At 43.9% G+C, this 64,139-nt stretch overlaps 29 protein-coding genes across 29 annotated transcripts in view; 19 read left to right on the forward strand and 10 right to left on the reverse strand.

Moving 5' to 3' along the window:
* Positions 1-388, reverse strand: part of V8C40DRAFT_250425 (ankyrin repeat domain-containing protein) — a 3,626-nt gene extending 3,238 nt beyond the window's left edge. The window contains exon 1 of the mRNA XM_083216975.1: positions 1-388. This exon is cut by the window's left edge and continues 130 nt beyond it. Coding sequence (XP_083071301.1) covers positions 1-294 — 294 coding nt within the window. The 5' untranslated portion in view covers positions 295-388.
* Positions 389-2,008: 1,620 nt separating this feature from the next.
* V8C40DRAFT_250426 (arylamine N-acetyltransferase family protein) lies at positions 2,009-3,327 on the forward strand. The gene is made up of 2 exons (XM_083216976.1): positions 2,009-2,595; positions 2,668-3,327. Exons 1-2 carry the CDS (start codon positions 2,177-2,179, stop codon positions 3,272-3,274), a joined length of 1,026 nt encoding a protein of 341 aa, XP_083071302.1. The 5' UTR covers positions 2,009-2,176; the 3' UTR covers positions 3,275-3,327.
* Positions 3,328-3,369: 42 nt separating this feature from the next.
* V8C40DRAFT_250428 (uncharacterized protein) lies at positions 3,370-3,881 on the forward strand. The gene has a single exon (XM_083216977.1). The coding sequence runs from the start codon at positions 3,498-3,500 to the stop codon at positions 3,765-3,767; it is 270 nt and encodes an 89-aa protein (XP_083071303.1). The 5' UTR covers positions 3,370-3,497; the 3' UTR covers positions 3,768-3,881.
* Positions 3,882-4,862: 981 nt separating this feature from the next.
* V8C40DRAFT_280796 (glycoside hydrolase family 72 protein) lies at positions 4,863-7,251 on the forward strand (the record flags this gene model as incomplete). Its single annotated transcript, XM_083221459.1, has 3 exons — positions 4,863-5,579; positions 5,685-6,516; positions 6,599-7,251. The coding sequence occupies exons 1-3, from the start codon at positions 5,496-5,498 to the stop codon at positions 7,249-7,251; spliced, it is 1,569 nt and encodes a 522-aa protein (XP_083071304.1). The 5' UTR covers positions 4,863-5,495.
* Positions 7,252-7,711: 460 nt separating this feature from the next.
* On the forward strand, positions 7,712-8,676 carry V8C40DRAFT_54598 (Dabb family protein). Its single transcript, XM_083223107.1, has 4 exons — positions 7,712-7,912; positions 7,972-8,058; positions 8,111-8,246; positions 8,299-8,676. The coding sequence occupies exons 1-4, from the start codon at positions 7,894-7,896 to the stop codon at positions 8,363-8,365; spliced, it is 309 nt and encodes a 102-aa protein (XP_083071305.1). The 5' UTR covers positions 7,712-7,893; the 3' UTR covers positions 8,366-8,676.
* Positions 8,677-8,943: 267 nt separating this feature from the next.
* V8C40DRAFT_250435 (uncharacterized protein) lies at positions 8,944-9,929 on the reverse strand. Its single transcript, XM_083216978.1, has 2 exons — positions 9,515-9,929; positions 8,944-9,458 (listed from the first exon to the last, which is right to left on the reverse strand). The coding sequence occupies exons 1-2, from the start codon at positions 9,903-9,905 to the stop codon at positions 9,034-9,036; spliced, it is 816 nt and encodes a 271-aa protein (XP_083071306.1). The 5' UTR covers positions 9,906-9,929; the 3' UTR covers positions 8,944-9,033.
* A 1,005-nt stretch (positions 9,930-10,934) lies between these two features.
* On the forward strand, positions 10,935-12,382 carry V8C40DRAFT_250438 (FAD-dependent oxidoreductase). The gene has a single exon (XM_083216979.1). The coding sequence runs from the start codon at positions 11,128-11,130 to the stop codon at positions 12,301-12,303; it is 1,176 nt and encodes a 391-aa protein (XP_083071307.1). The 5' UTR covers positions 10,935-11,127; the 3' UTR covers positions 12,304-12,382.
* A 1,151-nt stretch (positions 12,383-13,533) lies between these two features.
* V8C40DRAFT_280801 (MFS transporter) lies at positions 13,534-15,328 on the forward strand (the record flags this gene model as incomplete). Its single annotated transcript, XM_083221460.1, has 4 exons — positions 13,534-13,751; positions 13,807-14,190; positions 14,264-15,018; positions 15,075-15,328. 4 exons carry the CDS (start codon positions 13,534-13,536, stop codon positions 15,212-15,214), a joined length of 1,497 nt encoding a protein of 498 aa, XP_083071308.1. The 3' UTR covers positions 15,215-15,328.
* Positions 15,329-16,247: 919 nt separating this feature from the next.
* On the forward strand, positions 16,248-18,245 carry V8C40DRAFT_280804 (flavin-containing monooxygenase; the record flags this gene model as incomplete). The annotated part of the gene is made up of 6 exons (XM_083221461.1): positions 16,248-16,296; positions 16,397-16,525; positions 16,633-16,695; positions 16,763-17,051; positions 17,117-17,243; positions 17,294-18,245. 6 exons carry the CDS (start codon positions 16,248-16,250, stop codon positions 18,191-18,193), a joined length of 1,557 nt encoding a protein of 518 aa, XP_083071309.1. The 3' UTR covers positions 18,194-18,245.
* Positions 18,246-18,391: 146 nt separating this feature from the next.
* On the forward strand, positions 18,392-19,457 carry V8C40DRAFT_276024 (uncharacterized protein; the record flags this gene model as incomplete). The annotated part of the gene is made up of 2 exons (XM_083220783.1): positions 18,392-18,466; positions 18,537-19,457. The coding sequence occupies 2 exons, from the start codon at positions 18,392-18,394 to the stop codon at positions 19,455-19,457; spliced, it is 996 nt and encodes a 331-aa protein (XP_083071310.1).
* Positions 19,458-19,797: 340 nt separating this feature from the next.
* Positions 19,798-22,197, forward strand: V8C40DRAFT_250442 (uncharacterized protein). The gene is made up of 6 exons (XM_083216980.1): positions 19,798-20,073; positions 20,149-20,220; positions 20,303-20,770; positions 20,829-21,038; positions 21,092-21,375; positions 21,435-22,197. The coding sequence occupies exons 1-6, from the start codon at positions 19,913-19,915 to the stop codon at positions 22,064-22,066; spliced, it is 1,827 nt and encodes a 608-aa protein (XP_083071311.1). The 5' UTR covers positions 19,798-19,912; the 3' UTR covers positions 22,067-22,197.
* A 1,090-nt stretch (positions 22,198-23,287) lies between these two features.
* On the forward strand, positions 23,288-24,568 carry V8C40DRAFT_267843 (FAD-binding oxidoreductase; the record flags this gene model as incomplete). The annotated part of the gene is made up of 3 exons (XM_083219897.1): positions 23,288-23,441; positions 23,496-24,188; positions 24,243-24,568. 3 exons carry the CDS (start codon positions 23,288-23,290, stop codon positions 24,566-24,568), a joined length of 1,173 nt encoding a protein of 390 aa, XP_083071312.1.
* A 382-nt stretch (positions 24,569-24,950) lies between these two features.
* V8C40DRAFT_267844 (uncharacterized protein) lies at positions 24,951-25,913 on the reverse strand (the record flags this gene model as incomplete). Its single annotated transcript, XM_083219898.1, has 1 exon — positions 24,951-25,913. The coding sequence occupies one exon, from the start codon at positions 25,911-25,913 to the stop codon at positions 24,951-24,953; it is 963 nt and encodes a 320-aa protein (XP_083071313.1).
* Positions 25,914-27,653: 1,740 nt separating this feature from the next.
* Positions 27,654-28,113, forward strand: V8C40DRAFT_267845 (EthD domain-containing protein; the record flags this gene model as incomplete). Its single annotated transcript, XM_083219899.1, has 2 exons — positions 27,654-27,809; positions 27,868-28,113. 2 exons carry the CDS (start codon positions 27,654-27,656, stop codon positions 28,111-28,113), a joined length of 402 nt encoding a protein of 133 aa, XP_083071314.1.
* Positions 28,114-28,877: 764 nt separating this feature from the next.
* Positions 28,878-29,438, reverse strand: V8C40DRAFT_267846 (zinc ribbon domain-containing protein; the record flags this gene model as incomplete). Its single annotated transcript, XM_083219900.1, has 1 exon — positions 28,878-29,438. One exon carries the CDS (start codon positions 29,436-29,438, stop codon positions 28,878-28,880), a length of 561 nt encoding a protein of 186 aa, XP_083071315.1.
* Positions 29,439-30,991: 1,553 nt separating this feature from the next.
* On the forward strand, positions 30,992-31,828 carry V8C40DRAFT_280815 (Isochorismatase-like protein; the record flags this gene model as incomplete). Its single annotated transcript, XM_083221462.1, has 1 exon — positions 30,992-31,828. One exon carries the CDS (start codon positions 30,992-30,994, stop codon positions 31,685-31,687), a length of 696 nt encoding a protein of 231 aa, XP_083071316.1. The 3' UTR covers positions 31,688-31,828.
* Positions 31,829-32,175: 347 nt separating this feature from the next.
* On the forward strand, positions 32,176-33,838 carry V8C40DRAFT_280817 (Zn(II)2Cys6 transcription factor; the record flags this gene model as incomplete). The annotated part of the gene is made up of 4 exons (XM_083221463.1): positions 32,176-32,291; positions 32,363-33,034; positions 33,088-33,713; positions 33,768-33,838. The coding sequence occupies 4 exons, from the start codon at positions 32,176-32,178 to the stop codon at positions 33,836-33,838; spliced, it is 1,485 nt and encodes a 494-aa protein (XP_083071317.1).
* A 277-nt stretch (positions 33,839-34,115) lies between these two features.
* V8C40DRAFT_250445 (epoxide hydrolase family protein) lies at positions 34,116-35,981 on the forward strand. Its single transcript, XM_083216981.1, has 3 exons — positions 34,116-35,563; positions 35,639-35,908; positions 35,964-35,981. The coding sequence occupies exons 1-2, from the start codon at positions 34,362-34,364 to the stop codon at positions 35,664-35,666; spliced, it is 1,230 nt and encodes a 409-aa protein (XP_083071318.1). The 5' UTR covers positions 34,116-34,361; the 3' UTR covers positions 35,667-35,908; positions 35,964-35,981.
* A 50-nt stretch (positions 35,982-36,031) lies between these two features.
* Positions 36,032-38,815, forward strand: V8C40DRAFT_250447 (Zn(II)2Cys6 transcription factor). Its single transcript, XM_083216982.1, has 6 exons — positions 36,032-36,335; positions 36,400-36,459; positions 36,516-37,070; positions 37,143-37,331; positions 37,391-37,662; positions 37,737-38,815. The coding sequence occupies exons 1-6, from the start codon at positions 36,208-36,210 to the stop codon at positions 38,420-38,422; spliced, it is 1,890 nt and encodes a 629-aa protein (XP_083071319.1). The 5' UTR covers positions 36,032-36,207; the 3' UTR covers positions 38,423-38,815.
* A 591-nt stretch (positions 38,816-39,406) lies between these two features.
* On the forward strand, positions 39,407-40,318 carry V8C40DRAFT_250451 (DJ-1/PfpI family protein). Its single transcript, XM_083216983.1, has one exon. It carries the CDS (start codon positions 39,493-39,495, stop codon positions 40,201-40,203), a length of 711 nt encoding a protein of 236 aa, XP_083071320.1. The 5' UTR covers positions 39,407-39,492; the 3' UTR covers positions 40,204-40,318.
* Positions 40,319-40,866: 548 nt separating this feature from the next.
* On the forward strand, positions 40,867-42,796 carry V8C40DRAFT_280818 (MFS transporter; the record flags this gene model as incomplete). The annotated part of the gene is made up of 2 exons (XM_083221464.1): positions 40,867-41,193; positions 41,248-42,796. The coding sequence occupies 2 exons, from the start codon at positions 40,867-40,869 to the stop codon at positions 42,736-42,738; spliced, it is 1,818 nt and encodes a 605-aa protein (XP_083071321.1). The 3' UTR covers positions 42,739-42,796.
* A 145-nt stretch (positions 42,797-42,941) lies between these two features.
* Positions 42,942-44,330, reverse strand: V8C40DRAFT_267852 (NAD-dependent succinate-semialdehyde dehydrogenase; the record flags this gene model as incomplete). The annotated part of the gene is made up of 1 exon (XM_083219901.1): positions 42,942-44,330. The coding sequence occupies one exon, from the start codon at positions 44,328-44,330 to the stop codon at positions 42,942-42,944; it is 1,389 nt and encodes a 462-aa protein (XP_083071322.1).
* Positions 44,331-44,994: 664 nt separating this feature from the next.
* On the forward strand, positions 44,995-45,850 carry V8C40DRAFT_276032 (NAD(P)-binding protein; the record flags this gene model as incomplete). The annotated part of the gene is made up of 2 exons (XM_083220784.1): positions 44,995-45,277; positions 45,336-45,850. 2 exons carry the CDS (start codon positions 44,995-44,997, stop codon positions 45,848-45,850), a joined length of 798 nt encoding a protein of 265 aa, XP_083071323.1.
* Positions 45,851-46,659: 809 nt separating this feature from the next.
* Positions 46,660-47,896, reverse strand: V8C40DRAFT_54784 (uncharacterized protein). Its single transcript, XM_083223108.1, has one exon. It carries the CDS (start codon positions 47,766-47,768, stop codon positions 46,890-46,892), a length of 879 nt encoding a protein of 292 aa, XP_083071324.1. The 5' UTR covers positions 47,769-47,896; the 3' UTR covers positions 46,660-46,889.
* A 1,091-nt stretch (positions 47,897-48,987) lies between these two features.
* Positions 48,988-50,877, reverse strand: V8C40DRAFT_280822 (beta-lactamase/transpeptidase-like protein; the record flags this gene model as incomplete). Its single annotated transcript, XM_083221465.1, has 3 exons — positions 48,988-49,855; positions 49,929-50,316; positions 50,367-50,877. The coding sequence occupies 3 exons, from the start codon at positions 50,875-50,877 to the stop codon at positions 48,988-48,990; spliced, it is 1,767 nt and encodes a 588-aa protein (XP_083071325.1).
* A 461-nt stretch (positions 50,878-51,338) lies between these two features.
* Positions 51,339-51,990, reverse strand: V8C40DRAFT_250457 (uncharacterized protein). Its single transcript, XM_083216984.1, has 2 exons — positions 51,589-51,990; positions 51,339-51,530 (listed from the first exon to the last, which is right to left on the reverse strand). The coding sequence occupies exon 1, from the start codon at positions 51,811-51,813 to the stop codon at positions 51,595-51,597; it is 219 nt and encodes a 72-aa protein (XP_083071326.1). The 5' UTR covers positions 51,814-51,990; the 3' UTR covers positions 51,339-51,530; positions 51,589-51,594.
* Positions 51,991-52,612: 622 nt separating this feature from the next.
* Positions 52,613-54,594, reverse strand: V8C40DRAFT_276035 (P-loop containing nucleoside triphosphate hydrolase protein; the record flags this gene model as incomplete). Its single annotated transcript, XM_083220785.1, has 3 exons — positions 52,613-53,818; positions 53,882-54,140; positions 54,212-54,594. The coding sequence occupies 3 exons, from the start codon at positions 54,592-54,594 to the stop codon at positions 52,613-52,615; spliced, it is 1,848 nt and encodes a 615-aa protein (XP_083071327.1).
* Positions 54,595-55,598: 1,004 nt separating this feature from the next.
* V8C40DRAFT_250461 (uncharacterized protein) lies at positions 55,599-57,138 on the reverse strand. Its single transcript, XM_083216985.1, has one exon. The coding sequence runs from the start codon at positions 57,037-57,039 to the stop codon at positions 55,942-55,944; it is 1,098 nt and encodes a 365-aa protein (XP_083071328.1). The 5' UTR covers positions 57,040-57,138; the 3' UTR covers positions 55,599-55,941.
* Positions 57,139-58,541: 1,403 nt separating this feature from the next.
* On the forward strand, positions 58,542-58,859 carry V8C40DRAFT_54803 (uncharacterized protein). Its single transcript, XM_083223109.1, has one exon. It carries the CDS (start codon positions 58,597-58,599, stop codon positions 58,789-58,791), a length of 195 nt encoding a protein of 64 aa, XP_083071329.1. The 5' UTR covers positions 58,542-58,596; the 3' UTR covers positions 58,792-58,859.
* The last annotated feature ends 5,280 nt before the right edge of the window (positions 58,860-64,139 follow it).

A 64,139-nucleotide genomic window follows, 5' to 3' on the forward strand; every position in this document is an offset into this window, starting at 1 on the left:
CGATTCCATGACGGTGCGCAGAATATCAACATCTCCCCTCTTAGCAGCCAGATGCACAACTGCTTCACCTTGCCCAGTCCAACTGTCCAGATTTGCGCCATGGTCAATCAGATATTGGCAAGTTTCTGCCGTCCCTGCAATAACAGCTAGGTGTAGCGCAGTTCGGCCTGCTGAATCTCGAGCCTCGAGATCTACTTGCTTCGTAGATAGAGCCTCTTTAAGACCTACAAGATCTGCTTGGACAACTAGATAAAAAATGCTAGATTTGTCAGCTTCCGGATCCTTGTCTGCCATATTTACGTCTTAGTTCGTTGAAGACACAATGTTGATGATTTAGGATAGATGGATTTGATTGCCTTAAATAGCTGGGAAGATGCTTGAAGATGAGTTCAACTCAGCGGGTATTGGAACCATTGTGGATGTAGCTGCCTTGCTTATTACTACGTTAGCGCAAGAACACTTAACCGGAATAAGCGCGGACCGATGGCTACCTACTTAAATGCTGATATCGTGAAGCAGAGCATGGTCTTACGGGGCTAAGATTCACGCTTGTGGTATCTTCATCAACCCCATCGCATGAGTTGATGCCTAACGGGGAAACTCAGATACGAGACAAATGAACCCGCAGAGAATTATTGTACTTGTGTTTGTCTCATTGATTTAAATAATTAGCTCGAGAAGTACACTATTACCAAGCATTATGGCATTTACGAAAGCATGGCTTCATGAGTTGCTGACAAGGTCAAACCTAGTTTGGTAAATCTTAGTCTCAAGCATATCACAAACCTCGTATATATTTCCCCACTCCTTTACTTACAATTGACCGAAATCTATTTACGCTTTTTTTTATAACCGAAAATAACCAAGACATCAATGTGCCGCCATCCCAGAGGGCTAGGTTTCGCAGGTAACATTTCATCACAAATTTAACTAAACCAGTAAATTTCTCCTTGTAAGTCGAGTTCTGCTTCTATGTACCATCATTGGCCCCGCCATCTTTTATTGATGGTATTTGTGTATAGCTATATGCATTGTACTACCCCAGTATTTTTCTCTACCAGATCGTTGTTCCATCATAGAGACCAGCATCTCAACTTGTCTCTGAAGATGCGCTGTAGTTCACATTCACTCCAATAGCACTAATTATAATTGACGGCTGCTGTGGTTACAAACATAGCAATTACAATTGGCTCCATAGAAGTTCAAATTCATCAACATTTGCATCTATGAACTCCGGCTAGATGATTGCCCAAAGAAAGGTGCCTGCTCCTCTTGGTTGCTTTACATTGTCCCCAGGTAGCTGTGGTGGGTCTTTATGTGGTGAGTCTTCGAGGTGTCTTGGCAAAGGCGATCGTCTTGGCATACGCAGTTTGAAGGGTCATTCTCGAAAAAGAAAGAAAGGCCTCCCTCGCCTTGTTCCGCCTTAAACTTAGCATTGAGCAGTGCTACTCCTAGCGTCTTTCCTTGACACCGGTACCAAATGTCTCAAGCTCACTTAAACACAAACACAAGCTCTTGGGCCAAGTTTCAAGAACATAATTCCCCCTGGGCATTAGTATCAGCTATTAATAGCCGAGCTCTGCCTGATCATGGTCGTCTAAATTTACCGGCATGATGCCGAGATGGTTTCGATCGTTTATTGCGCCTTGCGTTAGCCCGTCATTCAAGCGAAGCTTAATCTAACTCATTGTATCCCGTTAGGCGTACGTTTTCAACTGACTTCAACTCTAATATTTCTCATATTGACCAATTACATATCGCTCTTCAATGTACAGAGGGATTTATTCACATTTGCTTCTTCTTCTTTCTCAAATCTCTACTGGCATCAAGTCAGAGCACACAAAGCATTACTCGAAAGTTATACTTTCACTCACTTCAAAAATGTATTACAATAATCCACGCTATATGACCCTCTCATCATGTGATAGGCCGAAGATATACACATTACGGAACTTGTATCTGTTGAGTATGGGAACATGGGCTGATACAGGAGGCCGATAAATCGCCGATGATGAGTCTACAGGCGGTAGCATTAGCAAGCACTGTCGCTGACTATGCGCACTAATGACTCAATTGCTTCCTAACAAGAGGACAAAAAGCAGACAGTTGCAGGTTAACATTTGACGGAATTGGCGGAACAAAACCCTTTGAGCTATTGCTACATCCAATTCTTGGTATGGCATTTGAAGCATTCCGGGACTCGACGTCCCAAGCGTCGGCTTATTCGGAGCCACAAATCACTGCATGGCTTCAACATATTGGCTTACCCTCAGCATATGAACAGTACATATATAAGCCGACGGCCTTTCCAAAAACAGAACAATCGTTGAAAGTTCTATTTCGCGCTCAGATTACGACTTTTCCCTATGAAAATCTCTCCGTTCATTATTCTCCTACCCATTTGGTGGATATTCACCCCGATGCGCTATATACAAAGATGATGGGGGCGCTTAGCAATGGTAGAGGTGGTTATTGCATGGAACTCAGCATATTTTTTCATCACATGTTGAGGGGACTCGGATTTCATGTATACATGACCGGTGTGCGTAATCGTACGCGGACAAATGGAGTGCCCCAAGGCGAGACTCAAGGATGGTAAGTGTTCTCTTGCACCATTTTTGCTCGAGTAACAGTTCTTTTTCTAAACCAATGAATGACGTCAAAAAGGACTCATATCAACAACATCATCCACCTACCTGATGGATCCAAATTTAGTGCGGATGTAGCCTTTGGTGGTAATGGGCCGACTCTGCCGCTGCGCATGGACAAGAGTGCCACGATACACAGCAATCTAGGCAGTCAAGAAGTTCGCCTTGTTTATGATGTACTTCCGAAACAACGGCTAGTGGAGCCGAAAGTATGGATATATCAATACCGAAATGGCGCAGATAAACCGTGGAATTCATTTTACAGCTTTTTGGAAGTTGAATTCTTTCAAGAAGATTTTGAAGTTCAAAATTGGTGGGCAAGTGCGAAAACGCTACATCGATGGACACTATTGGCGGTAAGGTTCTTGCGAGAGGGAGAAACAAGCGAGTATCCGCATCAGGGCCGGAGGGCTATTTGTGAGGAAGAAATAAACATTGTTGGCAAGGTGATGTTGGTTAATAATCTGGTCAAACTCAACATGGGTAACAAGACAACGGTAATCAGGCAGCTTGACTCGGAACAGCAGAGATTGAGCGCGCTATGGGATTACTTTGGTATTCGGCTCACAGAAGAAGAGGCTGTATCAATAAATGGATGGGATATGGCGTTGACCAATTCCAGCTAAGTATATAGAGAAGACAATGGTTACAAAAGACATTTAAGAGGGCGAAGTTGGCCTGTCACACTAGTGGTGCTATCTTCATGTAATCGGTTTACTTCCTGTGTTTATTATTAGAAGCCCAGCGACAATGTCGTTGTATAAACGTCATTGAGTTCTATAAACGCTAGTGGTACATTAGACCGACCACCTGTATTGGATTAGCAGCATCTAATGCCGGGTATGCTGCATGTGTCCTATGTCGTCTGTCTCTAGCAGCGATGCAGATCGCCTTGTCTGGTTACTTTTCTGTCGCTATCCGCCCACGCCGGCGTCAATTCTCAGCGCCGCTCCGCGGGACACGGATCACAAAAGGCTCGTAGCGCCAGAGTCCATAGACTTACAAGGGCTACAAACCCCCTGTCTCTGTCAAAAGGCTTCGAATGCGGGGTTTGATTTCCAGTTTGTATTGGATAAACGGAGCGTATCACTAGATGGAACCGATGTTCTACGGAAGTGAAGTGAAGACGATTCGCGGATTGCGTAGGTAACAATTAATCGAATTACAAGGCTTCTTACCCCTTAATAAATGCACGAAGGAATGTCCGGAGTGTTGCGCCTCAACCGATGTAGTATTTTTTGCTGGAGTCGGGCTGTTGACAGCTTCCGTGTTTCTCAGCTCCGCTACTTGTTAATGGCTCACGGAACGATTGGTAGGTCTGGCGGAGTTGGATGCGATACCCTGCAAATGGAGACTATTATGGTGCGAAATCCTACGAATAGGTACCAAATACGGAGCTGAAAGCTGACCGTGAGAGGCAAAATAAACATCCTACAGCATGAATGCCGCCTTATCCGAGGTGCCGGTATTCCGAGGTGGAATATACGAGCACACCAAAGGAGGGGCGGTTGGGCGGCTCGGCGATTCTAACTTCGAAAGCAATTCACTGGGAGCTAAATGAACAGATGAAAGAGTGAGAAAAAAATGCGAGTAAATCGATGATGGCAGCAGAACACTAACAATGACAATCAGGTACTCCCGAGTGAGCTGTACCGTCGTGGCTGAAACTCAATCTCTATTTGCAACCGCAGACCAATGCTGAAGTATTTAATATAGATCACCATGGGCTTTATTACATGGAGTCAAATATTTCACAACGAATTGCGCATCTTATAACTTCCAATGGGTTAGAATTGCACGCGTAAAGGGTAATCCTTGTGCATCTCAATACGCTCGCCGTCACTTCCCCTCGGGCTAATCATGTCCACTAAGATCATCCAGGACAAAAATTCATCCTAAATCTAGGTAATGTATGGTAAACCTTTGCGCAATATATATATATACATATTCAACATCAATCGGTTGAAAGACAGCAACAATAAAGCAAGGCTGCGATATCTATAATTGTATATATAGCGACCAAAGACCTACATCACATCAGATCGGAGAGAAATAATACCAGATACTAGTACCTGCAAGGGGTAGAGCAAAGCTTGGGTAGCAATAGACCTGTTGCTAGTTAGGCACCTTCACTAGTAAACACACCTTACGGATTAGACATCGCCCATTTCTGGACGCGAGACGATATTTTGGCTAAATAAACCAACAATCCGGCCTGCGCCACGCGTTGTTTCGGTCAGTTTCCTCGCATTCGCCCATAATGACGCAGGTCCAGTTTGGCAGAGCTGACGCGGTTAGAAATACTACATTACCCCATGCTCTGCCATGCATTCGCACTTTCTATTGGATTGGCTCTCGTAGTGACGCGCCCAACATACCCGTAATGGAGGGTGCTAAGAAGATAAATAACACTCGTCGCCCCGTGCCCTTAGATCGGCTTGCATATTCTCGGGTTCTACCACATTTCATGTTGTTTTCAGGGCTTCAGCTCGTGGATTTGATTACACAATTGTAGGCATCATTCGCTCTGCCAATCCCGCTGTAATCAATTCTGCATTTCATCCCGTCGTATTGCGCAAACAGCAACGGTCGTTAAACCCAGCGCGAAGTTAGAGCTCTGTTTACCCTCGCTTTCATACCACACCGAGTGTTTTTCGTCAAACTAATGGCAACTTCGCGACTCGCTCTATAACTCCAAGAATACGAGCAAATCCTCACCTTAATTATTTTCCATCCTCAGTCAGTCTTTCAGATCTGATCTAAAGGTTTCTGAATTGACCCTGGTTTAGTCAATAATTCACCACAGCGACGTGACGCTACGACGTTATCGTAGCACATACACTCACTATGGGCATCTATAGCGTTTCATTATCGTTTTTGCTGTTTGCTTCCGTGGGTTTAAGCGCCGATCTTCCGTCGATTCAGATTAAAGTACGTCTATGAGTTTACAATTTCCCCTTGGCACTGTAACCCAAAACAGTGGCCGCTCTGCCTGCAATTGGAAGTTTTATCTAATCTCTTATCCCGCTCTTGTAGGGGTCAAAATTCTTTTACCCCAATGGCACTCAGTTTTTCCTGAAAGGAGTTGCGTATCAGCAGGATTCTTCTGCCAATGGAGCGGTCTCGACCAACACGAAATTCGTCGACCCGTTAGCGAACGAAGCAAACTGCAAGCGTGATATACCACTACTCAGTCAGCTTGGCACCAACGTGATCCGCACGTATGCGATCGATCCGACCGCAGATCATTCCGCTTGCATGTCCCTGCTCAACGATGCGGGTATATACGTTATTTCGGATCTCAGCAACCCCCAGCAGTCTATAAACCGTGGAAACCCGCAGTGGAATGTCGATCTTTTCACCCACTTTCAGCAGGTTGTAGACAGTTTCGCCAATTACACCAATGTGATTGGCTTCTTTGTCGGCAACGAGGTCACCAATAATGCTACCACGACATCAGCTTCCGCCTATGTGAAAGCTGCAGTGCGAGATGTGAAGCAGTACATCAAAGACAAGAAATACCGTGCTATGGGTGTGGGATACGCTGCCGATGACGACTCAGATATCAGAAACCAGATCGCCGCGTACTTCAACTGCGGGCCAACAGAAGACAGTGTCGACTTCTTTGGGTACAATGTCTACGAATGGTGCGGCGAGAAAACATTTGAGACATCTGGTTATAATCGAATTCTTGAGTTTTTCCAAGACTACTCTGTACCAGTATTCTTTGCCGAATATGGCTGCAATCTCCCCAACGGTGCAGCGGACCGCATATTCCAAGAAACAGGTGCACTTTACGCACACAACATGACTGCGGTTCTCAGCGGTGGCATTGTCTATGAATACTTTGAAGAAACCAATGACTACGGTATGTATAAACAAAGGGAGTTGTTTTTCCTTGATATGGGCACGGTGGTGAGCTGTGAGGCTAATGAAAAATGAATCCATAGGCCTGGTCCAGATAAACGGCAATACCGCCACGAAACTTAAGGACTTTGGTGCTCTCCAACAACAGATTCAGGCAGTTAACATCCAAGGAGTCGAGATGTCAAGTTACAACCCTTCCAATCAGCCTGCGGACTGCCCTGCGGTCAATTCGACGTGGGAGTCGAGCGACAAGCTCCCGCCAACTCCCGACACCGACGCTTGCAGCTGCATGGTCAAGGCCTCCCAGTGTGTCGTTTCCAACAGTACAGACTCTACTGACTACGGAAGTCTATTTGACTATGTCTGCGGGTCTGATCAGAGTTTGTGCGACGGCATCAATGGCAACACCTCGACTGGCGATTACGGCGCATTTAGCATGTGCAGCGATCAGGACAAGCTGACGTATGTCCTGAACCAATACTATCTAAAGCAGAACAAGGACAGCACTGCTTGTGACTTCAATAGCAGCGCCGAGACGCAAACTGCCTCTGGAAGTGTGGACAAGTGCAGCGCCGCGGCCGCCTCCAGCAACTCTACAGACTCGGGCGACTCTTCAGGTTCAGGCGGCGATGATAAGGACAATGGCAGTGCCGATTCTCTGATCCCTGGAAGCTGGCCTCTTGGCACAGCAATGTTTATTACTCTTCTTGTAAGCACAGGCATGATGAGCCTATAATTATTTTACACTTAATGAAGACCAAAGAGTTACGAAAAGAGAAATAGTCTCCAAGACGAGTTAGCCTTTCCACGCAATCTTCCTATCCACTATGTAGATCATCTGAAAGTATTGGGGCATGAAACGCACAATCTTTTAACCGATTCATCGGGTTATTGTCGAGTAGGGTATCTAATTAAACTCACTACAGATAGTAATGAGGCAACTGCGAGATCAACTGTTAAGTATAGGTCCAGTGGCCAACGAACGTATGCTACAATTGTTGCCTCAGATGAGATCTGTCTTGATGGTTTTTGACAAGATAGAGTCACATTATGGAAGAGCACTTCGCATCATCCAGCGAATTTGGCCTCGGGTATTTTATTTGGAGCTCTGCTGCGGTCTGGATCGGGTGTTGCGGCGATGTGACGCGGGGTTTGTATAACCGACGCGGCATTTTAAAAGAGCCCATACAAGAACGAGACGCGGCTCTGAGCTCTGTTGACTTCTTTGCTTTTAATCTATACCAGAGCGACTGCTTCTCCGTGTTGTATATCCATCGTCAGGAAGCGGCCGAGCCACCGGCATTACAGAACACAAACCTCGACTACCAGAATACCCCACATTACTCACTCCAGCGCCGTTCCAGGTCCAAGTGTCACCATGCCTGTCTATCATGTTGGTATGTCGCACCTAGCTATTAACGCAGACCAAGAGCCTCTCGAATAACAGAGATTTCAGTTCTCTTTAAACTGAAGCCAGATGTAACTGCTCAGCAAGTGGACAATTTGCGAGAAATGGTTCTTGGCATGCATGGCCAGATTCCAGGTGCGCTATCCTTTACTTCAGCTACGGCCCAAATCATTAATGATCATCATAGGCTTGCTCAAGATCTCCTTTGGAGAGCCGCTGCCGATTACAGCTTCGCGAGCACAAGGATTTAACATAGGAATCGTTGCTATTCTTGATAAAGCCGATACCATTCCGATATACGCAGCTCATGCAGCTCACCAGCCGTATGAATACATCTTTCCATAATAGAAGAACCATACTGATTTAATTGTTTAGGGTAATGAAGAAGAGAGAAGAACTTTGCACCGATGCGTTGGCTTATGACATGGAATTTGACGTCTAGTGCCCTAGATATAGAACTCCGAGAATGTGTAGTGAGGTTTAATCTTAACTCTTCGATGAGCCGTAGAGAAAAGTTGTCGCTGCTATTTATCTTGCAAATGGAAGACAATGGAGTTCAGGATTGCCATCTCCGTTTTAATTTAGCACACTCCTAGTGACTTTGTTTGCCTCTTCGGTTTTATTCATCCATCTACTTCTTTTCTTAAGCGTATTCTATCTAGCTTACCCTCATTATTCATTTATTACTCATCCTTATGACATATATTCCACCCTAAAAGCCACCAATAATCTTGGAGTCATATGCTTGCATTTTGCCTGACGACGAGCTTGAGCTTCCCAAATTAGCGATCATCGGAAAACCGGGTAATTTAATCCATGATAACCTTACATGCCTAGCGCGATTCAATGCTTAGCTGTGCTCCACTGTATTCTCGTTCTATAAGCAGCCCTACCCCCGACATCAATCCTGAAAGTCGACCGTGTGTTTCTTCTCTCCAGCTGACTCCGAGTAGCAAGATTCTGCTCAATGGCTGATATAGTGCTGCAAGGGGACTTTGAGTGGTCTGAAGATGCGTAAAATTATTAATAAAAGCGAAGTAGAATTTTTATTGTAAGCTTTCCACATGAAGCAGATTGTATATCTATAATTACACGTTCGAGCTAGTCTTCTTAATGACTCGACTCAATTAAGCTGTTATACCGGGATTTCGTATGTGCCACCGCGTCTCTAAACAAAAAGTATGAGTAGTTGTTATGCACCTTGTGCAAGAATTCAGACTCCTTTGGTTTGCTGGAAGTCGGGTCACAGACCAAGCACTCTAGACTAAGACGAAATTTAATCTCATCTGCCTCGTTGCCTGTACTTGGGTCCAACTGCTTAACGGAAAATCGATGACAGCCAGCGAAACTCCCCTTATTGTCACCAAAGACAATAACAGCTCTACTTCCTGCCGATTCGCTGGCTTGACTATCTGAGAGCTCAATCTCAGCAACTTGGAATGTTCCCCACAGAATACTAGATATAGGAGGGAGCTGGGTGTCGGATAGTTGCTTTGCGCTCCAAATGACTTTTTGATCCGTTGTTGGAGTCAACTCTATTTAATGTCAGATTCATATACTAACAGCCAATTCAAACCCTCCGGCTACTCACCATCATAAGATACTTTCGATAAAGGGAAAAGAGTAAGTGCAATGCTTTCCGGGAGAAAAACTGGCCCTGAAAAAAAGCCTGTCACAAAAGCAGACAGTAGATCCTTCTCCGACGCCACATTTTTTCTCGAGCACATTGATAAGATGATAGAGTGAGAATCTCCTTTGCTGTCATGGCTTCGTGGATTTACAAGCCTTCGAACAGTGCTTGAATCTACCAGGGATTCTGACACTGCCACACTTGATTGAATATGCCTTGGATTTGTTTGCCGGAGACTATCGCGTAGTCTCAAGGCATACGCCCCGCCGACGCCAGCGAAAATCAGGGTCGTCCCTAATGTGATCGTCTTTGGAGTTAGAGCTTCTGCTATCCTTCGGATGGGACTAAACATTTTGAAAAAATACTAATCCAATTACTTGAAGTATGACAAAGACAAGATTTTCATGAATGCTGAATACTTAAATACTGCCAGGGATTACGGACTTGCTGTTGGCCGAAACCCCGGGCAGCGGCCCGACATATCCCGCGTATAGAAAATATCTCACGTTTCATCCTCCTAGGAGCTTAATTGAAAGGATTTGATCAGGTTATAGGATTCAGCCGCTCAATATGTATTTTTGGAAGCTGAAATGTGTGTTTCGTAGTCTTTTAGGCAATTTCAGCCACCGTTGTGGGTAACGCGATATAGCACTATGAACGAAGATCTACGAACCAAATATTTCTTTTGAAGTGCACACCTACCTATGCAATGCCTAGGTATGCTGCACTTTGACTTCTGGTCCATGGGCTAGGTTTCATAGGGCAATTATAGAATGATCCTCTATTTCTCTCACGAAAAGTACAGAAACTTACAAATAGTTTGGATGTTACTAGTAGATGCTCTATTTTTGTAGTACACTACAGGGTATGTAGTATATTCTCCGCACGAGAAGCCAAAGCAAATGTCCCACACTTGCGTACCGCTTTCCATATTATATAAGCTGCATTGTGTGTTACGCGTTTACTCGTTTACTCGTTTACTCGTATACTCGTATAAACTGGAAGCAAACATACGACCTTGATTCAATCGTTCATCTTTGCTGTCTAGCGCTGAGTAAGTGGCTGAGAGTAGGTAAGCCAGACCCCAACAATTATTCTTTTTCCTTAAGAAAGTATAAGTAGTGCGATATAACTACATCGGCAAATCGGCTCCTAGGTCGTTGTTTGGAGAAAAGCTATAGTTTTCCATAACCTGTTTAAACTGTGATTGGCTCCCAAATCGTTCATTTGATAGAGCATATTGATTACTTCCAAATGCAGACAGATATCTAAGATATGCTTTAGCTTATATAACCATAGCTGTTTCATTTGTAATTGAAGTGCAGCCGATTATTCGATTTTAGTAAGATATTGCGCGTAGCCCCAATTAATGGAAAATGGGCGCCTTGGTTGTATTTATAGGTGCTAATGGACCTGTTTCTAAGGTATACCGCGTGAGCATGCACTAAAGCCATTGAGCCCAATCTTACATGCACTGCGTAGATTGCTCAACTCTTTCCCCTCTTTCGGATTTTCCACATTGAGAACATCGCTAGATATTTGACACGCGAGGAAAGTCAGGAAGAGAGATACAAATGTCTGCCGCCAAGCCAATTTTGATCTCAGGCGGTGGCCTTTCATCGCTGCTGCTGGCCCAATCCCTGCGGCGATCCAATATACCCTTCAGGATCTTCGAGCGCGATGCGTCATTTACTTTCCGAGCTCAAGGATACCGACTGAGGTTATCTACAGAAGGACTCGAGGCCATCGAATCGGTTCTTGATGCCCCAACATGGCAGAAATTCTGGGATAAATGCGGAAAGACCGGTGGTAGCGGTTTCACTGCAATGGATGCCATAACCGGAGAAGAAACGGAGCATACTGCTCCCGAAGCTTTGGCTTCTCGAGGCGGTAAAATTGTGGGCATCGCCCGGGGAGATATGCGTAAGGTGTTTGCGGAGGGCTGCGAAGAACACATTGAATGGGCCAAAAACGTGACCGGCTATGAATTAACTGACAACGGGGTTGTTGCCATATTCTCCGACGGATCTAAGTCCATCGAAGGCTCCATGCTTGTGGGGGGCGAGGGTATCTACTCCAAAGTCGCGAAGCAGCTCTCCGGCGGAAGGCTCAAGGTCTATGACACAGGCGCTAGGGGAATACACGGGCAGGCCCCCACGACTGCATTCAAGGGTCTGGGAGAGGGAGTCTTCACCGTGCGGGATAAGACCCGACCGGACGGTGCCGTGTTCATCATCACCAACATTCGCCCTGATCAAATGGACGACCCCGACATTCAGTTTGGATGGACAATGGGAGGCCAGCCAGGTGTAATCCAGGTCCCCAACGACGACTACAGCATCGTGGGCAAGCAGGCTGCTGACATCGCCAAGTCACTCGTGAAGAATTGGCACCCGCGGTTTAAGCCCTTGTTTGATGAGATGATCGAGTCTGAAGCGGCATTTTGGAAGATTACATGCTCGACACCATCAGGCGTACCAGAATGGCCAAACGAGCCTCGTGTGACAGTCATAGGGGACGCCGTACACTCAATGACACCCGCGGGAGGAATTGGGGCAAATACTGCCGTTCAAGATTCTGCGCTGCTAGGAAGATTATTGGGTGAGGCTGGGGGTTATGCACCTGGTGTTACGGCTGCCTACGAGAAGGAAATGAGAATTTATGGTAGCAAAGCTGTTCATCAGAGCTATACGACGGCAGTCAGTTCGTTTGGCGTCTTGATTGACGAAGCGACCAGTCCAACGGTCTAGACTTAATGCATTCAGTTATAATATTACAGCATTGCTGCACTGTAATGTAAAAATGTGCATGTCCTACTGAGTTGTTAGCCCTTTATTAGCATATCCCGTCGATAAGAGGATAATTGCTATGTCTGTAGAAATACTCATCAGAGTCTATACATGCCGTGATGGAAGCTGACAGTTAGCCTCGCGACTCTGGCACTTGGCTGCAAGAACGCTTTGGAGATAGCAGTAATTTCAGTATTCATAGAAAATTGATCATATATAAATCTCTTAATCATAGGCTATTCATGTCGGAAGTTTCCTCACGAATTCCCTGATAGGCTATTCATCTCGGGAACTTCCTTGTTTCTGCCATGTGCCCCTCATACATAGATGTAGCTGAGCGCTAGCGAGGGGGTGAAGATGCTGGCTAGCTGCCCTCGCAGGGCGTTCGCAATTTTGCATTATTGGGTTCTATTTCGACCAAGTCGGTGGTAAGTGTAGATTAAGTCCGGGTCTTCAATTCGCGGGCCAATTATCTACTCACACTTTCGGTTCTAACTAACGCCGTATTAGTTTAATATGATGTCTCTGAATAACATGTTTTGCGCTATCCATCGTCGCCTTGGTAAATTGAACATCTTTTCCTACAATGTTCAGGCAGTTTATAAGACAGAAGACGCTGCTAAAGCCGCACAACTACGTATAATAACTACAATGAACCAAACATTTCGGTTTCCTACAATTCATGAGGTGGAACATCTCATATACTGAGGGTAGCTGGCTTTAGGATCGCTGGAGTTTGGGTCTGTTTATCGGACATAAAGATTACTGATCTTTACCGATTGGGAAAATGGTAACTTGGAACTACTTACCAAGTTAGTATATTTAAGATGTTGATGAGTCAACAGGAGTTCACTGTTGCAAGGATATTTTACATGATTCAATTAGACTTGCCGTTGCGCAGAGGAAGACATACGATGCCTTTGGCCTTAGCAGATTCTTTCCCCGTCAAATGTTAACGATAATGGAAAGAAGCATTATGTATTAGTATTAGATTTATCCACTGTTGACAAATCTTTCAGTTACTCTTTTACACGTAATTTTGCAGCCTTTCTCGTAGTCAAATGGGATTGTGGCTATCAAAATCGGCATATATAAATACGCATCGTTAAATTTTCTTCTTCCATTGTGTTATCGAGATGTCGAAGACGTTAAAAAATGGCAGATATTACTCATGACACAACATCAGAGACTATGAGTGTCTCTGAGGACCCAAATTCGCTGGAAAGAGGACATAGTAGCCTACCTGCTAACATAGAAAAAAATGAGCATGAGCAAGGAAGTCAAGATCAGCAGTCGCCCTATCCCAACGAGCAATGGGATTGGGAGACAGATCCAGACAATCCGTACAATTGGCCTGCAGGTAGGAAAGCATGGCAGATCGCCATTGTCTCCTCAATGGCATTTACAGCGTTTGTTTACACACCTGCAGACGCGAGCAGTACATATATCTAACATTCTGACCAGATCCTTCGGCACCTCAGTAATGACCGCATCTCCAGAACAACTCATCAGTGAATTCAGGGTGACGACAACACAATCAATTTTACCTCTTTCGCTCTATGTCTTCGCTCTTGCGCTGGGACCAGTAATTGGGGGACCCTTGTCGGAGACGATTGGTAGATACTATATCTTTATGATAGGCGTCCTCATTGGAGCTCTTTTCGCCATCGGCTGTGGCACGGTACAAACTTTCGCTGGACTCTGCATCCTTCGCTTTTTATCTGGTCTCTTCTTCGCCCCTACGTTGGCAATCTCTGGCGGAACTCTTAACGAGATATATAAGCCGGAACACCGAGGCATACCATCCACCTTCTTTATCACGACCCCTTTGCTAGGGCCAGGTTTTGGGTATGTATAACGATGAATAACCAACTCTTTTCTTAAAGTGAGAGAAGAAATGTGCTAACTGTCATCCGCGTAGTCCTGTTATTGGAGGTTTTGTCACACACAGAAAAGGCTGGCGATGGACACAGTGGACGATCATTTTCTTTTCCATCTTTAGCCTTCTTCTTGGTCTTATTTTCGGCAGAGAAACATTTCATCCAATTCTCAAGAAACGCAAGGCAAAGCAACTTGGCCAGACATTACCACTGCCGCCACCTCTCCGTATGAGGCTGAAGCTCTTCATGACCGTTGCGCTTTTTCGGCCCTTACTCATGCTGGCGATTGAGCCAATTACAACCCTCTTCTGCTTGTATTCAGCGTTGGAGTTTGCCACTCTATTTTCATTCTTCGCTGCAATACCGTACGTGTTCCAAGAAGTGTACCACTTCTCCACAGAGCAAGTCGGCTTGGTGTTTATTTCCATCATCATCGGCTGTGTTTTAGGCGCCATCACACTTATATTATGCAACAAATATTTTTACCTTCCCCAAGTTGCAAAATATCCTCCCCACCAGGTACCTCCCGAGCATCGGCTGTATGCTGCTATGATCGGTAGTATCGGTCTCCCTCTTGGGCTATTTTGGTTTGGTTGGACCTCAAAGTCCGATATATCTTGGGCCAGTCCCGCAGTTGCCATAATCCCATTTACATGGGGCAATCTGTGTTTGTTTACAGGCAGCCTGCAGTACTTAATTGATACCTACCAGGGAATGACCATTGCAAGCGCCGTGAGCGCTAATAGTCTAGCCAGATATGTTCTTTCCGGTGCATTTCCGCTCTTCACTACTCAAAGTTAGTAGTGTCTCGTCTAAACGCGTATTGTGATATAGCTGACACGTTAATCGCAGTGTACAGAAACTTGGGCATTGGTTGGGCAAGCAGCTTACTTGGCTTTTTTGCAGTGGCACTTTTACCGGTTCCATGGATTTTTTTCAAGTTTGGAAAGCTTATTAGATCAAAAAGCCGATATGAGGCGTCCAAATTCTAATATTTTCTCTTGTTGGTATATATATATACATATATGCACAAGTACATCACAGGTTTTACAATCGTTGTTGGCAAAACCTACATGGTATTGATAAACTAAATGAGGGGTTGTCTTGAAAAGGGTAGTGTAGTCGCAACATATGATTTTGTTGGTGGCCTTTGTGTACTTGCTTGGCATGCTGGCTGTCCGTGTTATGCTGTCATCAACACGGCGCAGGTCTTGTTATATACCAATAGATTCATTAATTCAAAGACATTCATCCATAACGGCTGAAAGACAATTATCCAACTTGATGCGCAATGTTTGTTAAGTGCACCCAGATACGCAGCAAATTTGTATGGGATCTTTTCGGGAACCGCTTTGCGACATGTAAAAAACACGAAATCTCACAACTCATAGAGTGTTTTAGTGCTATCCTCAGCACTATGCAGGCAATGACGAAATGAATAATAATAGTGAGCTGCATTTTCCGCTCCCGCCGAAGATGGAGATCTTACGAAGACCTAGAGGGGTTTCCAACACCCAAAAAACGCATTGCTCATGGATTGGCTCATGTGCTCGACATAATTATGACTTGTATGACAACGGGAGCACGAAGAAATTTTACTTCTCCGTTGTGCCGGAATGTGTCCAATCACTGGCAAAAGGAGTTCCTTCAGCGCCGAAGATGAGCACTAGCAGGTCAGCACACCGCCCGAATAAGTTTAAGAAGGGCGATTAAAATGTACCTCCAAGCATATTGTATGGTGTTTAACATAGGTAACAATAACCGTTGTCAGAGTTTACTCAACTTGGTGCAAAGGCAACGAGAGGTAGAATGAACCTAAAGAAATTGTACCAGATGACAAACCGAATAAAGAGGCCATTTGACAATATATAACAAGCTTTACATCCCAAGGCTTACGATGGATATCTCGTTGTATCTCGCTGCATCATCCTGCGCACAGGATTTACGACCGTTGCTCTCACATCCGCATTTCAACAATCCGCACACATAGCTACGAGGGGAAACATTATTCCACCTTAAAAAGCAATGACACAAAAGAAAATCACGAGAAATAAAGTAGCCGTCTGTGGACTGGGTAAGAATTATGGCCTACTTCAGCTGGATTGCATCTTAACCCCATCCCCAACAGCGAAGACACCTACTGTCGTTACACTACTAACTGAGCATGCGAAAAGGTATTGCAGGAATCTCGGCCGTGAAGAACTTGACTGAAGCTGGTTTTGATGTAACTGGATACGAAGCTTCCGATGCAATTGGTGGCCTCTGGCACTATACCGAGGATGCGAGGACAAGCTGCTTATCTAGTAAGCTAAGCTGTGTCATCCCCTACTGAATTTCCGTGTCTTACCATCATTTTATCCGACAGATACAAGAGCGCTAGGTCGGAGGGATACGGTAAGTGAGCTGATAGTCTTGAAGAAATGGATGTGGCTGATTCCACAGTTTTGCTTCTCTGACTTTCCTTATGCTGGTGGTACGTCTAACATTTTTCGATTGCATGCCTAACTTCATATACGTTGATATTTACATGGAGTTCCTAGATGCATCTGATGGCCCGCTCTATCCAAAAGAAATCCAGGCATTTCTGGAGTCATATGCTGAGCATTTTGACATTGTTCACCGATTTCGACTCAATACAAGAGTGACAACGGTCAGTCGAGTTGGGGATAAGTGGTCTTTATTGCTTACGGATGCACAAGGTAAAAGAGAAGAAGAAATGTTTGATAGGTTGGTCGTTTGTAATGGACTCTTCCAAACACCAAAAGCGCCTCGTGTTGAAGGGCTCGACCAATTCAGAGGTGAAATACTAAATGCTCATACATACAAAAGGTACGAGGATGACTGTGCGCAGTACAATGGCCATGCTGTTAGGTCTCTAATTCGAAGCTTTCTAGCCCAAAGAGTTTCGATGGGAAGCGAGTATTGGTTGTTGGACTTGGCTCCACGGCTACAGACATTGCCAGAGGTCTTGCAGGCAGAGCCAGTCAAGTTTTTATATCTCACCGAAATGGGTGTCTGATGGTAGAAATGATTTCCAATTTGGTCAAAGTATCTGCTGATATGATGTGCAGTTGCCCTATGGTAAGGCAAACGATGTATGCTTTCCTCCTCTCCGCGAGCAGCGAAAAGCCATGAAAAGGCCACCCTTTGAACAAGGCCAAATACTCCACAAAGTTTTTCTCGAAATGCAAGACGAAGCGTTCGATCTGCGGCCAGAGTGGGGTCTTGCTAACGCTCCTGCAATGCCTCGTAAGATACCAATCATTGGAGACGAATTCTATGACCTTCTCGTATCTGGGGCTGTTACCTTGGTTGCCGGGGTAAAGCGGGTTCTTGAGTCCCATGTCGAGCTCACAGACGGAAACAAACTGGAAGTCGATGCCATAATATTTGCAATTGGTTACAACAAGTCCTTTTCACTGCTGGGTCCCTACGATCCCTCTAGACATATGCCCCAGGCATGGAAAGACGCTCGTGGTTCTATGGGACGACCTCTCGCAAGGCTTTACCAAGGCATCTTTTCATTGGATTTCCCAGACTCTCTCGCCTACTCAGAGACCGTAGGTCCCACTTTGTCTTCTTCGATCAATGCAGATCTGGCGTCAATGGCCCTGGCCCAGGTGTGGCTCGGAGCCTCAAAGTTGCCGTCCGCTAGTGAGATGGCAAAGAGTGCCGATGCACAAAATCAGATGGTGATATCAATAGCGAAGGAAGGCGAGATTTTCCACCCTTCCATTGTGAATACCACGGAATGGACTATATGGGCTGACAGGGCGGCTGGTCTGGGTATTCAGGACAGAATTGGGTACGGGTGGAAATCCTGGTGGCTGTGGTTGACAGACTATCGTCTATACAAAACACTTTTGGATGGAAAGTTTGTACCACAGGTCTATAGGATTTTTGATGAAGGGAAACGGAAACCATGGAAAGGCGCTCGCGAATCGTTTTTCAACGCCAATGGAATGAGTTGACCACTCATTGCCTGTCGGAAGCTCCGATACCTGAGCTTATGTATGGTTTGGACGTTTCGGTAATTGCTTCGATGTTCAGTCCCGAAAATCCGAGCGTATATTCCGAAGAGCTAGTATAAAGACACTGCATGCGAATATTGAACTTTCTCTGGGATATCGAACCTTCAAATACAGTATTCGCTACTGAACAACACAACCATGGCTTTTCTTAGGAGCTACTTTACTACCAAACCAGCACTCCTGGAAAAGGATGTGACTGACTTAAAAGGAAAGGTGAGGTTAAAATTAACAACTAACCTTTCCTCTATATGAGCGCTGATCTAACTGTTATGCTTATGCAAAGGTCTTTATCATCACTGGAGGTACTGGAGGCATAGGTCTTGAGTTGGCCAAGATCTTATATCACGCCAATGCGACCCGAATCTATATTCTTTCACGATCTGCGCAGTCGGGAGACACGGCGACTGGGCTGATCAAGTCATCGGAGTCACCCCCGGGAATGAAGCAACGATCTGCTAAAGATGAAGACACTATTCGATTCATTGCGCTCGACCTTGGAGATTTCTCTAGTATCAAGGCAGCAGCTGAGTCCTTCCTAAAGCTCGAAACTCGCCTTGACGTTATATGGCACAATGCAGCCGTTATGCTTGCGCCGGAAGGCAGCGTTAGCAAGCAGGGCCACGAGCTGACCTTTGCGACCAATGTTTTCGGCCCCTTTTTACTCCAGCATTTTCTGACCCCGATCATGCTTCAAACATCGCGAAATCCTGCTACAGAAAAGGGATCCGTTCGAGTCTGCTGGGCCGGGTCTGGTGACGGCGTAGTGCCGCCAGGAGAAGATGGTATCTTGTGGGATGATTGGAAGTTAAGCTCTCCTGAATTTGGGGGCTTCAAAGGCCGTACAGCGAGGTACATGCAGAGCAAGGCTGGCAACGCAATTCTCGCAGCCGAGATGGCGAAGGTCCATCCAGACATCACCAGCTGCGCGTTTAATCCAGGGGCTATCAAGACGGATATTGCCCGTCACGCACCATGGTTCCTACAAGTTGTCCACAATTTGATGTCTCACCCGGTACGATTTGGTGCCTTAACGGAGCTTTACGCTGGGTTCTCAGACGAAGTTGTCAAGAAAAATGGATGCTTTGTAGTTCCATTTGGCCAGATCGGTACAACCGTCCCAAAAGTCGAGGCTGGAATCGCAGAGAGGAATACTGGTAAGAGACTTTGGGATCTGTGTGACGAGCATGTTCGAGATTATTACTAGGAGACAGGTGTCGATATTTTAAGTAAGGTCTGTACACTGGCGAGTTATGAACTGAGAGCAATGGCATGGAGATTCAGTTTGTCCGAGAGAATATTGGAAGTTGATGACATTATTTTAATATGAGGAAGAGCTGTTTTACTTCTCGTCATTCGCGTACCTGGCATTGCTGGCATAGAGTGTAGCGTGATAATCGGTATGGTGGGCCTGTTTGTCTCCGCTTGAATTCTTGTTCAGTGTCGCAAGTGTCTACGGTCCTGCGCTAATGCGTTATGTACAATCGGAGTTTCGGCACATGCTTATGGTTCCGAGATTCCGATCTCATCTTGGCCCAGTACGAATTCTTCCCCTAAACGACGTCCAACAGTAGCCGGTAGAGACGCGGAAGCAATGTTACGCAAGTTCCTCTTGACAGCAGCCGGATTGTATTTCGGACTCTAGGCTTTCTGTCTGTTCCAATGGAGAAAGCCGCCGGTTCTTGGATTACACGCGGCGGAGCAGAGGTTGAGCCTAGAAGAAGGACGGGCCATCTTCGTCGGTCCTGCGAGACATGTCGGAGATCAAAGGTCCGCTGCATTCCTAAGGCAGATAGCAGCAATGCATTTCCACTATGCGAAAGGTGATTCCAATATCGATTTCTTTCCTTTTTTTTTTTATGGCGCAGAGGAGAGCACATCATTGACAATTGACTTAGATGTAGTGTCAATGGGACGACTTGCGTCTTCGAGCGCGCCATTGCTCGACCTCGACAAACCAAATCGATGCCGTATGTTCTTCTTCCAATTCCACTTCTTCTTTTCTTGCATTTACTCATTGATTAGCATTATAGACTGACTAGCACATGAAAGGAAATCGAAAAGGAAAGTTGTTGAGGAGAAAATCGATGGATTAGTTACGCTCATATCGTCGATATCTGCAAAGTCCGCCGCGAGAGAAGTTCAGTCTCCAACCAATGTAGATTCAACAACGTCTCTAGTGGCAAGTAGCTCACCAGAATGTACAACATTGTCGCCAACTCCTCGCCAGGATGTGGTTGCAAAGGGATTTCTCACCACAGATGAAGCAAAGCAGCTTCTAGCCGATTTTGCTGCTGCTTCTGAAGAATTCTCGCCTGTACTGCTTCCACCTGAAACTAGCTTGGATTACCTACGGCTGGAGAGACCTTGCCTTCTCCTTGCAATTCTCACTGCTTGTGCGCGAGATCATCTTCAGATTAGACTGGAGATAGAATTCCGAAAAATGCTAGCCGACAGAGTGATTGTGAATGCCGAGAAGAATCTAGACTTGTTACAAGGGCTATTAGTATATCTTACTTGGTAATATTCACAATATCTCTCTTTCACTTGTTATGCACACACTAACGTTCACTGAAAGGAATCATCTCTACTTCAACCCTGCTAAGGAACAGATTTACCAGTTATCTCAATTGGCGACTACAATGGCCGCAGAGCTCAAGCTTCCGCCCGATGACTCAGTAAAAGACATTCTAATTCAGCAGCGGGGAACTTTTGACAAATACGGGCAACACTACTTTATCATCGAGAAGATGAGAACATTTGTGGCTTGCTACTACGTTGACTCTTGGTGAGTATACCAAATGCCTTACTCAACGGTACAGCTAACACCTCCCCCACAAGTATCTCTTTGGCGATGAGGAAACCAACCCATTTTAAATATTGCAGAACTGTGGCGGATTGTTGTATCTTGCTGCCCTATGTCTCACTTACAGCATCTGATGAAACCTTATCATGCTTTGTGCAATTGCAAGGACTGGCCGAGGAAGTCGATCAGCTGTTTCAGTATAACAACATCCGGTGGTTGGAAGTTGTGGATTATATGCACATACAAGTGATGATGAACAAATTCAAGGAAAAGCTGGATGAACTCCTTAAGAGTTTTCCACCTGAGGCAAAAGCAAACAGTAAGTGACCATCGCAATGTTTTTTTCTCTGGGGTTTTATCAGATGCTCATTGCCATAGGCTTGATTCAAAGGAAATGCCTTTACATCCAGATATACATACAAGAGGTTGGCCTTCATTCTCCGCCACATCATGAGGCCAATATCGACGTCAGTAATGCAATGTGCTGTAGCTGGTGCTCATCATTACCACGACTTAATATCGCCATCTCGTGCATTCGAGCGGCACAGACTTATATCAACGAGTATGCCTTCTTATCTCCGCAAAGTCTTCGAACAACTGTTCTGTTTCAAGAGTCGGAACTTCTATATGCCATTCTTGTGCTCGCTGCAGCTACACTTGGGGGCGTCAATGTGAGCGAGCCTGGCCAATTACGCGAACTTGCAGACATTTCACCTTACCTTATCGCTCTCCGCGATAAAATGATGACGATGGGAACAATGTCAGATCATGGGCAAGATAGACGCGACTACTTCTGGAAAATGACGCAATTTTTCAAGCATTGCTTGAACTGGAAATCACAAGAGGCCGGCAATCAGGCCCCCTGTCTGGGCACCTGTTCCTCCAGTAGCGACGACAGCATGTCGTTTTTGAGAATCTTGGAGAATATACCCACAGAGGAAGTAATCCAGAAAGACACTATGTTTAATCTATTGGATATGAGCTGGATAATGAGCGTTTCGGAGTTTTGATGTTTTTTTCTGAATTTAGACTTGGCAATTGTCCGAGCAATCTGGTTGTAATACTACTATTGGAAAATGACAATTGAAAGGAAATATGGTATCTTGTACATTTAAGTCTAAATCGAATCTTGTTTGGTGGTACTCTTTTGAATTACCCCACCCTCAGTACTGTGACCACACCAATTCTTCTGTCTTGACGTTTAACACCTCATTCCATATTGTTCGGGCGAACATTGCTGGACCGCATAGGACCCAACTGCCGCTCTTACATAAAGGCCGAGGCTTTGATCTTGACTCCGTTGAGAACCTGGATAATGCTTAACGCTTGTCTATGATGGTTAATATTCTTACTTCGGCACTGCGTTTTTTGTTACGCTCCAATACAGTCTAGTTGAATGGACAGACCTTCTTCCAATTTTAAAAGTTATGGTCAGGCTTCTCTCAGTACTCGTTGGGCATCAGCCATGACTCAAGTCCAAACAAAAGTCCAAACAAAGGCTTGGCAACGTCAGCATATGTCAACACTTCAATGTTACATTGCATCAGCACTAGCAAACCTAACATTTTGGAGAGTAGACTTCGTACATGAACTACTTTACACGTCGGTGCTGACTACTTGTGGGTTGTCTCAAATTTCGGCGGCAACTGTTCCGGTCTTCGCCTTACAGACAAGTCCGAATGGTTACTTGTACAAACTCCACTGAAGTCACTAAGAAGTACTTAATCACGACGTGAAACGCATAACTGAATTCCTCGCTCTTCTTTATTCTCCTGTATAGAAAAAGAAAAGCCACTTGCCTTCAGTATGCGCCCTCTCACACTTTTACTTCTAGTTACTTCTACAAACCGCCTAGGTGCCATAGCGAAAGGTGGCACGTCAGTTACGCACTCGGAGTTGGGTAGTAGTTGTGTAAGTCACATATTACAGTACCTTCATACGCCTCAATTAACTCCAAAAGGAAGTGTAGCGAATTACATAAAGAGTTGCCATCTCTTGTTCACTACCCATCGTCGTCAGAATACGAATCTCGCAATGCCGAATATTACTCCAAGCAACAACAGGAGCTTCATCCAGCTTGTATAATAAGACCAAAGGTCGCAAATGATGTCTCGCATATTCTACAGATCGCAAATTCCTTGCAATGTCCATTTGCTGTAGCATCCGGAGGGCATATGTGCTGGAAGGGCTCATCAAACATTGATGGAGGTTTTCTTATTGACCTAAGGTCAATGAATAAAATCAGCATCCAACATGAGCGCCAGATGGTTGAACTGGGCCCTGGTGCAACGTGGATAAATGTTTATGCTGCCCTGGAACCGCATCATATTTCGACGGCTGGAGGGCGAATTAGTGGAGTTGGGGTTGGTGGCTTCCTTTTAGGTGGTGAGTAGTTGGAACAGCATAACAGCTTGACATGTTACTGACTTTCATGGTAAGGTGGCATCGCCTTCGCATCCGCTGAGAAGGGGCTTGGTGCGAACAACGTGATCAACTACGAGGTTGTGCTCTCTAATGGTACAATTGTCAGCGCAAATAAAGCCGAGAATGAAGACTTATTCTGGGCAATGAAACTGCCCTCTACGAATTATGGCATCGTCACTCGATTCGACATGCGTATTTATCACTCTCCTGCGATATGGGGAGCCGTTAACGTGTATCCCTTCACGCCAACTCTTGCGTCAGAACTCTACGCACAATCTGAAAAGTGGGGGCACGACGACACAAACAAAGACAACATGGTATCAATCGCTATGATGCGAAACAAGGGCATGAGTTTAGCCTTGGCAGTGCAAGTTAATGAAGCTGGAGTCACCCAAGATCCACTGACATCCGATACACCTATTATGCATTTAGAGACCACAGGAAGTACCTATAAAGTAGTACGTGAGGTAGTTGATAGTGCTCTTGCGGCCACAACACGAACAAGGTGGCACACAATCACGACAAAGATCGATACGGAATATTTCATGGACATTTTCGAGAAGAGCGAAACTATCATGAAACCTCATGATGACCGTGAAAATATCCTCTGGAGTATAGCGGTCCAACATTTTCAGAAGGGCTGCATAAACGCAGCCAAAGAAAGTCCAATCTTCAATGCTTTAGGGCAAGGGAAGGATGATTTAGTCAGTGAGTACTAGGAGATCCTCATAGCTTGTAATTTCCATTAACTAAACACTCTAGATATCCATATTCGAATGGAGTGGGCAAACCCTGATGACGATGCTGCATTAGAGGAAGCGGCTTATGAACTTGGCACTTTACCTGAAACTGAGGCTCGTAAAAGAGATATACTGAACGATTTCATTTATCTGAACTACGCCGATGGAAGCCAGCCTGTATATGAACGCTCTGTTACACCTGGCGATATGGAAAAGATGAGAGAGATAAAGAAAGCGTATGATCCGGCAGGAATATTTGACAGACTTTGGAGGGGTGGCTATAAACTGCCGGTAGAGAGGGGCAATATGAGTCAGACTGATGCGGATAACAAACACGATGAGCTCTAATAGTTATTCACCGCTACAGGGGACTCTATTACTCTATAACATCCCTCGTTATTTATTTTTCAACCCACATATGTAAACTGACTGTCTAGATTCCACATTATTGCTATCGTAGAAAGTATAACCGTCTAAAATAAAGAGATACTCACAACACGTTGTTCTCCCCCTTTTTCTGCAAAATGTAGGTTTTTTCCCCCAATTGTATTAGTATTTCAAATTAAGAACTAAAGAATGAAGATGAGAATTTCTATCTAAACGTTGGTCGTTTCGGCTATATCAACCTTCATTAGAAGCGTACGACAAACGCACTTCTAACAACCATGATCGCACAAATCAGAGAACCGGCGGTGAGGGAGTTCTCTCCATCACAATTGCACTAGCTAGATTAGCTGCTCTGCAACCAAGGCGCCTCAACCGTCCAGAATACAATGCGAACATGCAGCTCGTTCACGGCAAAATCAACAAGCTCCTCCTTTGTGAACGGGTTTCCAGTTTTGTTGTTTATCTCTTTCAGATCTGGCTCTTGAAAGGCCACCACAGTAATAGGTACCTCATCATGATACATCGGGATGTACACATACGAGTTTTGCTCTTGGCCCGGTTTATTTGGGATCAAGTCCGGCCCACCGACACCCACGCCATGCTTCGCGTAATAGTTGAAAGAGTCGGTGAACCGGTTGTTGGTATTGTTCCATCCGTCGGGCCAGAAGTTGACGTATTGCACAGCGTAGCTCTTGTTGAAAGCACGGGCTGCGTAACCAGCATTGTCCAGCTCGCCTAAGAAGTACGATTCGTCGGTGTAGTTATTCGTACCCTCAGTAACGGAGATGGACGTTTCCGGCAAATTGATGCCAGTAATCTTGCCGTCAAATTCTTCAGCTAGGGCACTCAGGAGAGATTGATAACGATGTCGCACCCGTGGGTTCCATTGCTGCGCAACCCATCCAGTGATTGTGAAATTGGTGTCACATGAAGTTCCATCACAAGCTGGAGCGCTTCCATTGTTGTAGTATGGTGTTTTCAGGTACTTGGGGACCGGATCGACAGAAGCATTGAAGCTCCTATCTTGAAGTTGAATCCAGAACTTTTTGCCTTTGGCCAGTACCTTTTTGTAATCATCTCTTATGTTGGAGAAGTCATAATCATCCTTGGCCGGCTCAAGGGACTTCCAGCTATACAACGCTTGAAATCCAACAATATCCGATCGATCCAACAGACTTAGACCCTGGTCATCAAGTTGGCTATTGTATAGCCATTGTTCCAGAGCTGAGGAATTATCAGACTTTGGTGACGGGGCAGCGAGAGCCTGTGCAGCTATCGCCGCAGAGGCGAGATAATAGAGATGCATTTAGGGAAAGGGGTCGAAGGGGTTTGGAATGTTATGAGAGTGTGTGAATATATCAGGGCTGACTTGAGAGGTTGGAATAGGTAATAGAGGCTGGATATTGAACAAACCTTGCCTTTTATATAGAATAGACAAATTTCAACAAGCCACTTCATTGGCTATAATACCAATTGTTCGCGATAGAACATTTGTGGTTCTCAATACGAAGCTGCCCTTCGGCGAACGCCTTAGCGCTTATTTCAGTGGATTTTCAGCTTCTAGAGCCTTAACATGAGTTGCATTAACACGAGAAAAATGCCTGAAACACTATCTTGTCCTGAGCGGTGTTTGAATAAAGATACCACATCCGGTTGACTGTGTAGCGTCCAAGGCTGTCAATACGAGTTTCGGAGTCTTCCGAGTGGACTACTTAGCGCTGGTATAAGGGGTATTAGTTGCTGCAAAGCTTGCTTAGCAGCATTGCATGAGTCAAGACATCAAAGCAAGTTGAAGAAGATAGCAATGCTTTTAGGCTAATACAAAGTTGCTGTTTTTTAGGCCAACTTTGTACTTCAGGGAGTAGGCCGTACTTACGGCTGCAATACCAGACAACAAGGGTAGACCTAGGCTTAAGGAGAAAATAAGTAATCACATTCATAGTTATTAGGAAAGCGCGCCATTGAAGGTTCAGAACTGGGTACCACTGAACTGATTCTAAGTAATCATGATTCGTTGCGGCGAAGAGGCCGCCGGGCTGCCGCAATCGGCCACAGTGGATTACGGACGGAATATCGGCTCCAATCATTTTCTGGAACTCCGCGGGACACTCGAGGCATGGATGCACCCAGGAAAGAGTTTTTTCTCCCCCTGAAATTGAGTTTGCAAGTTATCGTGAAACTACTTTTTTTTTTCTTCTAGTATGCGCACTAAGTAGTGTTGAACACGCGATCTCGCCCATCGATGTAAGGTTACATATGGCCACAATACTACCAATAGGATCTAGAATACGGCTAGAGATTTTGAGGTACAGTGCTGCTTTGTGAGTACAGCTTTACCTTCAAGAGTTCACAAGTTGAATAGGAAAAGATGCTAAGTTAAATCCCGTTCTGCTTAACGATAATATCCAGTGCAGCGAACTGAAAAGATAACAAACGTGCTTCTATATCATGTCCAGTATTCGTAAATCATCATCTTTCATCATCTGTTTAGTGACTGTGGAACATAATGAAAACAGCCATGCAACATTGTACAGATGCTGCAACAACCAGTGAATTAACCGCTTTGGTAGCCAAATCGATATTGAGTGCCTGTATACCGACATTCCTTTGACAGGCAGTGCTGCCAATAGAATTGGTCAAGGAAAGTGCAAATATATGACCATCAGTGTATTATCAGATGATCATAACAATGTCATTTATATGTCTTGATATTGTTAATTGGATAGATTCCACGTGAACCTAGTCGCACCACGTATTGAAGTCCGCAAGTAGAGGCCGTTGGATATAATCAATGTACTCCCTATTCTACGATATATTGCGTCGGAAATGGCTATCTCCGTTGATAATAATATATAAGATGACGAATGTTCACGTTACTAATAAGTCTGCTATCTGTCGTAAGTATAAGAATGTGCAAAGGACATCTAACGACAGCCAGACTACGCTCAAACGGTTTCTCAGGTTTATATACCACACGTTCACATTGCATTTAATACTTCAGTCAAAGTACAGGGTCGATATCATAACCCCTACTCTCTCCCACAAGATGACTTCGAATTTTGAAGCAGGTATTAAGGCGACATTCTTGGTCACAAAGAAACATGGCATGACGGATGAGGAATTTGAGCAACACTACACGAAAATCCATATCCCTATGGTGGCCGAGATTCTTGTTAGACACAATGTTCTCCAGTATTCCGTGGTAAGCCGCTCTAGAATGTATTTGGTTGATGCAATGGGTAATTAAAAAAGGCCAACAGCAATTTATAACTCGCAATAACAAAGAAAAGATTCAAGCTCTTTTTAACAATGCTGTCGAAAGCATTGATTGCGATGCTGTAGTTACCACCATCTTTCCGGATATTGGTGCTCTGGAAGCTACTTTTGCAGACCCAGACTTGCCGGCAAAGCTACACCCTGACGAGAAGAATTTCACAGAGGATGATCGTCGCATGGTTATTGGCAAAGAGTACTTTGGAGTTCGCGATGGGAAAAGGGTGGACTGATAAACGGAAATAATTTGTTGGGATTTGCTTTCTTCCCGCAATATAATTCCGCAATACGTTACCAGCGGAGTTCAAGCATATAATTTGTCTTCGAGGAATAGTAATCATATAGATGACACTTTTTCCAATATTCAATGAACGAGCTTGATATATGTTGTGAAAATGAGTTGAAACTTTAGATCCATTGTAACAAAGGACATAAGTAAACGAAAGCAATGAAAATAAATGGGTATAACCCGATGTAATAGAAGGCTAGAAACTTGATAGCCAAATTGGACTACATTGGACACGCTTCACTCGTAATATGTGCTATTATTTTAGGATTCGCTTCTGTCGTGGCGAAACAGACAAGTGCTTACACGAAAATGAACAAAACAAACGACTTTCAATGCGACCTTAATCTTTAATTCCGATTTGCGGAGCGGAAATATATAGTGATACATAACGAATTTATACAAAATACATTGCGCAGAACGGAAATATGACCAACACAACCATGCAACCAACCGAATGAACGAAGATTGACTACCACTTTGTTGGAGTCTGGCAATTCTGTCCCTGTCAATGAGAAGTCATTCGATTTGAAGCTGCATATTCATCAAGAAACAAACACTAAAGTCCAGTTCAAATAGCTTAAGACATAGCATTGTTAATGGTAATCAATCCACCTCTCTCGTTTAAATAACAATCACCGTGACCAAAGTCTCATTCATACTCCGAAGCAAATGAATAACGAATAAAAAGCCAGCCATGTTAACCTGAACCTAGGAGGCCTGCTTTGCGCCGCATCGACTACAGAATTTATCTCCAATTTGGCAACCGAAGCCACATTCTGTACAATATCGAACATTTGACTCTGCAGAGCCGATGCCCTGCGCACTCTTCGGCCTATCTTGTGGTAGATACTCTGAGGAGTATGCTGGCGGCTGCGGAGACGGGACGCGAGCCATCTGCTCGGGCGGAACGCCAGGCATCATGTTTGGTGCCAGTGTGTAGGGCTGTCCGGGCGGCGATTGCATTTGCATTGGCATTGGTGATGGGGTATGGTAGATTTGCTGGGGAGGTGGCGACACCACCACAGCGGCGCCCTGTTGAGGAACTGCGTTTTCCGCAGCCGCCTTTTTCATCGCTTCGTCGACAGCGCGCTGTGTTCGTTGTTCCATCTCCGCGTCTTGGAGCCTCCGCATATCAACTTCACGCTGTATATCCATTTCGCGCTGAGAATCCATCATGGCCTGCCTCTGTACTTCACGTCTAGCAGACATCCTGGATGCGCCGACGAGTACGGCGGCGCCGAGAACTGGTCTTCGCCGACGGCCGAACATCGTAGTGACTGAGTCGAGAACTGTACTGGAGATGGAAAAAAGATAAGGCAGGCTGATATGGAGTAACAAAAGCGAGTATCGTGTTGTAGAATACGATGCCAGAAACTGGAAGACAGCCCCTCAATGCCTTTATGTAGCATACGACTGTCTTCCGGCCAGTGGTAACCTCGCACTTAGAGTTCAAGCCACCCAGACTATTGTACACACGTCATGGTTCAAAGTTCAGCTGGGCGAGCCAGTGACACCTCTCGACGCCATCTATCTGCAAAGAGTAAAGGCATGTATCTTTGATCAAACCAAAAACTCAATCTATTCAGCTTCTCCACAGGCACAGCCATCTTCTCCAAGTCAACTCAATTCATATTCCTCCACCAAGTTCTACCAACGGTAGAGACATGGGATTTACTTCATTTCCAGTGTATCTCCCTTATGGCTTCTCCAGATCCCAGGTTTTATCAGATAAAGTTCGCCTCGTTTAATGCCCATCCACTTCCAGCAGCACATAGCCGTGTCTAACAATTTGAAGAGGCTTGACATAACGTGCTATCCCCCGTGGCGTACAAAGTCATCGAACCCGCCTTCCGAGATAATGCCACTGAAGCTACCCGAGCCATAGTCACAAATTTTCGACGACTATGAACTCTTGTCGGTAGTACGCCACGATGCTTGTAATCCTTCTATGGGCTGTAATTTAGCATGAAATCAGCGAGCTCGAAGCGCTACTAGGTTCAATCTCTCTAGATTACGTCATGTAAATATCACGCTAGGTATAATACTTTAACTCTGTTATCCGATATCCATCATAAGATATAGTTCAGTAAAACAATGTTAGCATATAATAGTATGAATGCGGGTGGCAATACTCTTCTTACAACCACGTGTTTTTCATACTTGCGCAAGATGCATGTAGGTAGTTCCTATTTATCACCAGCAACATCGGTCTTCCTAAATACAAATAACTGTATGCATTCTCCATCGAAGAAATAAAATATACTAGGAGTCAAGGACGGTCAAGGGATCTTAATTTAAAATCCCAGCGTTACATTTTGCGTGTCAGCATACATCAAACACTCATTGCAATTCCGTCCCGTGTTTGTCAGTGTAGGTAGTTGTAATATGGAGCAGTGTTGCCACGCTAACGGCCGGCCCATTCCATGTCGCCATGTAGACTTTATCACCTAGCAAGTGTCCCGTAGAGACGAACGCGTGTTCATACTTACTGTTTCCCTCTATGCAGCTTTGGAAGGAAAGAGAGCATTCTGACAGAGAGCACGAATCAATGGGTTGACAGAGGAATAACGCTGTAAGCGTCTAATAGGCCCGGGATTATGCTGCGTTAAACATGTCACCCTTAGTTAGTGGCACGCTGAATTCGGGGAATTCGGGGAATTCCCTGCTGAGAAAAGAGTTACACACTTTTGTCTATAAGACAGTCAATTGCTATATAAATCACCCTCTACGCGGCTATCATTTCTTTCAAATTAATCACAGAGAATAAAAAGCATTAAATTCGACAGAAAACTATACAACATCAGCTATCAAGCGAAGTAACCATGTCATCATCGCCCTTCTTCATTCCGGTGGACCTTGCACACACGGCTCTCCTTCTTTCAGATGTGCAGACACAGATTCTGAAGCGTCTTTCGCCTGAAACTCAGAAACAATATCTTGACAACATTAAAACACTCCTTGGGTTTTTTCGAGATGAAATATCTCAGCGTCGATCCAATGAAAACACCGCAATACGAAGTGCACCTTACGAAGGCGTGCCTCTTATTGTTCATCACACCCTGCCGTTTAACGTCAACTCAAATGCCTTTGTATCGCCTTACAACAAGCTCAGTAAATGGGTGAAACAACTCGAGGATGCTGGTTATTTCGCAAACGCGCCATCTGATCCTCATCATCCCTATTATGGCATTCCAGATGAGATTGTACCACCGGGCGGTTGGGGTGGAAAAGACGAGATTGTGTTGGGAAAGTTGCAACCAAGCTGCTTTGGTACATCTGATCTGCAATCGTATCTACGTGCACGTGGCATTCGGCATGTTGTCTTGGTAGGACTGACAACTATGGGAAGTATCTTGGGTTCAGCAAGAGCGGGCGCGGACTTGGATTATCATATTATCTGTGTAGAAGAGGGTATCGTCGACGATGATCCAGAAATTCACAAGTTTCTGATGTCAAAGGTACTCCCAAAGTTTGTTGATGTGGTTGAGCTCAAAGATATTTTGGGATTGCAGTTGTGAAGGCGTTGCAGATAGACTGCTTCATGGCTCTTGAATGAGGTTATATAATACGCAATTGAACCTTAAAGATCTTAGCCGCATATATCCTATGATATCATTAGAGACATGCACATAGCCTTAGACGACTTTTATGAAGTATCCATTTATATTCGGAATGATAACACCATACGCCCTTTACCCCTTTCACCACAACGATTGCTATTCACACGTAATAAGCTTGTAATTCCACGTACAATGCATAGGCTTTCGCGCTGCAGGGTTGATAAAAATGGTTTGTAATCTTGCTCTAAGCGGGCAGCTAGCCGTCTAAATAACTAATCAACCGGATACATGGGCCGGTCGGTCTCGGGGCGCGTGGAGGGAGCGCGATTGCTCACAGTGCTTCTTGAACCTTTGGCAAAGTTATGCTTCAACCACGTGGCACTAGCAGCACAACAATAGTGGGATACTCTTTTACCAATTTTCATTCCCCCTCTCGATGTCTTCAAATGGAAATGGCTCCCGGCATTCACGTAGTTAGCGTAGCAGCAAATGTCTGCTCCAGGTGCCGGCTTCATAAGCAGCGATGCAACCGGGCTCTTCCTAGATGCTCTCGATGTACACTGTGAGCTTTCTCATGCTTTCTTATTCATTATGCAGTTTCTCAGTACAATAATCTCATTTAATTGCAAATAGAAAGTTGAGATACTGCGACTACAGTGTCGCTTCTAACAGCGTCCCTGCTCCGCAGCAAGATGCGCTCAGAAGCGAGCCATTGGTTATTTCGGAATGCCATGGCTTTTTTGATCTATCTGCTCGTGGAGAGCAGGAATTTGTGCAATTAATTTCGAATTGGAAAACAAATTTTGATAACAATTTGGGTTATTTTACACAATTGACCAACGATATTCTACAAGAAAGCGGGTTAGAATTATCTGGCCTTATAGACAGGTTTTCCACTTCTATTCATCGCTGGTTTCCCGTTATTGATGTTGAACGGCTGCGGGAAGACGCCCAGACGCTTCGAGAACTCCCCGAAGTAGATGCAACGGTACCGCTGCTTGTTCTAGCATTGTTACTATTTGACCTCCTCCAACGTTGCGAATTCGGAACTTCTGCAAAGCCCAAAAAACTATATAGTGCTTCAAAGAGGATAATGGTGGCACTGATTTCTTTAAACGAGAAGACGGATGCGCGATTGGTCCAAGTTCAGGCTCTAATTGCACTATACGAGTGTAGCCAGGGGATGGTATACAAAGCACAGCTTACACTCAGTTCTGCCCTTACTATGGTGACATTATCAGACTCTTATACACGTGAGACCGATATTCCATTGCAGAGTAAAGTGTCACTCCTAATCTTGGATCGGTGGAGACTTCTTCCAGAATAATTTATAGACCAATTTTTCTCACTTGCTATAGGTTAATAATGCTATCGAGTGCAGATAACTCAATTCCTTCGCTATGCAACCCGAACAGTCCTTTTAGCAAAGGTATTGAGCATCATATTCGACGACATTTTGTTGGAGAGTCTGCATCGTTTGGTGTCTCTCCTTCTCAACAACTTTATACTATGGCTCAAGTTGTCTTGGCATCTGGTCGCGCTCTGCATCACGTCTATTGTTCACATCATGGATATGAAGTTGACGAAAGTTATGACTCTGTGGATCATGCTATGCAAGGATTGGTGACCGCGCTGATGGCATCGAAAAATAATCATTCCATGTATCTTTGTGACATTATTTCTCTTGCTATTTGTTCCCTCATCGTGCTTCGGCAAAGTTATGCAAAACAACAAAGTTTTATGCTTGGCTCATTGGATGACTTGGCACTGCGAACTTCTTGTCAAATGATATGGGATACTGCGAAAATATCTTTCCATGCCATTAGAGGCACCGATGTATCCCGTGTTTCACTTATTGGAATGTTCTGCCAATTGCGAGGGGTTTACGCAGCTATTGATGTCTCTCACAATTATACGACCCGTGATAATATGGAGGATATGCTATTCACAATGGAAAACTTTTTCCGAAGATGGACCATAGGGGGTGAGTGAGTCCCGAGGAGAATGTCTTACCAGTCAGCTAAATCTGATTATACAGCGGATCTGTTGAAAAGTATTCAGACTGGTATTTGCGGAAGAAGGGAGACAAGGCCGTTACCAACAAATTAGAGAATGATGCTGAATGCCGCGTATGCAAGTACTAAACATCAAATCTTTATGCCGGACAAGAAGCTGTTGTCGGTAAATGTACCAGAATTATCATGATCCCAAAGGATACTCAATTACCTAACTAGACATATCGCATTAACTTAGATCCCCGTGAAGTAATATTCTATAGTGCTGTTATAGAAAGCGTCTTGGCCCTGGGCAGAAGACTTGCTGACAAATTGGCTAAGTAGTATCATTTTCCATTTGCGAGTTGATGCAGCCGCCGGTACCCTGTCATGTTAGTGCGATATGTGATTTCCTCATTACTAAACCAGAATCTTTGTCCCAAATAGCATACCAAGAATCCTATACTATTATGCTTCTCTAATGCTGACATGGCTGTTCAGAACTCACTTCAGAAAAAAGGCTAATACATCGGCCGATGCATTAGGGAATAACTGGAAATGATTCAGAAGGTAGTGAAATGGTGGAAATGCCCTACTAGGAGAGTAGAGAAAGATATAAATCAGCCCAAATCCCGCAGATGAAAGACTTAAAGGGCCACCAAATTCGACGAGCGATAACAATCCTGACAATGGACAACCAAACGAACGGTAGCACGGCGGTAGAATCGTTCACTCTCCATATCCCACAGGGAGAGATTGATGATTTGAAACAGCGCATTGCCCAAACGAGATGGGCAGACAAAGATGTGACTGATGGATCATTCCAGGGTACACCTTTGAGCATGGCCCAAAAGGTAGCGACGTACTGGAAAGACGAATACGATTGGCGGCGTTTTGAACATGAAGTCAACCAGTATCCCCAATATACAACAAGGATTGACAATTTGAGCATTCACTTTTTCCACATTCGGTCAAAAGAGCCTAATGCAAAGGCAATTCTTCTCACACATGGTTGGCCGGGGTCGTTTGTTGAGTTTCTGAAATGCATTCCGTTGCTCATTGATCCTGCTTCGAATGGTGGTCGCTCTGACGAAGCTTTCCATGTTGTTACCCCCAGTTTACCTGACTGGGGTTTTACAGAGCCACCGAAAGAAACTGGATGGAACATGGAGCATACGGCTAAGGCTCTCGTTACAATGATGGAACAACGCCTTGGTTATGAGAAATGGTTTGCGCAAGGTGGTGACTACGGGGCCGCAATAACGACATTGATGGCGCAAATGCGACCAAAGGGTCTTGTGGCCATTCACTTGAATCTCCTTTTAGCCATCCCCAAAACGCTTGAAAATCCGACAGATGAAGAGAGCAGAGCATTGGAAGCATTCCATATTACGCAGAACGAGATGAGCGGATGGAAATGGATCTCGAGTACAAGGCCACAGACGATTGCGTATCTTCTCTCCGACTCAGCAGTGGGCCAAGCGATGTGGATCTACGACAAATACCAAGACTGGACTGATAACTCCGGTGATCCAGTAGATGCACTTACACTTGATGAAATGTTGGACAATATCAGTGTTCATTGGTTTTCACGAAGTGCTGGATCTATATCAAGAGTATTTTGGGAGGATAGACACTTCAACTTTGACTTTGGACCTGTTGAAATGCCGGTTGCGATACTCGTCTTTGAGAAGGATATTTTCAAGCACCCTAAAAAGTGGGCTGAGAAAGGTTACCCGAACATGATTCACTTTCACACGGTGAACAAAGGCAAACATTTTGGAGCTTTTGAGAGACCCGAAATATTAGTTGAGGATATTCGCCTAGGTTTTGCTAATAGGTAGACTGAAAACGTTGTTTTTTATTGATCTTAGACCAGTAGTTGACCGCGACATCTGAACCTAACCGTACCTAGAGGTAGTATTACTGGCCTTGGGGGTTGAAGAGAGGTCATTGGCGCGCCGGCTCATCTCAACCAACTTTCTATGCAGACCAGATGCTCCCCATCTCTGCTCTGAGAACAATCATCTCCAACAAGTCTCTGATCGATATCCTGCCTATCTGGGGAGTACTCAACATCCACTTTGTTTTCCCCTTGATGCACTTCCCTGTCCTGCTAACGCTCGCGAACTTCTTCCCCGCCCGCGTCCCTTGTTTGGCGGGGCTCTGCATACATACTCTTACTGTATGATTATTCCCTGTTAAGCACCACAGTTTCGGCCTAATTTTACAGGACGCAGGAGTACACTCATAACCCCACCTTACGCGGTGCTACTTGTACACTTCCGAACTTTTAGAGCGGGAGGGTGAGAATATTCCCCGTGTTACCGCCTGACGTCAAAGCGTGCTCCATCCTATCATATTGTTCCTGGCATCTACAGGATAGGCTCTGCACTATTCCTCTAACCTATGGCCCTTTCAGTTGTTGGTTGAACGATCTTGATTATCTAGGCTGCGATTGGTGCCTCTCAGTACGCTATCATCATGGCCGATGCCGAGCTTGAAGGCAGTGGCGACGCCTTCCCTAGGAAGAGAATCTTGGCCGCGTGTGAAGCTTGTCGAGATAACAAAATCCGATGCCGGCCTAGTGAGAAGCCCGGTGTCTGCCGCAAGTATTTGCCCTCTGCGAACCGTTATTGCGCAATGAAGGCACGGTACTGATAAGTTTTCGCTCAGATGTCTAGCCTCAAAACGAGAATGCATTGTGAGGACGAAGCCCAGGGCTCGGCGGGTGATGTGAGTCAAGTTGTGACATCTCATCAGCTTCTTAAACTCTGCTAACCAATATCTAGTGCGGATCAAAACTTGGATCCCAAGGCAGTTTCTCAGCCTGCTGCCGGGTCGTCCAAAAGCTTCAGTATTGACTTTGCAATACCATTAAAGGTGGAGGTGGAAGAGAACTTCAAGTCTCTCCAAGACGCTCACGCCGACTTCTTCGACAGCCTCATCGCTCCTGACACTGGGTCTGGATTCTCCGACAGCAACGCCACCATGTATAGCATAGACTCAACTCCAACATCTTCTACAGATACCGCCGACCATACTTCAGATCTTCACGCCAAACCGTCCTTTAATCTTGCCTCTGCCGAATCCCTTTTGACGTCGTTTCACTCCATGTTGTGTCATTTCCCTTGCATTGTATTAGATCCAGATGTTTCAGTTTCCTCGCTTGCGTCAACACAGCCCTTTGTGTTGCTGGCGATTCTTGCTGCAGCGTCTGGGTCGCGAACCATACAGGGCAATAGCCTATATGATGAAGAATTCAGGAAAATCCTGGGCTTGAAGTTCGTTGCCTGTGGAGATAGAACGGTGGAGATCCTTCAGGGCATCCTTATCTATTGCGCCTGGTATGCATATTACTACGGTTTCGTTCTGGAGCTGGACACCCGATGGGATGAATATTGACACAATGGCATCAGGTACCCATTTCATCTCCGCCCAAGGAACAAACAGCCCTTTCGCTACATTCGTATGGCAGCTGAGGTCATTCACGAATTGGAATTAGACCAAGAGATACCTGTCAATCTGGTCTACCCCGACGCACTAGCAACGGCCCAACAGCTGAATAAAATCCGCGCATACCTAGGCTATTTCTATCTTGCCTCTACGTAAGTTACAAGCTTTTACTTTCTCACACATTACTATGTCTTCTCTAATGGGGCTTCAGAATTCCCGCAGAGTGGCAGTCTCGTGGCAACAAGCCCCCAGTCTTTACGAGTTGGACAGAAAGTTGTTGCAGGATTCTTGAGGGCAGTAATGATGATAACGACGTCGTGCTGGCATATCTTGTTCGACTATCCAGCACTGCTACCGAAGCACTTCGCGCCATCAATGATGATAAAGGCCACACGCATCAGCAGAGCCGACTGGTATTACTGGGCCTTGAAGCACAGCTTCGGGACATAGAGTCCCTCATCCCGCCGCGGATTGCCGCTACACGTATGTCTTAACGCCTCCAACCATTCCAATATCCCACTTGCACGTCATTTTTTCCGAAACTGACACTCTACAAGCCGTAATCTATATGCAAAATTTGTTTGTCCACTTGTGCCTGCAAGATGGCGTTCTGCTTAGATTACCACGTCTTTCTCTACACTTGATCAAAGGGCGTCCGCCGCTACCCCCAGAAGCATCCCAGCTGTATTCCAGCGTAGATAACATCCAAAAGCTGCTTGGCTATATTCTGAGCCTTGATGAAACAACTATGGCCAAGTTCTCCACCGCCGATTGGTGCAGATTCATCTCCGGTGTAATTCTCGGTATACGATTGTCACTCGCGATACCTGAATGCCCCGACTTCGACACCTCCTGGGTACGCTCTCGTTTGCGATTTGGAGAAATCCTAGAACGACTATGCAAAGACTCGGATCCCATAGCAGGTGCGAAACCAAAGGTTGACGTCCTCTCCGCAATGCGGACTATCATGAGGATTGTCAAAGATAAATACATCCAAAGGCTTTCCATCTTGGAACATGGGCAGCAAATGCCTCAAAAGTTAAGCCTTGGATGCCCCATGCTCGACGGAAGCATGGATGAGCAGTTGAAGCTTTGGCAGTCAGTGATAGACACAGATATCTCCACTGCGACACTACCAGGAGATATAGCAACTTCGCTGAGTGCCGACGACGACATGATACTCCGGGATCTCTGGGCAACGACGGCGGGGTGGTCTAATGGGGATGCGCTGCCAGAGTGGTAGACTGACTCTGTCTCTGCCATCAGCGCATTATGCTAGGCATCGAAATGCTATTCGAGATCCCGCGCCTGCTTCGAGTTTTGTTCAGCATATTTATCGGCTGATAGTGGCCTTTTTACACCTGTATCTATATAAAGTCTCCCCATTGGATGTATACTGCCCTTAATGAAGGAAACGAAGTTGATGAAGTGGTATGGTTACCCCAATTTATACTTCCCAGTGAGTGGGCTACAACCGTTGACTAGCAGGAATCTTTTCTTTTGTACACACATTGTATTCGCTATATCTCTGCTACTGTCCAACAAAACATGCCACCTGTTTTAAAATAGCTGTTAGATGTCAGGGAGATGTACCCCGGCCAAGCCACGAAGGAACGCGTCCCTTGCCGGAATGCGGACTGAAGCGGCTCAACCCCGCTTCTCCTGTGTAAGAGCCGATGACAGTCGGATAGACGGAGACTTGTGATGCGGTTGGTGGTGCAGGCTGTAACAACGGGACAACTAGTTCTGGTTAAGCTCCACATTCTGTAATTCGCCAACTGGACTCTGTAAACTTGCTTGCCAACCAAGAAGCCAGCAGTTTTGGCCTTGGGTGGTCACAACATTCGTATCATCTTTTGTCATTTATATCGCTTTTTTCCTCGAGATACATGCCAATCCTAATATAGTCTTCTCATAATATTAAATGAATGAGCTTCCTCTCACCAACTTATGGGAATTTCCTGTTAGTTATAATAGGGCTTACTTGCTATAGGTTCTGTTACTAAAATTCCGCAAGGGGCTGGATAAACGATGTAACCAGCGGATTTCCGACACGGCACAAAAGGATTCAATATCACCTTATGGACAAACAAAATGTATCATTCAATTCCTCTTGGCGCATTGCTAAGCCCAATTGAACATTCAAAGCCGAATACTTTCGGATTCAAGCGAAAGAGTGCAGCATTTTTGCCCGACGAAGACGAAGCGCGGCTGTATATATTTCCCAAAGAATTACCTTCAATTCACATATTTCGCCCGGCATGAACCATCACCTCATCTCTTTTACTTCCATTCAAAGACACAAAGCTAAAAATGGCTCGAATTCAATTTGGTATTCTCGCTTATGACTATCAAGTCGTTGACGTGGTTGGTCCAACCGACCTTCTTGGCTCCCTCGCCAAAGAATTCTTGGAAGGCTTGCAACTATTGGGTCCTGTTGATAAAGCTGTTATTGATGGGGCTCCCCAATTCGACTTTCATCATATCGGCGTTACTCGGGATCCGGTACTCCTGACTAGCTCTATGAGCATTGTGCCTACGACGACTGTTGACGAGTGCCCTGAATTGGACATTTTGTTAATGGGTGGGCCAAATCCACTCACTTTCGAGCTGCATCCCAAATTCTCCGAGTTTATCCGTCGCCATGTCGCTGCAGGAAAGTTGCTCTTTACCAATTGCACCGGCGCTTCCGTGGCTGCGGAGACCGGCGTACTTGACGGAAAGAATGCGACAGTCAACAACGTCGAATTTGAGTATGCGAAAAAGAAATTCCCCAATGTTAAATGGACGAGAGACACGAAGTGGGTTGTTGATGGCAATATCTGGACGGGATCTGGAGCTATCGCGGGTATGGACATGTTTGCACACTGGCTAAAGGAGAATTATGGCCTGGATGTTCTTGTCCAGGCAGCCATGCTCCTCGATTACGAGCCAAGGGATATTAATGGCGTACTTAACGTCATTCCAAAGAGGTACGATGCGAATGGACAGCAAATCTCCACGCATGTCTACTCTTACCATTAGACAATGTGTGTGAGACAGGGTGCATAGATATTTCCTAGGCACATGTACGGAATAAGCATACAGATAGAGTCCATATTCTCTCCACATTTTATTTACAGCTTTATGCACCATCTCAGTATGAACAAGGGCATCAAGGCACCATCTGTATTTATTGATGATCAATGCCTAAAAGCCCTCAGTGTCCCTTCCGCCACCTCCTGCTTCTGTGCCTGCTTTTGTGCAAATGTAGACAAGTGTTACGCTTATTACAGTCTCACGTCGAAGTTTAGTCTGTGCTAAGAATTCCATTCCAACCCGCATTTCGGATACAACTGCCAACACATTGGATGACAATAAGTTTATAAAAAAACAGCCGCTTGCTGTTTTATGACGCTATCTTCAGGCTTAACTAGTAGGCTTGTGGGATGACAGACTTTACAGACATGATAGGCCCATATGCATGTCTATCTAGCGCTAGCCAACGCTGGGATTTTGACTGCCGCCCGATCTGAGAGCACGAAATTAAAGTAAACTCTAAACTACCTAGTAGCCAGTTGCAGCTGGTGGCGCCTCAGTGGCCCGGCAGCATTTGCAGTTCAAAAGGTTATAAAAGGGTTTCCTTCGAAGCCCATTAACGGCACCAATTGGCTAACCATAGAACTTGCGATTCAACTACTCTACGCCATGGCTGCCCTCTTTCGTGGTACGACGTTTGGTGCAATAATTAGATGGACAACCAAGCGGAATTACCTCAAATACCCTGAGGAATTATCATCATTTCATTGTCCACACTTGTATATGAATGCTGGTCCGGCAGAGCCAGAGACAACAGAGATCACAGAATCACATGGTCTTGAGGCCGCCAATCAGTCTGAAGAGGACCTCAGGAATCATGGACGGAGTCATTCAGTTGCACCACCATCTGTAGATACCTCTACACAATCATCAGAGGGAGGCGACCTCGATGACGAAAGTCTTTCCAAAATTGTTTCTCGGCCTCAAATGTCTCGAGTCGGGACGTTAGCCAGTCTGCAAGAGGCATATACAGCAGCAACACTCCAGGAGAACGTGAGGTCACATCCTACTGCAATTCATCCAAAGAAAACAGAAACTGGAGTCACTTTGGTTGATTGGTATTCGACGGATGATCCAGAAAATCCCCAAAATTGGTCATCCAAAAAGAAGTTGTTTGTGGTTCTCCAGATATATCTTTACACTCTTGCTGTCTATATTGGATCTGCCATCATAACGCCATCTCAGCCCTTTATCGAAGCTCAATTTGGTGTTAAACCAGAAGTTGCTTCAATGGGACTTTCTCTCTATGTTCTTGGCTATGGCATCGGACCTTTAATCTTTTCACCCCTCTCCGAGATTCCAGCCATTGGACGCAATCCGCCGTATATTATTACCTTTGGTATCTTCATTGCCATTTCTGCTGGAACTGCGGTCGTCAACAATTTCCCTGCATTAATTGTCTTGCGCTTTCTACAGGGATTCTTTGGCTCTCCTTGTTTAGCGACTGGTGGAGCATCTTTTGGTGACATTTACAACCTCGTCAAGCTGCCGTACGCGCTTACTGGCTGGGCTGCGTTTGCAACTGCTGGCCCAGCTATTGGACCAATATTGTCTGGCTTTTCTGTTCCAGCCGAGAATTGGCATTGGTCATTATGGATCATTCTTTGGCTTGCTAGCCCTGTCTTTGTTCTCCTGTTTTTCTTCCTGCCAGAGACATCCACGCCAACCATTCTTCTGCGGCGCGCCCAGCGTCTCCGCAGGCTCACCGGGAAGAACGACTTGCAGTCTCAATCAGAAATTGACCAAGCCAAACTCACAGTTAATGAAGTTGTCGTACAAAGTCTCTGGAGGCCTCTGCAAATCAATTTATTCGACCCTTCCGTACTTTTCACCAGCTTATATATCGGTCTCATGTATGGAATCTTTTATTCTTTCTTCGAAGTCTTTCCATTTGTGTATGGGACAGGCCTCCCAGGCCGTGCTTCTCCAACAAACGGTTATGGGATGAACGCTGGCGAAATCGGTCTAATATTCCTATCCATCACCGTTGGTGTCTGCATCTCTATTATTTGCTACGTTGCATACCTCAGATTCGTCTTTGAGCCCGAGATTAAAACACAGGGCCTTGGTGAGCCGGAGCGGCGACTTATCCCTGGCCTTCCTGCGAGCTTTCTTGTCCCAATTGGCCTTTTTGTTTTTGGTTGGACGGGGAATTCCAGTCCGAAAATCCCCTGGATTGTTCCCACTATCGGTATTACGATATTCGTGATTGGCATATTTATCATATTTCAAGTTGTTTTCATCTATATCGCAATTAGCTATCCGATGTACAGCGCCAGTTTGTTTGCCGCAAATGATTTTGTGCGCAGCAGCATAGGATGCGGGGCCATTCATTTTTCACGCCCCTTGTTTATAAACCTTGGTGTTGGCAAAGGGGTGAGTTTGTTAGCTGGGTTGAGTTGCGGAGGTGTGATTGGAATATTTGTGCTCTATTTCTACGGAGCAACATTGAGACGAAGGAGCAGATTTGCTGCAACATGAGTGGCATCACCATCTATGGATTATTCACAGGCGAAAAATATTTTACAAGAGTTCTCCAGATTTAGAGTATTTATAATCCCTTATACTTTGCGATGCGTCGTAAATACTTTGAGTATCTTCATTGTTCCGTTCTCGCGTCTTCTCTTTCTTTTACACATCGTGGAAAATCCAGTTAAGCCCTTAGAGGACATACAGAAATGTGTTTACGCCGAATTCGCAACTCTAACTAGCTTCTTATTGGTAAATTCACCAAAGCCAATGTCCGAAAGCTCTTTTCCAAATCCAGAGTTCTTGATGCCTCCAAATGGCAAATCCGGGCTGGAGTAAGCAGGGCCGTTAATAAAAACCATGCCCGCCTCAATCTGTGCTGCTACTTTCTTCGTATGGGAAATGTCAGCTCCAATGATACTCGCACCTAAACCGTAGTCCGTGCTGTTAGCCAGTTTAATGGCTTGTTCCTCTGTGTCAACCCCATATATGGCAGCAATTGGACCAAAAGTCTCTTGTTGAGCGAGGGGATTCTCTGGGGCGATGTTTGTGAGAATCGTTGGCTCAAGATAAAACCCGGGGTGCTGACTGCGTTTTCCACCCAGTATGACATTGGCGCCGGCTGCCTTTGCCGTTTCAATCTGGGCCAATAGCCCAACAAGTCCACGTTCAGAGAAGATAGCACCAAGCGTGGTGTTGGGATCCAAAGGATCACCCGGCTTTAGTTCTGCCATAGCCTTCTTCATTCCGTCGATGACCTTCTGCTCGCGATCCCTTCCAACGACGATTATTCGTTTAGATGCAGCACATCCCTGGCCAGTGTTAAACATTCGACCAGCTACGGCTAGCTTTATCGCATCGTCAATAGGAGCGTCAGGAAGGACAATCAATGGATCTGATCCTCCCAATTCGAGAACACTTTTTTTGAGATGGCGGCCAGCATTCTCGGCGATTGCAGCGCCGGCCCGCTCGCTTCCAGTCAAAGTGACACCTCGGATGCGGAAGTCCTCTAACAAGGTATGAAGTTGCGGAACAGTGGCGAAGAGGTTTGTATACACTCCCTCTGGGACGCCGGCATCGCGGAATAATTGTGAAAAGGCCAATGAGGTCTGCGGTACTGTTGGGGCGGGCTTTGCGATTAAAACGTTCCCGGCCATTATATGTGGCGCGGCAACTCGAGTTAATTGCAGTACAGGAAAGTTCCAAGGTTCAATGGCAAGGATAACTCCCAGCGGCTCCGTCCATATCTCAGAGCCCGGATTGGAGGGAACCTTTACCGGCTGTAAGAATCTTTCTGCGTTGGTAGCAAAGTATTCCAATGTGTCGATGCAGAATTTCACCTCATACCGAGATTCGGCAATGAGTTTCCCAACTTCCAGTGTTATAAGCTGCGCAAACTCTTCACTACGCTCTTGGAGCAGTCTTGCCACACCGTTTATCAATCTTGCTCGCTCAGCAATCGGGGTTGAGCGCCAATGATTGGTAAAGCAGTCGTGTGCCACTGAGAGAGCAGAACGTACTTCTTCGTCTGTCAGTTCTGAAAATGTCTTTAGATGTTTCCCGGTTGCAGGGTTAAAACTCTGGTATTCACTTTGTGAAGCCATTCTGAATGTGAATAAAAGTGCTATGAAATATTAAGAATATCTCCAATTAGCTTCTCTTGTCATTTTCCTGTCATCAATCTCAAACGACATACCTTTAGAAAGTAAGATTCTATAGTGTAGGTGTTTTGTATCAAGTCATATCTATCTCCCCTCATCAAGTGGCATATTTATATCTGCAACGTAGGGATATGCTATTTTCACAACTACACTTAGATGCCTCCTTGGCAGACATATTTCGACCCGCCAGATGGGCCACTAGCATGAATCTTCACAAGCATATCCCGAAGCGGCTGCTATAATCATGGACATAAGAAGTGCTTTAACTCCATACTCCCGGATCCGAAGAATCTTGGATTCTGACCGAGATCATGATTGCTCCTCGGAATTATACCTTTTGTGGAAATACTCCGGCTTCCTGCAGACGTGGCTTCGGTAGTAGTGGCTTCTCTTTATTCTCGGTATAAGCAACTGATTGTAAGGAATTTTCTTTGAACGATCTACATAAATGCAACAACGTAGGTCCATTCAAGATGGAGTAGAATTGTATCAGATGGAGACTCTCGTAAAAAGGGGTCACGTCAAACTGGCTATAAAAGATCGAACGTAACCGCTATTGAACTCTGTAAAACTTATCACTTGAATAGCACTTCTGAAACCTTTCAAAATGTCTAAAGAAATTGTTCTAATTACTGGCGCTAATACGGGGATTGGTTGGGAGACTGCTAAGGCATTGCTCAAATCCGCAAAGCCCTACCACATACTTTTGGGAAGCCGGTCCATGTCCAAGGCAGCTGACGCTATTGCCAAGCTATTTGAAAATGTTCCGGCCACTCAAAACACACTGGAGGGCTTACAGATCGATATCGCTGATGACGAATCTATCCAACGAGCGGCGCACATGATTGCGAACAAATGGGGTAGGGTTGATGTCCTTGTCAATAATGCAGGTGAGAAAATTAAGTGTCTCAAAACTTGCTCACCAAATGAGCTAACCTGCGGGTGTAGGTGTTGCATTTGACGTCCTCATTGGTACTGACGCTACCAATGCCCGTTCGGTCTTCAACGACACATACAACATCAACGTCTCCGGGACAAACATGGTGACTTTTGTTCTGGCAAGCCTTTTACTAAGATCGACGTCTCCTCGCCTACTGTTTCTCACATCTGGACTATCTACAATGGGCGGATTTACACAGAGTCACATACCTGTACAAAGTGTTGAGCTCGGATGGCCTAAAAAGGATTTTGCGACTGCACAGGCTTATAGATGTAGCAAGGCGGCCATTAACATGCTGATGCTTATTTGGAATTTTACTCTGAAGCAAGACGGGGTAAAAACATGGGCAATCGCCCCTGGGCTTTTGGCAACGAGTATGGTGGGTGATCCTGAGGTTCTGAAGCAGCGTGGTGCTCAGCCGCCTTCTTTGGGAGGGGATTTCATCAAAAACGTTATTGAAGGTGAGCGAGATGCCGATGTTGGCAAGGTAATTGCTCGGGATGGAGTCATTCAACCATGGTAGCATTCTTCTCTTGGCAATTATGAATTATACGTCAACGATGGTTATATATAATGCAAAGTTGCTAGCTGATTGAAATTACGGTGACAAGACATTTGGATGCGCTGTGAAGTATGGAGAGTTGTCTGCATATATGGTGCCCTTGCTACAAAGTAATTTAGCATTTTAGCTATGCTAATTCACAAGCCCACCCTCCGCTCTTAGTCTGCTTACAATCCGCTCATGGTCCGCTCCAAGCCCGCTGGAAGCTCCGTATAAAGCCACCAAGCTACAGACTAAAACCCGAGGAGGTATCAGTCACGCATTAGAAAGAAGTTCAAATAACCAACCGATGAGAGGTAAAACGGAGTTAAATGGCCTCGGGACTCTATAACTCCGCATAGATGGCATGTCGTTAGATTATAAATGCCATTTGTAATTAGTTTCCGCTCTAGTGGGAATTTTACAAAGATTGCAATTGTATCATGTCGAATCATCGGCAGGGTTCCCTCATTTCTACTGTGATATCAGGCGTTTTACGTTACAGATTTCGCGAAGTGTCCATCGGTGCATGCATTTATATCGAAAACATTCTCTGATCTCTACTGTCCTGCAAAATGGATGGCAATTATTGTTTCACAAACGACACAAAACTTGTCATTTCCCGCTTTGACGCTAACCGGTAATCTTTCAAGTCTTGCCATCTCCCAAGTAATTGGATATTCCCCTCCCCAAACATATATTAGTAGGTAACCAACCTCTCTTGACCCCATTGGAGCGGTTACATTCTGTTACCGAACGCTGACATATAAGCCGCAGACAAAGCGATCCATGAAGCACTCTAACTGAAGAACACATTTGACTCATGTCTCGTAAGATATCTCTTTCAGTATCAGTTCAAATATCCATAAACCCTATCTAGGCAATGTATTTAGCTATAAAAGTAGCTAATTAGGTCACAAACCTATACTGATGAATATTCTATCAATTGAACGGTTCTTATACGTTACATATCCATACACTCCACCACCTCTGTTCTGTTTCTCACATTCTGGATTCGACATCACTGGGGCGGGACTAATGGTCGCAGCGCGTCAAGTAGTTCTGTGGTCCCATAACGAACTTCTTTAGCATCCGGCTCAACATCGACCAAACCACCCTTGTTCTGAGCGTCATTGGCTTTGGTGAGAAGTTCGGCGAGGCTAGGTCTCATTACACTTTCAAAAGCTCCCTTCCACTGCGAACGTGGCACGGCTTCAGCATTGATTGTCCGGCCTAGTAGCTGGCTCAAGACCGCCGCTACATCATTGGCGCTATATCGACGGGGTCCTTCAGCATGGATAATTTCCACTATTTTATCGCCAGCGGGCCGCATCAAGATGTCAGCGGCAATCACTCCAACATCTGGAGCCGAAACTGTTGGAAACATCATGTCGAGAGGGTCATGGAAGCTCGGCAGAGTGCCCGATTCTATGGCTCTCGGGATGGCACGTCCCCATCCTTGCATATGCTCTGCCGATCGTAGGAATACCTTGTGACAATCAAGCTTGCTTAACCGCTCTTCGAATGTTCTGCAAAGTGTTGGCATCCCAACATCATTGGTGATGTGAGCACCATAGTCAGAAATTGCAAGTACGCGCTTCGGCCGCGCCTCTTCAAGTGCGCTGGCAAGGCTTTCGATTCCTTTGCGCATTTCTTCCGCAGGGTCCTTGGCCTGTGGGGATGGTGGAAGGATAATTTGGACTGTATGAGCATCCCCAATCGCCTTGGCAAGAGCTTTGGAGTCCAACAGATCGGCTATAGCAATCTCGCAACCGATTTCAGTAAGCCGTCCTGCTTTCGACTCATCACGCAAAATCGCCTTGACTGGCATACCGGTGTCGCGCAATGCTAGCGACGTGGCATAGCCAACCTTTCCTGCTGCACCGACAATGGCAAACATTTCCGAAACCGTTGTTATAGCGCACAAGAAATGAGTGGAGACGCAATGTCTTATACAGAGCTTTTTATCGAAGATTTTTTTTTTTCTTTTTTTTGTGTAGAAGACAACTGGAAGCTTTGCCTGATAGGATACTGCGGAAACAAAGGAGACAATTTCTTCTGTCGAGTGCTGAATCGCAATGTTTTTTTTACAACCTGGACCTTTTCGGCTGGCTACACGACTTGGGAATCGTTTACCAGTGACGGCTTATCATTTGTTATTTATATCCTAAAGAAGTGTGGCCATCAAATACACTCTGTTGTAAGTATCGGCTTTCTGCGTATTTGTTTAAAACCGAAAGATGATTCAAGCATTGGCATTTTGGTGATTAGCGGACAAGCGGCGTCGATACGACTGATCTAAATCCGGCGGATCCCACTCACGTTGAGCTTTCTCCTCGGAGCTGCTACAGACGGTGCAACATCCAAAGATCAGCGAGTATGAGATCTCCCATCGCCTTATAAATCTTTCGCGTACTCCTCTAGTCCATATCGGGGAGTGGCTTCCATTAGCTCAATGCTCATGCCACTTTTCTTCGGTAGCAGGACTTGATGGGTTAACGGGAAAGTGACCAAGAATACACGGACGAATAACTTACCGATTATCAACGGGAACGATGCTTTTCTTTTGTCCCTCCATTAATAATTGGCAACTTGTCTGAAGCTAGCGCTTCTCGGAATTGAAGATAAGATTGGTGAGATCATAGTTGGCGATTCTTACAAAGCGCAACAACTCGTTTGAACACCATAATAAGATGTTGCCACCATTTCATCGCAAAGTTGATACTAATCTGAATGTATAGTACTGGGGTTTTATATATAATATTTTATTTATTTTCGTCACTGCATTGGCGATATCTGCAGATAAAGACAATAAAATGAGATTAAATATAGATTTGGATAATGGCTCAATTTCTCTACTTAGAATAAATAGAATCTTAATTCACAAGGTCAAACTTGAGTCTGGGCCATATTGGAGGAGGCAGTACCATGTTCATTCAGTTACTTTTTAAGACGAGGTGAGTAAAATAGTATTGTATTATAAAATGTCATTCTAAATATACGAGCGAGCGCTATGAAAGGAATTTTTGTATCTACCTATTTAGGATTTGGGGGTTGGGGGTTATGAATGAGCGATTAGACATATCCTAGCTAAGGATAAGTACGGTAAATGGAATCGGTTAGCAAGCTTTCGTGAGAGTAACGTTGAATGCCGCATTCCTGATGTGAGTTACTTCATCATTTGGCCCATTGCTGAACAGGAAATCTCCTATGCTGAGATAGTTATAGGCGGCCCGATCCAATTGAGTCCACGACTGACAGCTGCCGTCTTTGAACACCAACTTCGCGTCTTCTTCAGACTTCTCTTTTGCAGTGATGGTATCATAAACTGCTCGCCATGACGTTTGTTTTACGCCATCTTGTGTTTGACCAACAAGGTTGGTTGGGTACAATCGAGCATCCACATACGTATCTTCAGGAAGCGACCCTCCACCGATTGAAAGAGCATCGAGGCTATATAAACTGGAGTGATGAAGTACATCAAAACTTCGAACGGTGAATTGTTTGATGCTTAGAGTATTGTCGGAATTGATGCTTAGAATAAGGCTCGAGTTTGTTGTTTTATCTGTGTATGTACCAACCAGAGCTGCTGGTAAAGTAACTGCTTCGGTCTTCCCAGCCTCATCAATTGCAGGAATCAGGGCCTCGGTCACAGCACTGAAAATTTCGGCGGTCATATCTGAGCTGACTTCGGCACCAGCTGCGAAGACAACAATAGAGATGTCATAATCTGGGATCAACCCAAGCAAAGCATGGTATAGACCGAGGTCGCCGCTTTTGGTGTACAAATCGACAATTCGGCCGTCGGCCGTGATCTGGTCGGTGCGAAGAATTTCCCAGGGTGCGCCAACCGAATATCCCCAGGAAGAAGTATGACTTCGCGGCTTCATCCATTCGCGAGTACGGCGCGCGCTAAGAAAACGATTCATGAGGATACCTTCAGCAAAGGCGATTAGATCGGCAGTGGTGCTGAACATTCCACCAGCACTAAGAGTATGTCAATATCCTTGTTCTTCATACGAAACCAATGCGTAGGTACACGGAAGGGTTTGTCATTTACCTTTCAAAGACACCCAAAGTTGCATTCCACGTTGTTTCTCCAACAGGCACGAAGCCGTCCTCGGGAAAAGAATCCACGAATCCGTTGAATGAGGAACTGTTCATACCAACAACATCGAATATGTTATTTTGGATGGTGTTAATATAGGTTTCATTAATCGCAGCATCGATGACCATTCCAAGGATAGCAAAGCCGACATTGGAATACGAAGGAGTTGTGTAGGGAAGATATATGGGTTCCCGTCGCTTCAGTTCGTCGACAAGATCCTGTTTTGTGCATGGCACAGTGCCTGGTAGTCCAGAGCAATTTGGCCCTGTGCCCTCAGGAATCTCTGGTAACCCAATATCTTGCCAAATGCTCAACGGAAAGACACCCAAATCCATGGCAGCTAGTTCAGATTAATAACACAGCTCACGTACTGGAGAAAAGTCATCTTACTATCTGTGGCAAGACCGGAAAGATGCGTCATCAGGGAGTCAACAGTAATATCATCCCAAGGAATTGCCTCTACAGAGCCAGTGGCCACTGCAGTTTTTAATTCAGGAATGTACTTGAGTACAAGATCATCCATGTGAATGGAGCTGGTTTGTAGTGCTGCTAACGCCGGGAACAATTTTGACAAGCTCCCAACCCTGAAAATGGTATTCTCATTGATGGTTGTGGTGCCAATTCCTGATAGAACTGGAGGTGTGAAGTGGTAACTAAAGAGCGGTACATCTTCATGGGTCGATTTGACGACTAGCGATATGCCGCTAGAATTCAGCTGCGAACTGAATTTCGATTCAAGAATCGCCGTTAGTTTCTTGGTGGCTGATATAACTGCTTCATTGCTACCAGGAGCCTGTGCTGGTGGAAGCACGATACCAAGAGGTGGACATGTTTGTGCCGTGGCAGATGCGAGAGAAGCACCCACAGCTATAGTTACGAAACCAAGATGGAGATGTTTCATATCAAAAGATTATGGTCTGAACGACGGGGGGAATACGATGTAAGTGTAAAGAGTGGTGGTGGCGATATAATTCTAAGTCTGAAGGTGATGGCCATTACATATAGGTATATATATATATATATATATACACACTTAGCTATATATGTTAACTATACTCATTACTCCTAATTCTCAAGCAAGGGGCGTTGTCTACTGCACATCGCAGGACGCGTTGGTAGTTCGTAATTCTTTTGAAAAGGAATCAGCGCTAACTCCAATCAGCCCTACTGAGCCTCAATGACCAGTCAATTTCACTTACGCGACTACTGTGGCTGGTCCCCGGGGATATGGCTACACAGCCTGCTTGCCGACAAATAGCTGGGGAATCCTACGCTAAGCACGTGTAATGTCAAGTCTGTTGTTTTTTTAGGAAACTGGATGTCACTTTGTAACGAATTTCACAGGGGGCCTAGGTGTAAATCTACGGAGCGAACGGCAGAGATATATATTGCAGTAAAACGTTGCAGTGCTATGTTATTTGGGTGCTTTATCTCATTTTCTTGCTAAGACCTCCGTTCGATTGCCATAAACCAAAAAGACATGCCTTTCACGGAACCCTCAAATATCCGGCCATGCTTCAGTCTTTTGTGGATTTCATTTAAATCAGAGATCCCCTTTCTCAAATTGTTAACAATCCCAGTCATAATTATCCTAACGACAAGAATTCCATACCTATACTCAGCAACTGCAGAACGGGGCAAGAGTACCTGCAGGCCATGCACAGCAGGCCGAGGGACAGGTAGCAGCAGTCACCCACTGTGCACCATTGCAAACCACGATACTGCGGAAGTCGTTACTACAGTCATAGCCAGAGCCACTGCATGATTGACCAGGGCTGTGAGTTGCAAAGGTAGCAGTGGCTAGGAAGCCCAAAAGTGTGATGCTTGAAAGTTGCATAGTTAGAAGACCAATTAAGACAGCTACTTAAAAAAGTCCTGTTCAATGTAGCTAGCAATGGGAGCAGTCCAAGGAGGAAAAAAGATGAAATGCTTGTTTTCAAGAGAAGAAAAGTGAAAAGAGATTGGCAATCGCCACCTATTTATTCCATTTTTATTTATACAACATCACATTGCGGTAAACATATTTGTAGTTTGTACAAAACCCAAACAGCTGTTTTGAATCCGAGATGCAATCGTTCCATCTGATCCTTCGTGCCAAATGGAATCCACTAGCCCCTATGCAAGCCCCAAGTCGCGAATCCTTCGCGAATCCCCAGAATTAGCTACTAGGGCGATTATTCGTTAATTGGTTATCATCACGTCCAAGCACACCGGCCATGGTTACAGTTCATCTATGTTGGGAAGGACTTTTGAATTGGCTGGTTTCAACATAGTAATAAACTTACGATTGTTCATAGGATGCTGGATTCATGTAAAGAGGAAAGGTGGGATATAGTCACATTGAAAATCCTGAAATCCTACGTTTATGCACTGTGACATAAAGAAACACCGAGGATCCGTGAAACGTTAACGGTTGCTCGGGTATTAGCCATTCAACATATATAGATTTGTTTAGCCTAATAATGAGACAAGGAATTGGTTATTTAGTGCGTGAGGGGCATTGTGAAAGAAATAGACATGTTTGCATAAAATGCATCTATTCCAAGGTGACGTATTATTCCGTACTCCAATAAAGTATATCACCAGCCGAAATCATGGCCCAATGCCAAAACAACTCCTCTTTAAATACTCATATACTATTTTCGACATGCTAACACCATGTAAGCGAGCAATCGATACGCGGCAATAATGCCAATCATAATGCCTATCCATGTGCCCTCTTGGCCTGTTTTAATACTGAATTGGCGCAAAATATCGCTCCCACGAATCTTCCCGATAGAGTTCAAGTCGCTTGGATAATTGCACTGGTATTTGCCTTTGGAGATTTCGTCGCATTGATAGTCGCGGTGTCCGAATTCATTAACCATCATGCCTTGGAAGACGTAGGCTTGGTAGTCGATGTAGTGAAATACATACTTCCAGAATGGATTCAGTATGCTCATAGGTACTAAGAAACCGTTGACACACATCCAAAGTCCATTAGCAAATGCAGTTGCCGCCAATGCGACAACAAATATGTTAAATATGGAAGAGATCAGAACAACCAGAGACTCGGCTGCAACAAGATCTAGGAAAAGCCAGAGGATCCAAGTAAAGAATGCAGACCCATCTGGACGGAAATTGGATAACCAGTATGTAACAACGGAGAAGAGGAAAGAAATGGCAAATAGGAAAGGAAGACCAATAAGAAAATTAGCAACCATAAAAGAAAGGGGGCTGACCAGCCCATTGGCGCGCTCCTGTCGGAAAGTGCTGTGATCTTCGAGAAAGGCTGGGACGTAAGCGACGGCCATGAATGACATAAAGGCGCCGCCGAAGAAAATGGCATTAATTAGAGGCTGTATATATGACTGCTCTGTTTTAAAACGCAGGAAGACAGTCCCCATAAGGATAGCTAGTCCAAGATACATGGCGACGCGGATACCGTAGGCCATAACGTCTCTGTAAGACTTGATCCAGGAGCGGTGAATAAGTATCAGCGGCGTTTTCCATGACTCCGAGGGATCAATCTTGAGGTCTGAATATAACGACGTCCCTTCCATAGATTTTTGGATGGCATCGCCAAGGCTATTGCAAGCGGGAGAGGTTTTCCAAGCCTGGCATACATGATCTGTTCGACGGCGAATGTCGCCATTCTTATCGAGATCAGTGTTGATCAAATCGAGGAAGAAATCTGCCGAGTTCGTCTCTGGTGGGATTGCGTAACCAATCTTGGCGAAATATGCGGTCGCTTCTGATACAGGGCCAAAGTAGCAGGTTCGTCCGCCGGACAACAGGTACAGTTTATCGAATTGTTGAAACGTTGCGGAAGATGGTTGATGAATCGACGCTATTGTAATGAGCTATACGAGATCACTCGCCGTTAACAATGCCCATAGTTATTGATAAATCGACGCAATTCTCACATTGTTCTTGCGACCGATGGCTTTGATGTAGGTGCACACCTCGAGACTCAGCGCAGAATCCAGTCCGCTTGTTGGTTCATCTAGGAAAATGATCTTTGGATTTGTGACCAATCGACTAGCAACACCGAGACGCTTCTTTTGGCCGCCACTGAGACCCTTTTTAATGGGCGTTCCAACGACAGTATCTGCTTGAGCTCGTAGGCCAAAGGCGGCTATAAGATCATCAACGCGTTTAAAAGCATCTTTTTTGGTTATTGTACTAGCAACTCAATTTGTTAAGATGCCACCGCCGGCAATGCATCGCGATAAGAAGACTTGGGGTTCACCAACTTTGGAAGGGATAGTCGCGCCGCAAACACCATAGTCTCTTGAACTGTAAGACTACCTATCAGGGCATCCTCTTGCTCAACGTAACTAGACAAATGACGAATTTGCTGAAGAGATATATTGTGGCCATTGACCAGAATGTTTCCAGTAGTGGCCGCATTTGCAGCAGCTGCTCTGTGTGCTAGCGCATTCAATAACGTAGTCTTACCAGATCCGCTGGGGCCCATAATGGCAAGCATCTCGCCGGCATTGACAATCCCTGCTGCGTCTGAGAGAATAATCAGAGTCGCTTTTGTTTTCCGATCCTTGACAGCCACTTCTAGATTGGTCCAAGAGAAGGAGTTGATCGTGTCGTTGATAAGATGCGCATTTTCCACTTGATTCATCTCCGTGTCCGTAGCCGCAGTTGTCTTTTCTATTGTGTCATCATCTACCATCTTGCTGGTGTGTGGCAATGGCCCCGGCACAGGAGATTGAATGTCAGTTGGGTTTATCATGTTTCGATGCTCAAAGGCTGAGCCGTGCGGTAGATAGCAAACAAACAAAAGCGAACAGATTTCGTGACTGACGGCGCCCAGTGAGAGCCTATATAACAGAAGAACGAAATAAAAGAAAAAAGGCAGGAAATTGCGTAACACGATGCGGCTTGCTCATCTAGGCGCCAGCCATTTTGTGCAGGTAGAAATGCTCAGTAAATACAAACTACCTCAATACAAATTGGGTTACATTTGCTACATCGCCGATGCAGTGGAACAACTCGATATGACAATTCGCCCGAAGGATCACAGTTGGGCCCTCAAATATAAATTCTAGGCCTTGTGTGACACCAACAACCTCCACGAGGGCGAATCTGATTTGACAACAGTGACCGAGTCTTGGCAAGGCTTCCACACTTGCACGTACTTGAGTATTATGTCGTTAATGATGGATGCCCACCTTCACGGACGGAGTAATCGGCGACCAAGTCATCATCGTACTAAGCAATAAATGAAGCGAAAAATTCTCATTTCTGAGCTGAGCGGGGATTAAATACCACGGCATTCAATAATTTTGAACAAACAAGGCCGTAAATACGGACGTAACCAAAGTGGTTTGTGCCAATCAAGATGATTTGATGCCCTATCTTGTTCACAAGTAAGTTTCTCCAGTCGCCGAATATCGTTCAAAACTAATCTATGTCAGCATTTTGTTTTTGAACCGTTCACTACCTCTGGTAATTTTGCAATCTCGCTGAATCGAATTCCTGATCATTCGATTCATCGACAATTTCTTTATACCTCAAAGGCAGTATACCTACCTTTTCCTTGTAGTGCATACAATTTCCTATAGTTTATTGGGATACTTCGAATATTGCCAAATATTTGATACATAACCATACCGCTGTACTTCCGGGTAGACTCGCCTCGCGCTATTTACACCAACTGAAATCGATGATACAGGTACCTGGTGGTTATACTGCTAATAGGTGCTAGCATCAGACATAGGAGTCAGATGCATCGTGCGTTAGGGCCAGAGCATCAGATGCGGGAACAGCGACACTCCCATTTGTATTCATGATGAGCCACTTCGTATAATACTTCTCATTGCATTTCTTATTGGCTAGCAGCCTAATTAAGCATTTTATCCACCACTACTCCGTATGTCTCCGTATGTGCTTATGGTTTGATGTATCGTCATAATGGTCTCAACGGATTTCATAGCCCACCTCCACCTAGTAAAAAAGGAGCCGCTCGCTATTGTAACCAAGATGTAGGATAATAGCATCCGATCCGTTCAAGCGGCTTTGCTCGCGGCACCCAGTGTACACCATCAATCGCAAGGTGATTATTCTGAACTTCCACCCCTTCATTGTAAGATTGTAGCAAGTCTCTAGACTCGTCTTGCATATTTCTAGCTTCGAACCACCTATTCTGCAGAGCTTGGCTAGCAATATGAGCAGTGCCCGCAGCCCTGGTAGTCTGTAGGTCCTCGATATCCTCTACTCGAATTGCATTGTCCCACACATCGGGCCAGCAGTCTGGATCGAGCCAGAGATAAAGTTGCTTTAAGGACGTAAAAAAATAAAGTAGTGCTCTCAGATCTGTGCTGTGAACGAGATCGACGCCAGCAATCCCACGAGCGTCAGTTTCTGGCCTATCTTGCCGCTGGATTTCGCGCTCACGACCCATGCGAGTGAAAATCGCTACATTTTGAAACTTGGATATTATTTCTTTAAAGGTAGCGAATTGTGTGTCGCTACAGGGAAACCTTTTCATCATAGCTTCCTTTTGGTGCTGCCAATAACGTTCAGTCGTTAACCCTTCTAAAATCTGATGGCCCAGGCTTAGATCTGGCACTGCATAGATAACCAGGACATCTGTCTCTGGACGGCAACGGACTAGGCGGCTTTTGACACCTTGGTGCCATGAGCCTTGATACACTCTGAGGGCCTTGGAATATAGCTCAAGGACGACTGTGCGAGACTCATGGCAAGCAAGGCTGAGATTCGTTATTTCAGAAGCGGAATATGAGTCCTCAGGATTAGAAACTTTGTCGGTTGACGCGAAATAGCCATCGGCCATACAGTCAGATGGCCAATTTCCCAGGCCATTGCCGTATCGAAAGCTCGGGCAGCTACCGTGGAGGCCGCAAAATATCTTTGTAGAAGCGAAACAGGAGTGCAGAGTTACTTGTAGCTGTGCATAAACCTCCACGTGAATAGTTCGACCAACAGTTGCTTCGTGGACAGCGGCGCGCCAGATTTTGAGCCGTGCCTCAGTTGGTAGTTCCTTGAAGCGAGAGAATTGCAGCCTCGTGATTGACTCGAGATTTGGATGATCGTCTAAAGGCATGGCTATTTATTATTCAATCCAGCAGGAAGTCCAAAGAATTACGCCAGTTACTGCGAATTTCCGGAACATGTAAACGAGTGTACTAAATGAATATTCCGTTTGTCAGTCTTAGAATTAAATGGACAGACCAAACCCATCCAACACATCCACACTTATTACTCACGTGATTATCGAGAAGTCGCGGCGTATCGAAAGCCGTAGTGAACCAACCCCGCAGACACTGTCTTTGAACTTAAGCCTAAGGGCTCACTATGTATAGTTTAGGTATGTACGTTTATTCGGGTGTTCCACTTGCTGAGCCATTGATGCCAGTAGGAGCCGTTTGTCATCTTCGGTATAAATTCACTTTTGCCATAGTTGCGCCCGATGTACAATTGTCACTCTTCTTCTTTCTTTCATATCTTCAATGGAAGAACGTTGACCCCACTTAGAACATTGTGAGATCAGTTGACGAGATGTGTTTGGAATATGCTCACAATACCTCCTTAGGTAGGGCACTGGATTAGGTATCTTTACCAATCTCTATATATTCAAGCAGCAGTCCAAACAGTCTTTAAAAAAAGCCTTCGGCCCTGCTCCGACATTCTAATACTATAAACTCTTCTTACTCCTTATGTTTGTCAGAATAAGCATCTGTGTCTACAGGCTACGTTACTAGCGCTTAGATCTACTGCAGGTAAGGTCTTGCAACAGGTATTACCAAAGTGGAGTGAAAAAAACAGCGCCGCCCGCTGCATACAAATTATTATCTTGTATAGAGGATAATAACAACATAAGGGGTTTTCTTTCCACTGTATGCGGCATGATTAACTGTCCGATGAAGTCGTCGGATTTGATACTAGGCCGTTATGCCTATAGTATGTCAAACTAGTCAAGTACCTAGTAACAAGGATGAAGAGTCGAAAAGCAGCCTTACATAGTACTGCGATACAAAGAGTGCTGTTCCTCAGTCCCAGTCAGTACCTAATGGGCTCTTAAAATACGTAGCAAAGTCATGTATACCTAGTACCAAATAGTCACAGACAGAATTGTTTTTTTTTTTTTTTTTTGGAAGGATTGGGAAGATTGGGAAGGTCCAGCAAGTGCATTACTACGAAAGTCGCTGTAGAGAAGAAACAAAAGGGAACTCAGTATTACTCATTGGCATATTACCAGAAAAAAGAATTCTGCATCCGACCAGGGAAATAAGCTATCGAATCATGGTGTAGGAAGACGCAGTCAATCACTGGTATCCAACCGGAAGAAATACTCGGTCCGCACCCCCGAACCCGGTCGATGTAAAAGTCCGTATTACAACAAGAATAAATAGCTATCCTTGGCAGTAGAGCTAGGGACCCCTTATTAAGCATCCACCCCTCCTTGTAGAGCATCTATTAAGCCGGGGTCCGGTGGCTGTGTGGCTTAGGACTTGAGGGGTATGACCGATGTTGGTATTTCTTAGTGTTTTACATAGAAAATCAGACATTGTAAATCCCTCAGCAGTTAACCTTTATGAAATTAATGTTAAATTAAAGACTAAAGTTGAAGCTATTTGTAAGCTACAATTATATATCGTTAATGGCGACTATAGAGTCGTTATTTGGCCGGCCGTTTGAATCTGCGGTGGAGGCTAGGGCTGCCCTTGACGCCGTTGCCTTGCCCCTTGGCTATAACTTTGTTAGACATCGGCCAAGGCTGAATAGTGTTGAACTTCGTTGTAGTAAAGGAAGAAGGTTTAAGTCACAGGGAAACCTTAGTCTCCCTGATTCTTAGCGCCGTAAGATAAGCTCGCAGATGACTAACTGTCCCTTTAAGCTTGTTATTAGCCGAGACTACGTTATGAGTCTTTGGAAAATTCGATGTATTGGAAACGATAATGTAAATCAACATAATTATGAATTACTCGGCCTATCGGTACATTTTCGTTATAGGAATATAACTATTGAAAAGAGAAAGTCGACTATTATCTCCATGTACAATTCTGGAATTAGACCTATCTAAATCCTTACGTAAATTCAACTTAAAGGCATACCTGATGTTAAAGGGTTGACCGCTAATGACATTTATAATACTATTTTGAGACATTGTTAACAAGAGCTTGGTAACCGTACTAAGATATAATGGTTATTTAACCAGCTTTAGAATAACGAATTATATTATTATAAAGACCGTCGGGATGAGAAAAATCGTCTAATTGCGCTGTATATTACACCGAAGGCCGTAATTAATCTGTACCGTTAGTATTCATTAGTACTGTTTATAGATAGTACTTATAAGATCAATCGCTTTAACATACCCCTTTTTAACATCTATAGGGTTACCTCAATAAAGAAAAGCTTTTAAATAGCGGCCGTTTTCCTATTTGGCGAGACCTAAAGCTACTATAACTGGGCCATTAGTGTATTTTATTACTTTCTTAGTTAATTTGAAATTCCTTACCTAACGGTTATTGTTATAGACCGGGAGCTTACCCTGATAAAGGCCTTAGAAGATTACCTATCTACTAACACCGCAGTATATATCCTTTGCCGTTGGTACGTTAATATAAATATATTAGCTAAAATAAAGCAGTACTTCCCCAAGGCCTTCTACAACTGTTAGACTAAGCAGACAGAGCGGGTACCACTATTTAAGTCGTTTCTAAAGGACTGGAATAACCTTATTTCTTCTCCTATAGAAGAAGATTATAACCGCCGGCTAGTAGCTATGTTAAAGCCCTAGGCCGGCCAGAAAGCCTATCCTAATAAAGCTATTAAGTATATTACTTAGACTTGGCTGTGGCCTTGGAAGAAGAAGATAGTGCGCTGTTAGGTTAATTAACAGCGCCACTTTGGCTATACTACAACGTCAATTACTGAGTTATTATACTTGGCTTTAAAGAAGTTTATTATAAGTAGTGGTGGTAATCTTACAACTGTGTTTTCTCACCTTATAAGCTACTGGTAATATTAGCAACTAGAAATTTAAAATCAGTAAGGTCTGAGGATGAATAAGATCTTAAATTTAACCCGGCAGCTATTGTTTTCACTTATCCGCAAATAAATTATATATGTAGCTCTTACTTTGATAACTTAGGAGCTTTAATTTGCTGACAACTTTTGGAAAAATCGCGATAGATCAGTAATACCACCTTTATGCAACCCTTGTGCCTTTAACGTTATTTATGGACTTCCCTGCCGTTATATACTAATAAAATTACTTTAGGAGAGAGAGCTAATCTAGCTCTACAATATACCTTAATTTTGGCACTGGTTTAATAGAACTGACGAAGATATTGCAACTGCTGCCCCTTATGAACCAAGTGTTGTACGGGGTAAAGGGCGTCCTCGAGGAAGTCTTAATTTTAAGAAGCTTTCTAAAGATATAACTCGTCAGCTAAGTTAATTTAAATTGGTAATTTGACTAGAAGATTAAGAGGCTAGGTAAGATCGGCTGCAGCAGCCGCCGCCGTTAACGGCGCCGGTTATTATAACATTAAATTTATTAGATAACGCTAAGATAGCTCCCTTTTTTACAACAGCAGCCGGCCTCCGGGTCTTTGAAGTTGTGGATATGTATGAAGCTGGTACTGCTAATTAACGGGTGTGTTAGAGGTCGTTGGAACGGCTAGAGGATAGGGAATACGAGTGGGTAGACTAGATTAACCCGGAGATCGAAAATGAGATGGACTAGGCGTGGGAATTCGTTGAGTTGGATGCCGTTGTATTGGCTGAAGAGAGGGCTTTTTAATAAGCCCTAAAATACCAAGATTGGTTAATAATTACATTTTTAATGGCTTTAAATTCAACTTTGAAGTTACTTATAACGTTACGTTATAAAGCTTCTAATTTAACTTGGAAGCTCTCTTATTGATAGCTTTTTTTTTTGCACTTTAATTAAACGCTAGATGGATTTATAATGTCTGATTTTCTATGTAAAATACTAAGAAATACCGACATCGGTTATACCCCTTAAGTCCTGAGCTACACAGCCACCGGACCCCGGCTTGATGGATGCTCTATAAGGAGGGGTGGATGCTTGATAAGGGGTCCCTAGAGCTAATGCGTTACAGCACCGTATAAGGCAGGTCAGTATAACAAGAATGAAACTAATTATAACAACTCTTCAAGTATATATAAATATTATTTTCTCTACTCTGCCCATTTCTTTTCTCTATCCCCTCCTGCAAAGTAACACGAAAACATATTTAGAAGTTACTTACTGAGCGAGTATTGTCACGACCCAACACTTAAGGTCACAACAATAGGCCAACCGACCAGGCGCAAACGGATTAACTATAATCTGAATAAGCTAATTAAGTCTCGCTCGTCTTACTCGTTTAACGAGCCCAGCGAGCTTATACTCTTTATACTCGTCTCACGAGCTATATAAGCCCAGATTTAACTAGGTATATAAGTCTTATTTATACGCTCGTTAAAATAATTTAAATAGCCAGTTGTAAATACAGAATAACGCTTAATTATACCTATAAAAGTATTATCTACTAGTTATATAAATAAACCCTTTTACCCTTATTAATTACCTACTAGTCTAGCCTAGCTTATCCGCTAATATAAACCTAGTATAAGGTTTATTCCTTAGGAATTCCTCTTATACTAACTATATAGGAGCTTAGCTTATTATACGTTTATAACTCTTATTTAAAGGTTACCTTAGACTATAGGTAATATTATTATAAAGGTACTAAATAATTAAATTCCGCATACCAGACGCTGGAATAAATTAAGAAAGTATTGCTTAAAGTTATAAAGACAGCGATATAAAATTTAAAAAAGTACCTAAAGTTAAAATAGCCAACAAAGACCCTTAACCTTAGCAGCAGCTATTACTACCTTAGCTATAACTTATAATTAACCAGATAGAAGAAAAAATCCTAGCTCTTAAAGATAAAATTATTATACTTAAGACTAAAAAAAAGGAAAAGGGTAAGGTTATATAACCCAGGTACCCTAAGTTCTATAATAGAAAACTAAAAAATATAAATAAATACTTTACTAAACTTAATATATACTTTAGCTACTTCCCAAATACCCTGGAGGAAGATATAGATAAAACTATCTTTATAATCACCTGCTTTACTAAAGCAGCTGTAGAATAATTATAATTAATTATATAAGATTTTAAAAAAAATACTTTAGATAAATAAAAGACTTAAACTTAAAAAGTCTTTAAATCTTACTAAGACTTCTGTAATTAACTTAAAAAATTATTCAAAACTTTAAATAAAAAATAAGAAGTAGAACAGGAGCTTTAATTTATTAAACAGAAAGGATAATACTTTAAGTATACAACTATATTCCTACGACTTCTTACTAAGGTTAACTAGACTAAGGATAGTAAAAAGAAAGTATACTATATAAGCCTTAAACCTTTAGTTAAGGATAAACTGCATAAAATTAACAAAAAAATAGTTAATTTTATTAACTATACTTAATTAGTAATTAGCATTAATAACCGCCTCTGGGAAAAGGAATAAAAAAGGAAGGATAAAAAATAATAAACTTTTTAACCTAAATAAAACTCCCAGTAATACGCTAACTAAAGTAAGAAACGTAATATAGCTACCTACAATAACAGTAAGCTAGGACCTATAAATCTAAACACCATTAACACCTATAAGTTTATAAGTAAATATAACTACTGTAGTAAAACAGACTATAAGGAAAAAGACTACTAGGGAAAGCATAGGAAGCTTAATAATTTTAAAAAATCCACCTATAAAAATAAAAAGTTTAATAAAGTATAGGTTAATATTATTAAAACCGTGCCCTATAACCTTCTTAGTTAGACCAGCTGCTATAATAATTTATATCTTATATATAAGGAAAAGAAGGAAATATTAAAATAGTACCCTAAGGTACCTAAGAAGAGGCAGCTAAAATAAGTTATTATTAATACTATAACCTCTAAGGAAGTTAATTAGCGAACGATTAACTAGGTTATTAATAATATACCTATTACTATTACTACTAATAAATAAATAAATATAACTTAGGATAAATATAAAGTAGTATAAAATAAAGCCCGTAATATTCCTCTTATAAAAGAAGAAAAAGAATAAGAAAATGTATTTATCTATAAATAGGAGGAAGAGTCTAGGGTAAACTAATACTTTTAAAATTAAAAATACACCGACCTAAATATCTTAGAACTATATAATTAATGTAGATTATAAAAATTATAAAGGCTAGAATACTTTTGTAAATAAAAACCCTTTAACTACGGACCAGAAGGGACCTAGGAATAAGACTTAAGTAAATTTTAATAAATACTTAAAAAGCATAGGATTACCCAGCAACAGGTACCTAGTAATAATAAGCTAGCGGAATGCGTTAACGTAATCTATTATTACCCTATTATAACCTAAGAGCAATTTATTAAATAAGAAGAAATATAACTTAAGTATAATACCCTATTTACGAAAAAATATAATTACTTAGAAATAAAATAATATAATAAGATACTATATATTAAATATTACGTAACTAAAATTAGTAATTAGCACTCTTAGATTTAATATAGTAACCTCTATAAAGGATACTGCCTTAAAGTTAACCTAGAAGTATACTTAGACTAATTGTATAGCTAATACCTTAACTATAAGGTAAAAGAATAGTATAAATAAAGGGAAGCTTATCCTAAGATAAACCCCCTACGGTATAAAAACGAACTCTGCAGAAAACATTAAGTAGAAAAAGAAGAATATTACTAACTCTAACACTGGTTATACTATAATAGATTTAACTTTAAAAACCATAATAAAGGCTACGCTTACATAAAGGACATTAAGCGCTTCTATAAGTATTATATTAACGAATTTAACATTAATAAATACTAATAGTACCGGAAACTCTAATAATAATAAGTATAATAATAGATAATTAAAGACCTTAATATTATTACTAAGGAAAAATATAATCCTAATTAGAGAAAAGTATAGATTAATATAGTTAAGATAACTAGAATAAAAAAACTTAAAGTAAGCGCGTAATTTAAAAATAAAGCTACTACTGCGTATATTAACAGCAGATTAAACTATAACTTAATCTTGCTATAACTAATTAAAGAATTATAAATCCCTATTTAATAAAAGGAATAAACGCTATAAATTATAGGTGTTA

Source organism: Trichoderma camerunense, assembly GCF_050948025.1.
Source record: "Trichoderma camerunense strain CBS 138272 chromosome Unknown V8C40scaffold_13, whole genome shotgun sequence".
NCBI classification, from domain to species: domain Eukaryota; kingdom Fungi; phylum Ascomycota; class Sordariomycetes; order Hypocreales; family Hypocreaceae; genus Trichoderma; species Trichoderma camerunense.

Coding starts and splice junctions, on each gene's coding strand:
- V8C40DRAFT_250426 (XM_083216976.1), top strand. CDS start 2,177: ATGGCATTTGAAGCATTCCGGGACTCGACGTCCCAAGCGTCGGCTTAT. Junction 2,596..2,667: donor CAAGGCGAGACTCAAGGATG/GTAAGTGTTCTC, acceptor GACGTCAAAAAG/GACTCATATCAACAACATCA.
- V8C40DRAFT_250428 (XM_083216977.1), top strand. CDS start 3,498: ATGTGTCCTATGTCGTCTGTCTCTAGCAGCGATGCAGATCGCCTTGTC.
- V8C40DRAFT_54598 (XM_083223107.1), top strand. Junction 8,059..8,110: donor CATGCATGGCCAGATTCCAG/GTGCGCTATCCT, acceptor TGATCATCATAG/GCTTGCTCAAGATCTCCTTT. Junction 8,247..8,298: donor GCTCATGCAGCTCACCAGCC/GTATGAATACAT, acceptor TTAATTGTTTAG/GGTAATGAAGAAGAGAGAAG.
- V8C40DRAFT_250435 (XM_083216978.1), bottom strand. CDS start 9,905: ATGTTTAGTCCCATCCGAAGGATAGCAGAAGCTCTAACTCCAAAGACG. Junction 9,459..9,514: donor ATCGAAAGTATCTTATGATG/GTGAGTAGCCGG, acceptor GACATTAAATAG/AGTTGACTCCAACAACGGAT.
- V8C40DRAFT_250438 (XM_083216979.1), top strand. CDS start 11,128: ATGTCTGCCGCCAAGCCAATTTTGATCTCAGGCGGTGGCCTTTCATCG.
- V8C40DRAFT_250442 (XM_083216980.1), top strand. CDS start 19,913: ATGGAGAAAGCCGCCGGTTCTTGGATTACACGCGGCGGAGCAGAGGTT. Junction 20,221..20,302: donor CGACAAACCAAATCGATGCC/GTATGTTCTTCT, acceptor AGCACATGAAAG/GAAATCGAAAAGGAAAGTTG. Junction 21,039..21,091: donor TGCTACTACGTTGACTCTTG/GTGAGTATACCA, acceptor CTCCCCCACAAG/TATCTCTTTGGCGATGAGGA.
- V8C40DRAFT_250445 (XM_083216981.1), top strand. CDS start 34,362: ATGAAAGACTTAAAGGGCCACCAAATTCGACGAGCGATAACAATCCTG. Junction 35,564..35,638: donor CGCCTAGGTTTTGCTAATAG/GTAGACTGAAAA, acceptor AACCGTACCTAG/AGGTAGTATTACTGGCCTTG.
- V8C40DRAFT_250447 (XM_083216982.1), top strand. CDS start 36,208: ATGGCCGATGCCGAGCTTGAAGGCAGTGGCGACGCCTTCCCTAGGAAG. Junction 36,336..36,399: donor AAGCCCGGTGTCTGCCGCAA/GTATTTGCCCTC, acceptor GTTTTCGCTCAG/ATGTCTAGCCTCAAAACGAG. Junction 36,460..36,515: donor CCCAGGGCTCGGCGGGTGAT/GTGAGTCAAGTT, acceptor ACCAATATCTAG/TGCGGATCAAAACTTGGATC.
- V8C40DRAFT_250451 (XM_083216983.1), top strand. CDS start 39,493: ATGGCTCGAATTCAATTTGGTATTCTCGCTTATGACTATCAAGTCGTT.
- V8C40DRAFT_54784 (XM_083223108.1), bottom strand. CDS start 47,768: ATGTTTGCCATTGTCGGTGCAGCAGGAAAGGTTGGCTATGCCACGTCG.
- V8C40DRAFT_250457 (XM_083216984.1), bottom strand. CDS start 51,813: ATGCAACTTTCAAGCATCACACTTTTGGGCTTCCTAGCCACTGCTACC.
- V8C40DRAFT_250461 (XM_083216985.1), bottom strand. CDS start 57,039: ATGCCTTTAGACGATCATCCAAATCTCGAGTCAATCACGAGGCTGCAA.
- V8C40DRAFT_54803 (XM_083223109.1), top strand. CDS start 58,597: ATGGCGACTATAGAGTCGTTATTTGGCCGGCCGTTTGAATCTGCGGTG.